We start from the raw sequence: 72,089 nt of genomic DNA, 5'->3' as shown, positions 1-72,089 counted from the left end.
GAATCAATCAGTCTGGGATGAGGGCAAGACATTGTTGTGGAGGAAGAAAATTTCCTTTACCCTTCTAGGTTCTTCTGGCTGGTCTGACTTAAATTGGCATGAGACAAATTAACAGGAGAAAATCAAACAAAATTTAATAACATGTATATGTGGGAGAGACCCAGGAAAACTGAGTAACTTGCCAAAATGGCTGAAATCCTCAACCTCAAATAGTATCTTTAGCTAAAGACAAAAGAGGATGTTGGGGCTAGTGGTGTGGTCCTTCAGTGGGGAGGACGGCAATTCACATGGAGCTGGAAAACCAAATGTTTGGTAAACAAATGTTTGCTGGGCCCTGCAGAGACAGTGGGGCACACAGAGGAATTTTAACAAACGGACCTTGCTAGGTTCCTCCTGTCTACACACCTGGTTCATACCTTAGTTATCTATGGTGATGGCTCCCTTCTTTTAAGTGGTTAAGAAGAAGGCCAAAGGTTCTTTCTGAGTCTTTTGGGCCTTAAAAATAATCAGCCTAAATTGATTTTTATGCCAACGAGACATATTTGGGGATGGCAAATTTTGTTCCCCTACATTATCAAAAAGAGCAACAACAGTAAAGCCACTTGAACATTTTCTTTATTTTTTATTATGGAAAATGTAAAACAAAAGTAGAAAAAAGAGTAGAGTGAGCCCACCTGTATCCATCAGATAGCTTCAGCAGCTACCAACACATGGACCATCTTATTTCATCCATATACCCTACTATTCCCCACCTCATCCCCAGTCCCAATTTATATGAAGTAAATTTCAGACATCATAATATATGTATTCTGGTATGTATTGTAAAAAGAAAAAAAAACTCTTTAAAAAAATGAATCACACCAGCAATAACATAATGACAAATTATTATCAAATATTAAATAATATCAAATATCCAATCAGTGTCCCAGTGTCCCAAGTTTTCTTTTTCTTCTTCTTTTTTTTTTTCTTTTTAACATTTTGTTTGTTAGAATAAAGATCTAAGTAAGACTGAATAAGGATCCAAGATATTTTTTTTGGTTGCTATATCCCCTAAGTCTTACTTAATCTCTAGGTTTCTCCTCCATCTGAACAGCCCCAGCAGGCACTTGGTCTATTTTGCTATTGTTTTCCCTGGGCAGTGATGAGTGTCCAGCTTATAATTAGGTGTTTAATAAATATTTGCTAATTTAATGAAAACATAAGTGGGAATTCATCCACACTATATAATATTTTTTAAGTAATATAATATAAGTAAGGGTTAAAAAAACTTTTTTGATATTGAATACTGCTCTTATGTTAAGTGAAGCATGCAGAACATCAAACTGTATAAACCCAATATTCTTTTTTTTATTTTCAGTATTTCTGTATCCTGGGGAAGAGGGTTAAGTTTGCTTTTTAAAGATCAGTCTTAAAATTAAAGCCTGCAAAGATGGGAGAAGTTTATGTGGAGTATTGCTTTAAGATTAATGAGACTGAGTCTCAGGTCTCTTTCCTTTTCTTTCCTTCCTACAGTAGGCTGATCACCTTTCTGCGGTTGTGGCAAAAGTCTCTATGAGCCACTGAAAACCTGTTACACTGTCAACATACTGTGGGATAAAATTATTGGTAGGATGACCATATAAGTTATTATCCATAATGGGCCATTTTGGAGAATGAAAGGGGCACTCTTAAAAAAATTGCTCTAGAACCACAAACAAAAACTGGGATTGTCTCAGGGAGAACTAGCATACCCATAAGAAGTACCTTGCCCCTACTTGTTTCTAATAAACAAACAAACAAACGAAAATTATGGCTATGGGATATTTGGATTTGGGGGACTTAAATCATCTTGCTGGAGAGTTTTAAAAAAAAAATCCCACACAGTGAGTGGTATCTAGAATATATTCTATTTCATTTGGAGTTTTACCCATAATGCTGAACAATTGAAAGGGAAGGATTATGAATATTAAATGGGTCTAATTTCTAGAACAGAGCAGGCTGCCGTTAAATTGTCCATTTGATTTTTGAGCCTGGGAATCACGTTCATGTTGCGTTCATTACAGGTAAGATGTAAGAGCAGGTGTTTAACATTAGCAGAATGACTAGCAACTACTTTAGTTCCTTTTCTACCACCCTGTCTGGGTATAATAATGCATCATAATTTAAACAAAAATATATCTCATTAACTAGAAACTCACTTCATAGCAAAGCTTTCTACATCCTTGTGGGTCATTAAAATGAGATTTTGAAGCTTTCTTTTTTTAAAATTTATTTTATTTATTTATTTATTTATGTTTTTGGCTGCATTGGGTATTTGTTGCTGAGAGTGGGCTTTCTCTAGTTGCGGCGAGTGGGGGCTACTCTTTGTTGCAGTGCTCAGGCTTCTCATTGTGGTGGTTTCTCTTGTTGTGTAGCACAGGCTCTAGGTGCATGGGCTTCATTAGTTGCAGCACTCAGGCTCAGTAGTTGTGGTGCACAGGCTTAGTTGCTCCACGGCATGTGGGATCTCCCCAGACTAGGGCTCGAACCCATGTCCCTGCATTGGCATGTGAACTCTTAATGACTGCACCACCAGGGAAGCCCCTTGAAGCTTTCTTTCACTTAAACATTGGGAACCCTCAAAAGAGGGTCCTCAAAAGAGCTGATCTGGCCTCAAAAATGGCCAGGTGAGCTCTTTGTGCACTCACGTAAGGCTGTATTCACTTCATCTAGAGTCGCTTCTTTAGCACTGGGGATGCCAAGCTGTTCAGTGCTGTAACTTTTTGGATGCTGGGAAAGCTAGAGGGAAAACCCCAATTAGGGGTTAACAATTGCTGATCAATCACTGCTCTGAGTATCTGAAATGCCTGTATTCAAGGAGTGAATGCAGTTACACTGTCTTCTCTAATCCTCATTTGGTTGACAACATCATTGCTATTAATAATTGGAACTGAAAGAAGAAGTTGAATGAAGTCTCACTTGATTAAAACTATACATTAAAAACCTAGGGTTGATAATGCTTATTGCTATGCATTCATTAGTTCAACAATTATTTACTGAGCTCTTTTATATGTCAGGCACTGTTCTAAATTCTGTGTGTACAGAGATAAACAACACAAAACCACTGTTTTCATGGAATTTTCATCCTGGTGGGATGAGGGACACAAATAATAAACAATACATAGATATCAATTATAATGTCAAGTAGTGCTAATTGCAGTGAAAGAAAAAATGAGATAACGGGCTTGGAAAGGGACTCAGAGAGAAGGGATATTATTTTACATAATGTGGTCAATGGAGGCCTTTCTGAGGAGGTGACATTTAAGTAGAGCAATGGTGGATATAAGGAGAAAGTCAATGTATCTGGGCAGGATAAAAACACCTGGCAGTAAAAAACTGACTCAGTGGCTGGTAACTCTGGAGTTCAGGTTTCTTAGAACTGAGAGTAAGGTCATAAGCAGAAGATCCATATTTTCTTTTCAGATCCTCTTCTTGGTCCTCTGATTCTTGAAGCAAGGTAACAACTTCTAGGACCTCAGTTCTTTTATCCATAAATGGACTGGTTGGACATCATCAGTGTTGCCCAAACTCTCAGGATACCGTTGAATTCAACATCACCCTTCTCCCCCCACCCTCTTCCCAGTCAACATATTTGAATAACTGTTTAAATAATATACATTTATCTTTAAATAGCTCATTTTTTATCTAAACAGATGTATTTTTAAAGGTTTTGGCACCCAATTCCAGTGGAGGGTGGAATTTCCCCACGAACAAGCAATCACTGGACACAAACTGGATATCCTACAAGTCAATTCAATTTTGAAACTATTCTGGAGATGGTGTTGTTACCGAACCACAGGTTGAAGGCTCAGGCCTACAAGACTATTGCCCCTCACCCTGACCTATTTCAGATGCCAATCACAAGTTCAAATTGTCACCTGTGCTTCTCACTGATTGGCTATAAATTGGTGGTTCCAACAACCCCTTCCTTGGGTTTGATTAATTTGCTAGAGCAGCTCAGGGAACTCAGAGAAACATTTTACTTACTAGGTAACTGCTTAATTATAAAAGGTTATAACTCAGGAACAACCATATGGAAGAGGTGCATAGGGCAAGGTAAGGGGAAGGGGCATGGAGCTTCTAAGCTCTCCAGGTACACCACTCTCCCCTAATCTAACATATTCACTGACCTGGAAGCTCTCAGAACCCTCTGCTTTTGGGTTTATGGGAGACTTCATTACATAGGTATGGTTGACTAAATCATTGGCAATTAAATCATTGGTGGTTAGATTCAAACTCCAGCCTCTCTCCCCTCCCTGGATGGTCAGCAACCAGCCCCCATATCCTTAGGTGTTTTCAAAAGGTCACCAATTAACATAACAAAAGATACCTCTATCTCTCTACTTAGGGAATTCTTTTTTTTTTTTTTTTTAAATACATCCTTATTGGAGTATAATTGCTTCACAATGCTGTTTTAGTTTCTGTTGTACAACAAAGTGACTCATCCATATGCATACATATGTCCCCATATCCCCTCCCTCTTGAGCCTCCCTCCCACTCTCCCTATCCCACCCCTCTATGTCGTCTCAAAACACAGTGCTGATCTCCCAGTGCTATATGCAGCTGCTTCCCACTAGCTATCTATTTTACATTCGGTAGTGTATATATGTCAATGCTACTCTCACTTGGCCCCAGCTTCCCCCTCCCCACCCCGTGTCCTCAAGTCCATTCTCTATCTCTACGTCTGTATTGCTGCCCTGCCACTAGGTTCATCAGTAGCATTTTTTTTTAGATTCCATATATATATATGGAATATATATATTATATTAGCATGTGTTAGCATGCAGTATTTGTTTTTCTCTTTCTGACTTACTTCACTCTGTATGATAGACTCTAAGATCATCCACCTCACTACAGAGCTCTGTGCCAGAAATGGGAGGGAGACCAAATATATATTTTTTATTATAAATCACAATGTCACAATTTTAAAAGAAAACATTGTATTATTGCTATGAGTGGAAAACTCTCCATGGTATGGAAGGTAACTGCACAAATATATACATGGAAAGAAAACCATGTTATTAAATTCTATCTTGACATTTGCCACTGAGGACTTTAGGCTTGAAGCTTTATCTCCTTTTCTAAAATGGAATTTGCAGTGGTTAGACATGCAGCCCTATACTAGGCCTTATCCCATCAGAAGAAGCAATGTAAGTTTTACCAACACCCCTAAAGGGCCAACAATTGTTTATTGAACATCTACAGTACAGCAGGCTCTGGTCTAGGATTGGAGATACATGGAGAAAAATATGAAGTCTTTGTTTCCCAACAGGCTTACAGTCTAGACAGTAAATAGATTTACTGAAAATAAAGCAATGAAAAGAGAAAAAAAATTAAAAAGTAATACATGTATTCTTGTTAAAGAAAAAATTATTCATGATATCTCTTAAAGACTGTAAGGCACACTTTCTTCAAGTTGGACTACTATGTGAGGTCTTGTAGTAGGGGAGAGAGATCAAACTCAGTTCCAGTAGGACAAGTGGAGATGTGTATCCAAGGAGCAGGTCAGTGGATAGAACATTACTAAGAGGAAACCTCAAAGGTAAGGGGGATTCTTGGTAGACCAACCCAACAGAATTCTTGCTGAGGACAGGCCATGGTGATTAAGACATGGAGGGTGGAGAATTTTCCCTCAGGAGATTTAGCAAGATTCTTACTCAAACTGGATTCTACAAAGACAAAGAAGGCCAAGTTTGGGCCTAATCCAGCAGCTGGGTCAGAGGAGCCTGATTAAAGTTCAGTAAAAGGAGAGAGTCTTTGTCATTCTGCAAAGAATGACAGAAGGGCAATAGGAAATAGGTGATAGGCAATAGGGAATAGAAGGAAACATTAGATTGGGTGGTTTGGGAAAGGACCAGCTAAGGAGGAAGTGGATTCCAATCAGAGGGAGAATTGTGTGTATATTATCACTTTAGTAATATAAAAGAGGACACTATTCTCTCTTTAGTATTGTTAATGCCATGTAAACCTTTTCTTCCAACCACCAGAGATGCAGAAATGCACCTTCCAAACTTGGAAAACAATGGACTAGAAGGATCAAGGTTCCTCATAGCCTAGACCTAAAAATCACTATAGTGGACCCTCCACATAGGTGGGTTCTGTGTCCACAGATTCAACCAAACACGGATGGGAAAAATTTTTTTGTTAATTCCAGAAAGCTCCAAAAAGTAAAAGTTGAATTTGCTGCAGGCCAGCAACTATTTACATAACATTTACATTGCATTTACAGCTATTTACATAACATTGACATTGTATTGGGTATTATAAATAATCAGGAGATGATTTTTTTTTCGAATTTTATTTTATTTTTTTATACAGCACATTCTTATTAGTCATCAATTTTACACACACTAGTGTATACATGTCAATCCCAATCGCCCAGTTCATCACACCACCACCACCACCCCCATTGCTTTCCCCACTTGGTGTCCATACATTTGTTCTCTACATCTGTGTCTCAAATTCTGCCCTGCAAACTGGTTCACCTGTACCATTTTTCTAGGTTAAACATATATGCATTAATATATGATATTTGTTTTTCTCTTTCTGACTTATTTCACTCTGCATGAGTCTCTAGATCCATCCACGTCTCTACAAATGACGCAATTTCGTTCCTTTTTATGGCTGAGTAATATTCCATTGTATATATGTACCACTTTATCCATTCGTCTGACGTTGGGCATTTAGGTTGCTTCCATGACCTGGCTATTGTAAATAGTGCTGCAATGAACACTGGGGTGCATGTGTCTTTTTGAATTATTTTTTTGTCAGGGTATATGCCCACTAGTGGGATTCTGGAACATATGGTAATTCTATTTTTAGTTTTTTAAGGAACCTCCATACTGTTCTCCATAGTGGCTGTATCAATTTACATTCCCACCAGCAGTGCGAGAGGGTTTGCTTTTCTCCACACCCTCTCCATCATTTGTTGTTTGTAGATTTTCTGATGATGCCCATTCTTACTGGTGTGATGTGATACCTCATTGTAGTTTTGATTTGCATTTCTCTAGTAATTAGTGATGTTGAGCAGCTTTCCATGTGCTTCTTGACCATCTGTATGTCTTCTTTGGAGAAGTGTCTATCTAGGGCTTCTGCCCATTTTTGGATTGGGTTGTTTCTTTTTTTAATATTGAGCTACATGAACTGTTTACATATTTTGGAGATTAATCCTTTATCTGTTGATTCATTTGCAAATATTTTCTCCCATACTGAGGGTTCTCTTTACGTCTTGTTTATGGTTTCCTTTGCTGTGCAAAAGCTTTGAAGTTTCATTAGTTCACATTTGTTTATTTTTCTTTTTATTTCCATTACTCTAGGAGGTGGATCACAAAAGATCTTGCTGTGATTTATGTCAAAGAGTGTTCTTCCTTTGTTTTCCTCTAAGAGTTTTATAGTGTCCAGTCTTACATTTATGTCTCTAAACCATTTTGAGTTTATTTTTGTGTTTGGTGTTAGGGAGTGTTCTAATTTCATTCTTTTACATGTAGCTGTCCAGTTGTACCAGCACCACTTATTGAAGAGACTGTCTTTTCTCCATTGTATATTCTTGCCTCCTTCGTCATACCTTATGTAGACGATAGGTGCGTGGGTTTATCTCTGGGCTTTCTATCTTGTTCCATTGATCTATATTTCTGTTTCTGTGCCAGTACCATATTGTCTTGATTACTGTAGCTTTGTAGTATAGTCTGAAGTCAGGGAGTCTGATTCCTCCAGTTCCACTTTTTTGGCTATTCGGGGTCTTTTGTGTCTCCATACAAATTTTAAGATTTTTTCTTCTAGTTCTGTAAAAAATGCCTTTGGTAATTTCATAGGTATTGCATTGAATCTGTAGATAGCTTTGGGTAGTATAGTCATTTTCACAATATTGATTCTTCCAATCCAAGAACATGGTATATCTCTCCATCTGCTGGTATTATCTTTAATTTCTTTCATCAGTGTCTTATAGTTTTCTGCATACAGGTGTTTGGGCTCCCTAGGTAGGTGTATTCCTAGGTATTTTATTCTTTTTGTTGCAATGATAAATGGGAGTGTTTCCTTAATTTCTCTTTCAGATTTTTCATCATTAGTATATAGGAATACAAGGGATTTCCGTGCATTAATTTTGTATCCTGCAACTTTACCAAATTCATTGATTAGCTCTAGTAGTTATCTGGTGGCATCTTTAGGATTCTCTATGTGTAGTATCATGTCATCTGCAAACAGTGACAGTTTTACTTCTTCTTTTCCAATTTGTATTCCTTTTATTTCTTTTACCTCTCTGATTGCCATGGCTAGGACTTCCAAAATTATGTTGAATAACAGTGGTGAGAGTGGACATCCTTGTCTTGTTCCTGATCTTAGAGGAAATGCTTTCAGTTTGTCACCATTGAGAATGATGTTTGCTGTGGGTTTGTCATATATGGCCTTTATTATGTTGAGGTAGGTTCCCTCTATGCCCACTGTCTGGAGAGTTTTTATCATAAGTGGGTGTTGAATTTGTCAGAAGCTTTTTCTACATCTATTGAGATGATCATATGAGTTTTCTTCTTCAATTTGTTAATATGGTATATCACATTGATTAATTTGTGTAAATTGAAGAATCCTTGAATCCCTGGGATAAATCCCACTTGATCATGGTGTATGATCCATTTAATGTGTTTTTGCATTCTGTTTGCTAGTATTTTGTTGAGAATTTCTGTATCTATATTTATCAGTGATATTGGTCTGTAATTTTCTTTTTTTGTAGTATCTTTGTCTGGTTTTGGTATGAGGGTCATGGTGGCCTCATAGAATGAGTTTGTGAGTGTTCCTTCCTCTGCAATTTTTTGGAACAGTCTGAGAAGGATGGGTGTTAACCCTTCTCTAAATGTTTGATAGAATTTACCTGTGAAACCATCTGGTCCTGGACTTTTGTTTGTTGGAAGATTTTTAATCACAGTTTCAATTTCATTACATGTGATTGGTCTGTTCATATTTTCTATTTCTTCCTGGTTCAGTCTTAGAAAGTTATACGTTTCTAAGAATTTGTCCATTTCTTCCAGGTTGTACATTTTACTGGCATAGAGTTGCTTGTAGTAGTATCTTAGGATGCTTTGTATTTCTGCGGTGTCTGTTGTAACTTCTTTTTTGTTTCTAATTTTATTGATTTGAGTCCTCTCCCTCTTCTTCTTGATGAGACTGTAAAGCTTTATCAATTTTGTTTATCTTCTCAAAGAACCAGCTTTTAGTTTTATCGATCTTTGCTATTTTTTTCTTTGTTTCTGTTTCATTTATTTCTGCTCTGATCTTTATGATTTCTTTCCTTACGCTAACTTTGGGTTTTGTTGGTTCTCCTTTATCTAGTTCCTTTAGGTGTAAGGTTAGATTGTTTATTTGAGATGTTTGTTGTTTCTTGAGTTAGGCTTGTATAGCTATAAACTTCCCTCTTGGAACTGCTTTTGCTGCATCCCATAGGTTTTGGATTGTCATGTTTTCATTTTCATTTGTCTCTAGGTATTTTTTGATTTCCTCTTTGATTTCTTCAGTGATCTCTTTGTTATTTAGTAACATATTGTTTAGCCTCCATGTGTTTGTGTTTTTTATGTTTTTTCCCTGTAATTGATTTCTAATATCATAGCATTGTGGTCAGAAAAGATGCTAGATATGATTTCAGTTTTCTTAAATTTACTGAGGCTTGGTTTGTGACCTAAAATGTGATCTATCCTGGAGCTTGTTCTGTGTGCAGTTGAGACGAAAGTGTAATCTGCTGTTTTTGGATGGAGTGTCCTATAAATATCAGTTAAATCTATCTGGTCTATTCCGTCATTTAAAGCTTGTGTTTCCTTATTAGTTTTCTGTCTGGATGATCTGTCCATTGGTGTAAGTGAGGTGTTAAAGTCCCCCACTATTATTGTGTTACTGTTGAGTTTCCCTTTTATAGCCGTTAGCAGTTGCCTTATGTATTGAGGTGCTCCTATGTTGGGTGTATATATATTTATAATTGTTATATCTTCTTCTTGGATGGATCCCTTGATCATTATGTAGTGTCCTTCCTGGTCTCTTGTAACATTCTTTATTTTAAAGTCTATTTTATCTGATATGAGTATTGCTACTCCAGCTTTCTTTTGATTTCCATTTGCATGGAATATCTTTTTCCATCCCCTCACTTTCAGTCTGTATTGTCCCTAGGTCTGAACTGGGTCTCTTGTAGCAGCATATATATAGGTCTTGTTTTTGTATCCATTCAGCAAGCCTGTGTCTTTTGGCTGGAGCATTTAATCCATTTACGTTTAAGGTAATTATTGATATGTATGTTCCTATGACCATTTTCTTAATTGTTTTGGGTTTGTTTTTGTAGGTCCTTTTCTTCTTTTGTGTTTCCCACTTAGGGGAGTTCCTTTAGCATTTGTTGTAGAGATGGTTTGGTGGTGCTGAATTCTCTTAGCTTTTGCTTGTCTGTAAAACTTTTGATTTCTCCATGGAATCTGAATGAGATCCTTGCCAGGTAGAATAATCATCTTGGTTGTAGTTTCTTCTCTTTCATCACTTTAAGTATATCATGCCACTCCCTTCTGGCTTGTAGGGTTTCTGCTGAGAAATCAGCTGTTAACCTTATGGAGTTCCCTTTTATGTTATTTGTTGGTTTTCCCTTGCTGCTTTCAATAATTTTTCTTTGTCTTTAATTTTTGCCAATTTGATTACTATGTGTCTCAGCATATTTCTCCTTGTGTTTATCCTGCCTGGGACTTGCTGCAGTTCCTGTACTTGGGTGGCTATTTCCTTCCCCATGTTAGGGATGTTTTCTACCAGAATTTCTTCAAATATTTTCTCAGGTCCTTTCTCTCTCTCTTCTACTTCTGGGACCACTATAATGCGAATGTTGTTACATTTAATGTTGTCCCAGAGGTCTCGTAAGCTGTCTTCATTTCTTTTCATTCTTTTTTCTTTATTCTGTTCTGTGGCAGTGAATTCCACCATTCTGTCTTCCAGGTCACTTATCCGTTCTTTTGCCTCAGTTATTGTGCTATTGATTCCTTCTCGTGTAGTTTTCATTTCAGTTATTGTATTGTTCATCACTGTTTGTTTGTTCTTCTAGGTCTTTCTTAAACATTTCTTGCTTCTTCTCGATCTTTGCCTCCATTCTTTTTCTGAGGTCCTGGATCATCTTCACTATCAGTATTCTTATTTCTTTTTCTGGAAGGTTGCCTATCTCCACTTCATTTAGTTGTTTTTCTGGGGTTTTATCTTATTCCTTCATCTGGTACATAGCCCTCTGCCTTTTCATCTTGTCTATCTTTCTGTGAATGTGGTTTTATGTTTCAGAGGCTGCAGGATTGTAGTTTTTCTTGCTTCTGCTGTCTGCCCTCTGGTGGATGAGGCTGTCTAAGAGACTTGTGAAAGTTTCCTGATAGGAGGGACTGGTGGTGGGTAGAGCTGGGTGTTGCTCTGCTGGGCAGAGCTCAATAAAACTTCAATCCACTTCTCTTCTGATGTGTGGGGGGGGGGCTGGGTCCCTCCCTGTTGCTTGTTTGGTCTGAGGCAATGCAACACTGGAGCATACCCAGCTCTTTGATGGGGCTAATGGCAGACTCTGGGAGGACTCATGCCAAAGAGTACTTCCCAGAACTTCTGCTGCCAGTGTCCTTGTCCTCACGGTGAGCCACAGCCACCCCCAGCCTCTGCAGGAGACCGTCCAACACTAGCAGGTAGGTCTGGTTCAGTCTCCCCTGGGGTCACTGCTCCTTCCCCTGGGTCCTGATGCACACACTACTATGTGTATGCCCTCCAAGAGTGGATTCTCTGTTTCCCAAGTCCTGTCAAAGTCCTGCAGTCAAATCCCGCTAGCCTTCAAAGTCTGATTCTCTCGGAATTCCTCCTCCCGTTGCCGGACCCCCAGGTTGGGAAGCCTGACGTGGGGCACAGAACCTTCACTCCAGTGGGTGGACCTCTGTGGTATAAGTGTTCTCCAGTTTGTGAGTCACCCACCTTGCAGTTACTGGATTTGATTTTACTGTGATTGCGCCCCTCCTACCATCTCATTATGGCTTCTCCTTTGTCTTTGGATGTGGGGTATCTTTTCTGGTGAGTTCCAGTGTCTTCCTGTCGATGATTGTTCAGCAGTTAGTTGTGATTCTGGTGTTCTCGCAAGAGGGACTGAGAGCACGTTCTTCTAATCCACCATCTTGAACCAATCCCCCAGGAGATGATTTAAAGTAGACAGGAGGTTGTGCTTACATTATAAGCAAATGCTATGCCATTTTATATAAGGGACTTGAGTACCTGCAGCAAAGTTGAGAGGCATCTGGGAGAACCCCTGGGGCCACAGTCCTTACATGGCAAAATGCAATAGCCATGTCTTCGAAGCAGTTTAAAGCCTGCCCTGAGGCTATTGGATCAAAGTCCTCAAAAGAGAAGCCCAGGGCTTCCCTGGTGGTGCAGTGGTTGAGAGTCCGCCTGCCGATGCAGGGAACACGGGTTCGGGCCCCGGTCCGGGAAGATCCCACATGCCGCGGAGTGGCTGAACCTGCACGTCCGGAGCCTGTGCTCCACAACGGGAGAGGCCACAACAGTGGCCTGCGTACCGCAAAAAAAAAAAAAAAAAGAGAAGCCCAATCTCCCTTGTCTTCACTTTTGGATCTGAAGTTATCTCTTGCAGATGCTAGAAATATCTGGTTTATGGTAGGAAACAGCCCAAATAACAGCAAAAACAACAATAAAATCATTCATTTGTGCTGCAATTATACATTTAATTATTTTCCTATTCTAGGTCCATCTTTCCTAGAGTTCTTGGAGGAATGCCAGACAGAGATTATATATCTCCACTGTATAAAGTCAATGAGACCCACAGACATTAAGTGGACTTTCCAGGGCTAGCAAGTCACATAGATTATCAGATGGCACTTCACTGATCTGCTCAGTGCATCCAGGCCCAATTTGATCTGATTGTGTGTTGGGTGAATATCCAGTCATGACAAATCTAAATCCAAAGCATTATAATGGTACTATCAAAACATGGGGGCGGGAAGTGAGGGAAGATACCCAGAGGAATTCTCACATATACATTTCCAGTAGTTTTAAAATGCTATAATACCTAGACCATAAAATGAAGAATTTATTTTCCTTTATCCATTCATCCCTATATTTCTGCCCCAAATATTTACTCAGCACCTATTCTGTGCTACTAATCCAAACAGAAAGAAAGAAAAGGTGGGTGCCTCACTGATCTAGTTTGCTAGGTCACCATCATCAAACTGACCACCTCTTTACTGATTTATAAGAGAAAGTAATTTGAAAATTATGTTTCCAAGCACTACTATTTCATTCACATCCCAGTTAGTGTTTGGAAAAAAAAGAAGAAAAAAATTACTGTAGCATAAAATAATTTCCAATTTCCTGAGTGCTAAATGAAGTAAAAATTGTGGTTAAATTAAACTCATCAGGATGGTTATTTTAAAAAAACGTATGCTAATGAAATTATATGTCTTCAAATCTAAATATTTTCAGAGTTATGTCTATTAAAAAGGAGTTCCATTTTTTGAACAAATGAGCAAAAATATATCAAATATGAAATTCCCCGTATTAAGTGTCAGTTTGTGCAGTTCTTGACCAGCTCATCCAAATTCCATGTATCACTTGATACAGTTTCTACTCAATTAAATATAATTCATAATCATGTGAATTTATTTATTGTCTTCTAATGGAACATTTAAAACCTATTTTACCTGGATCTTTGCCAATATCATTGCTATCCATTGTAGTCAAACAGGCGAATTTGTTCATCAGGTAATTAGCCTTATTTAAAAAAAATTTTTTTTTTTGCTGGTAGGAAACTTAATCAATTCTCTGCCTGTCCTAAACTATGGTGTGCCAAGCTATGTTCTATTGTTGGCTCAGGACAGAGAGATGAGAGAGTGAATTTATTTTGAAGAGGAAAAGGTAGGCATAAGGAAATGAAATTCTTCCCTTACATTGCTCTGCAACCTGGGATTGGGAAAAGGATATTGACACTAACAGTATAATTATTACCTTATTTTAAGGGTTTGCCCTGTTCTAGGAACTGTTAGTGGCTCTAGAAACATGAGCTCATTTATTCTTTACCACCACTGGCCATGTTATTTGCATTGCATGTTTGTGGAAAATGAAGTTCAGAGAGGTCAAGGTACCTGGCCAAAGTCACACAGCTAGTAAGTGTTGGAGCCAGGCTTTACACACAGTGATGCAATGAATGCCACACCCAACAAGGGGTAGTATATTGCTTTTACTCTTGAGCTGAAGATTTGAGGTTCATGAGGTTTGAGCCTTAGACTAGTGTCGCCTCTGTGAGCCTGTGACAGATGACCATGTGCCGGCAATCAGCTGATTAAAGTGGCAAGAGCTATAAAATCACATGTAAAAATGTATTAAAACACCTTGAATGAAGAAGGCCCTTTTATGAAGACAGTAGCCTCTGATCATAAAAATCATTAGCTGAGTTAGACAGCAAGATGAAAATTCAGTTCTTACTCCCAGTCTACTGGGGCCTGACAAAGGCTCCAGATTGGCATTTTTCCCCCCACACAATTTTAGTGCAGTGAAGAGGATGGAATATCAAACTTCTCTGTGAAACATATTATAAAGAGCTATGACATGCCTAGTCAGTTTCTTTTATATTTGATTTGCAACATACTATAAAAAGACTGCAAACCCCAGCAAAAAGAATTCACAGTCCTGCCTCAGGTATCACGTTGGACTTGGAAGGCAGGCTAGGCATTCAGAGGTGTGACTAGATCCTGTTGTCCAGCTCTGTGGTGAATGGCAGCTTGAAGGAGCGTCCATCCCAAGTTCTACTGCCAAGCTTGAGCTAAGTCACTGATTATGAGGAATAGTCATCACTGTTAGCTCTTCAAGTTTAAAGGATAAAACCCTTGACCAAGGTGGGAGAAATGAGATCTATTCCCATCCAGCTTTGACAATCACCTCCTGTGTATGTGTTGGAGAGACACTTAACCTCTCTGGTCTAGTAAGGTGGGGATTGTAGCACATACTTTGTCTTCTCATAGGAATGAGATCAGTGTCGTATCTAGTACACGTTCTCCCACACAGTACAGGCTCAAAAAAAGCCTCATTAATTGAAGAAAAGAATTAGTGCATTAATTAATACTCCCTTCTTATTTTTCAAAGCATTTGACATACAAGGATAAGGTTTATGCTTACTAATTATCCTTATTAATAAAACTAAAGTCAGCATTACTCTTCAACACCAGAGGGGCTTACTTTACCATCAAAATACTCCTTTAAAGTTGGGAGAGAGCAGTGAAACCCAGTTAGAAATACAGTCACTCCTGAGACTTCACCACCTGATGACACTTACTCCACATGCCCGGCCCAACTTCTGTAGTGAGCTAAGTGGCAAATCCATGTTTCTGATCACCTAGTTCCACCTAGCTGCTGCCACACAAGCATCTCTAATTTACAACTCCAACCCAAACTTAATTCAACTTCTTTCCCCCTAAACCACTTTTCCTTTTGGATTTACAATCCCAGATACCAAGAGCACAATCCACTCAATTTCTCAAGTAAGGAAGCTTAGTATCTCACTGGCATTCTCTAATCAGTCATCAAATCTTGACCAGTCTGCCTTATCAGTGTACCATCATTCATTCAAGTATTTTTTTAAAATATTTACTTATTTTCCTTATTTATTTTGGCTGCATCGGGTCTTAGTTGCAGCATGGGGTATCTTCACTGAGGCAAGCAGGATCTTTTGTTGTGGCATGTGGGCTTCTCTCCAGTTGTAGCATGCAGCTTTTCTTTCTCTAGTTGTGGCACGCAGGCTCCACAGCTTGTGGGCTCAGTAGTTTGCGACATGCAGGCTCTCTCGTTGAGGCGCATGAGCTCAGTAGTTGTGGCGTGTGGGCTTAGTTGCCCTGTGGCGTGTGGGATCTTAGTTCCCCGACCAGGGATCGAACCCGCGTCCCCTGCATTGGAAGGCAGATTCTTTACCACTGGACCACCAGGGAAGCCCCTTATTCAAGTACTGACTGATATGTTTCAGACAAAATGCAAAGAACTGGGAATACAAGAAGACAAGATCCCTGCCCTCTTGGGGCTTGCATTCCGGTGGGGTGGTCAGACTCACAGATACAGGAAAAGCCAATAAGCAAAATAAGTTTACAGATTTGTAACTGATACAAAGGAAACCAACAGAGAGTGAGCTACTTTAGATGGAAAAGGGGGCATATTTTGTCTGTATGAGGAACTAAAAGGTGGCCAAGGTGGTTGGATCACAGTGCACGGATAGGAGAATGGAGTAAGATGAAGTTGGAGAGATTTTCAGGGCACTGATCATGTAAAACAATAAAGTAAGGGAATTGATATATGTTTAAGACTTTGGGAAACCAGTGAAGAGTTTTAAGTTATGGAGTCATGTGGTCTGAGGTGGGAGTTCATATCCCTCTGGCTTCTTTGTGAAGAAGTTGGGAGCAGGAGATCAGCTAAGAGGCTGTGTTCATCCTTCAGGTCAGAGATGATGATGGGTTAGACCAGGCTGGTGGCAGTGCAGAAACAGCAAAGCCTTGCCTCTTTTCCATCACCAATTTACTGAATTATTTTAGGATACTTCTATCACATGTTGACATTCATAATAACCCTCCTGACATGCCTCTAGGTTTATATGCTCCTAATCTGTCCTCCACACTGCCTGGCAGCTAGATTTGGCCACTCTTCTGCTCAGAGATGCCAACTCGCCCCCCATTGTCCTACAGAGGCTCTCAAAAAGAGGTGAAGGCTATTGCATAATTACCCAGGACCAATTTCAAATACTATTGACCAGGTGTCACCCTATACACAGGGTTATACTCTCTGGGCAACTTGAATGTGTATTTTTTAATGAGTTCTCCAAGTGATATAGATAATCTGCTCTCTTATTTTCTCCATCATGCCAGGAACAGTGGCGTATAAAATGCAACTTAGCTAAACACAAGATCTGTCCAGAAAGGCCATGATTGGCGTACCTTCCATTCACAGTTAACATCTCACCATATCCTGTTATGTCTTTTGTTTATTTTCTTCCCTCAACTCTGAAGGAGAGGAAATAACCTGATGCATTGTCTGGGTAAGTGGGTGGGCATAGAGGTAAATAGCTGATTACAAGGCAAAAGGATAGATACTTTGGAAAGGGTTGGAAAGCCTGAAACACATCAGGAAGCAAGATTCATTCTGCAAGCTTGAGAAACTAGCACAGGGTCTACAAAATAAGATTTTGATGAGTGAATGAAAGAGTGAATGAATGATGATTGAAACAATACCTACTACTGAAGGACAAGAATAACAAAGCAGAGTCCTTTCTTTAGCTGAATCCCTGTCATAAAGCAGTGATTACTTTATACTGAAATAAGGAAGGACCACTTAAACTAAGATTGCTTTTAAGGTAATATGTTCCAAATGAAAAAAGGACTCCACTAGTCGGGAAAGACATTTTATTCCCAAGCTTCTAAGAGGGTTCTACAAACAATAGAGGCTTAAAGTAAAAAAGAGAAGATAAAAAGAAAAACAAGTATTTTTAACTATTGAAAAGTAGACAACCTTTTAAAAAAAATTAAACATAAAAAATGTGAAACTGTAGTTGTCAAATCTAATCCAAATACATTCCTAGGAAAAAGGATCATCCATGGTGACAGGCTTACTTACAGCTGTATACTTGTTTACGTGCTATTCATTTTCTTTTTTTTTTAAATTAATTTATTTTTGGCTGCGTTGGGTCTTCGTTGCTGCATGTGGGCTTTCTCTAGTTGCGGCGAGCAGGGGCTACTCTTACTTGCGGTGTGCGGGCTTCTCATTGTGGTGGCTTCTCTTGTTGCGGAGCACGGGCTGTAGGCGCGCAGGCTTCAGTAATTGTGGCTCACGGGTTTAGTTGCTCCGCAGCATGTGGGATCTTCCCGGACCAGGGCTTGAACCTGTGTCCCCTGCATTGGCAGGCAGATTCTTAGTCACTGCGCCACCAGAGAAGCCCCAGTGCCATTCATTTTCCTTTTGAGTTATTTCTTCACTTCAAATTCAACTGGAGATCTGTGCAAATCTAGCAAAATATTCTTTGGATTACAAAAAACATATAAAAAATGAACAAAACCTGCAATTATGGAAGTCTTGAGAGTGTGCAATCCTTCACTGAAATGAAAGATTCCAAAGTGACATTGTCCACAGAATTTATTCCGTTGCAGTGTTCAGACAATTTGATTTAAATGCAAAGGAATATGGAAGTGAGCACTTCATCAAAACATTTCTCTTTGTATGCATTTTGACTGAGTCATAAAAATAGTATATAGCAGGATATCAATAAATTGCTTGAAACAAACTCCCACAATAAAGTTAAAAAAAAAGAAGGTAATCTAAAAATTATCTGCAATCCAAGAGAAAGCGTGTGCCCTCTGTCTAGGGGAAAGAGGAAAAGCATTTACAGCATAGCATAACCTGTGTGTTCTTTCCCCGAGTATTGCTATGTTTTGACCTTTGGCCCTACAGAGCAGGTGAAGTGTCCTTCACAGGAGTCCCAACCCCCAGGCAGCAAGATGGGACTGCAGGAGACTGCAGGCGTACTCACAGATCAAATGGCATTGACCCTCAGAAGCCACCATGGTGCCTGTCCTCATTCTGAGCTTATGGCCCAAAGCATATTTTAAAACAAGGTTTGGAAATGAATTGCTCTTTCTTTGATCAAACTTTAGAATGCCACATTGTTTTAAGAGGAGTTAAAATTATAAAAGGAAAAATAAGCAGTTTCAACTGGCAGAGTCATTATGATAGCCTGGCAAGATCAAAGTAAGGAAAAATAGAATAACATTGGAGGTCTGATCTGATAACTACACGTGGCAAATGTATATTTTTGACTGTTCACCCTGCCAACCGTCAAATGCTCGGTATGGGGCATAAAATCTACATCTTGAACTTCAGAGTTCTGATAGTTTCATTCCCTCATGGACTCGTTTCTCATAACCATCAAATTACTGATACACAAGATAAACGCATATTATATAACAAGTATTGCAAAATCATAGACTGACCTAGATCTTTAGCATCCTTCTTTTATAGAAGATGCGTGTGAAGAGAAGTCAGGAAGCTAACATCGAGAATGTACAAAAAAGCTTTACACAATGCTACAGAATCTTGTCTGAAAAAACATTTGTAAAACATATTTGATTTTAAATAAACAATAAAAGCAGCAGACTACAACAGATCATAAATAGAGTTATTAAAAGATCACAAATATCTTAAATTAGAATTATAAATGGGTCATTAGAAATAATTTTTTTCAATGTTAAGAATCAAACCCAGAATTAAAAAAGAATCTTTTTTTATTTCAAAGGTTGCTTCTTATATTGAAGCTCATATTAAAGCAACAGTACAATGTTCATAAAATATAAGTGTGATGCCGTAACATTTCTTACATGTCAGAATACTGATATTTGTATGTATACTAAAATAAGAACTTTAAAATTGTACAAATAGATACATTAAAAATGACATAGAAATAGGGCGCCTCTCACTGAAACAAGACAGTTATATCTGGCACGTATTAGTTTAAGATGAAAGTAGAAGCAAAAAGATTTACAAGAATCAGCAGTAACAAGATTGATACTCAAGAGACATAATTGTACATTGTATTGTACATACATTGTATGGGTTTAAGCTGGCTGAATATTATATATTTCAAGTTTAAAAATGCACTACATATAGAGTGTCCATAGTTTAAGGCGAAATTACAGCTCAGAACTGTTGTCCTTTCTAATTTTGTGGAAGCTTCTTTGACAAATTTAAAAAAAAAAAGAAGAAGAAAAAAAGACTTAGATGTTCATAACACATAAACAATTTCCCTTCATTGTGAGTTCACCATTAGACTTCCCCTTCTCTTAAATATTTTGTATGCCAAGTGGTTTTCCTCTAGCCAAGTTGATAAACTTCAATATTTGCCTTTTTGTGAGAAAAGGTACTTCACAGTATTTACCACTTTGATGTCCTTGCAGTTTTATTAAATGTATCCTCTCTGTAAAACTTTGCTTGTTTTAAATGAGCCTTTCCTTGTTTTAAAAAAATACCTGTTTACATATCTTCTAGATTCTTCAGAACACCAGACACAGTTCTTAAGGCCAAATTTGTATCGTTTTTGTTAAGAGTCGTCATCAAAAGTGTCTTTGGAACCGTACAAGTCCGCTAGTTTCTTAAATCGAGGTCCCCAGTTCTGTAGGTAGTCATAGTCCAAGTCTGAATCTGTAGTGGCCGACTCTAAGGAACTCAGGGACCCGGCCACAGAGCCCCTTCCTTCGTAACCATAGATTTGGATGGAGTCATAAGGAGGGGCGGTTGGGTCATTATCCGCCTCCTGTATTCTCGTGTTGATGAAGTCATCCACATCCACACTGTTGGGTGCTGGCCGGAGCCCAGGTCTAGGCATGTACTGATATTCAGGTTTTATGTCTTTGCGAGGGATAAATCCATTGATACCGTCAGGGTTCTGGAGGGTGGCGATATCAAAGGCTTCTGTGTCTTCTTCCCCACCCCCCTCATCATCATAGGTAATGATGTTCTCACGGACATCTTCTTCCTCGAAGACAATGAGTGGTTCTTTCTTTTGCCTTCTCAGTGTCACAAACAACACTACGATGACTACAGGGAAAAAAAAAAAAAAAAAAAGAAAGGAAGCATAGGTTAAGCCCAGTCTTCTGGGTTCTTTTCCCAGGGAAACTCTGCTTACCTTAAAGCATGGTGTACACATGCTTCAGAACTGGGACCAGTCTATGAAATGAGAGCTTTACCTGGAATCCCCAAAGATGTGCAAAGTTGCCCTCCACCTGGCTCTTCATCTGCAAAATGCTTCCAGGAAAATATTATATCCAAACAAACTGGCAAGTTGGAACTATTTTGAGTTTTTACAAATGAATCTGACACTATTTAGAAGTCATCTTCAGAAGAATTAGGAAGATTCTAAATATGTCCGTCTGCAGGCTCTTAAAAGTGGGTTATGCCTGTTTCTTTTTGCAAAGGAAGACAGCTGCCTCTCCAAAGTTTACAAATGAGGACATCCAGAGACTTGAGGTCCTAACTTTCTACAGGAGGTGCTGAGCCCCTGCCCAGAGTTCTGAGCTGGGGTCAGCATTGACCTTACTCTACCTTTATAAGAAATCTTATCATAAGCATGGCTAGACTCTCTTCAGACCACTGTATAGAAGAGGGGTAGCTTATAAAGACCCCCAAGAGACAAATGACAAATTTTCTCTATTTATCTGAACACAGGGAAACAGCGTCAGCTGAAACTCCAGATGAAACCACTGTAACTGTCTCTTCCCTGGGAGAGGGGATTCCACTAGACTCAGGGCATCTAGGATGAATAAGCAGAGTTGCTATAAGGAAAGCTCTGACACTGTTTCATTCTCTGTCAGCCCCCCCACCTCCCCACAATGTTCCATTGGAACACTCGCCCGCACACTCAGCAAGATTGAAGAAAATGTTTGTGGCTGAATTTGGTAAGTGACTTGAGAGCCCCTCTGGGTCCACCATCACTCTGAGATGCAGGGATGAGGGTCTGCACTTGACCAGACTGTGAACGGCTTCCAGTGCTCACCAGGCAGTGTCTTTGCCCTGTGCCTTCTTTAACAGCACCTTCACCAGGACCATTCTTTTTCACTTTCTTTGCTTGGCTGACTATCTTTCATCGCAGAAATCCTTCCTGATATCCCATTCTGATACCAGACAGGGCTATTGGTATCGACTCTATGTACCCACCTGGCCATCACCGTGACACGTGTCACACTGTTCACACATCTGCCTCCACCACTAGATTATGAACTTCTCAGAGCTTTTCTGTTTTCTGCTCCCTCTGCTTGGACTATCCATCCATCCCAGCCCCTTTCCCCAGCTGGAAAGCTCTTTCAGCATCTGATAAGTACGTTACATCCTCCAGGAAGTTGTCTCTGACCTTCCCAGTCAATGTCAGGTATCTACTCTTGTGCCCCCACTGCCTTAGGTTCGTGTGTCTATCATGGTGCTCACCATGTGCCTCTGCAATTTATCTGCTCATGCCTATTTTCCTCAATAGACTATGAACTTTTTGATCACTGAGATCTTGTATGATTCTTCTCTTTATCCCCCAGGGCTGAACACAGGGCCTGGTACCCAGAAAATACTCATTAACTATTGGTTGAACTAAACTTGCTGGCTCTTCCCTATGTATCAGGGACACATTAATTCATTCAGTGAAGAACTAACCATCATGGAACAAGTATAAATTTGATGTCAGACATACTTAGATTTGAACCCTGATTTTTTTGTCATACACGAGTTCAGAGACTTTGGGACAACTGATCAAATCTTCCTGAGGCCCGGCACTGGTAGATGTTACCTGCATCAGCACATTCTTGCTATTACAGAGTAAACCACAGATGGGACCATGTGCAGAAGAGGGGCACCTAACTCAGCAGGCAAGTGCAGGAAAAGCTGCTCTGGGGTCCCCATGAGCTGATGCATGCACCCAGATATTACATATGACATCTAGAGGCGGAGCCCAGATCCAGCTTCAGCCAGGCCAGTCTTCATCCAGTTCCTTGAGTCCTTCATAGACCGTCTTTGACATCACGATTATTCTTTCTACCTCTAACTCTTCTCATTCCTCTTGTAAGGCACACCATTGTTCATATACTAGGTCTCTGCCTAAATTCCTCTCTTGCAAAATCTCTGATGTTCAACCCCGTCCCCTGCTGATGCCCCCAGATGTCTTCTGTTACACAGTCCTGTGATACCCGGCATTTGCTCATCACAACCATCCCCCAACTCAGCTCTAATGCTTGTTAAGTTGCCTCTTCCCCCACCATACCCTAAAATACATGAGCAGGCAGGCATCACCTCTTTTTTTGTCTCACATTGCCTCCACGGTATATAGCACGATTCCCGGTAACTTGAGAAATATATGTGTTTCAAGGATGGGCATCTGGTTGAAAGGCCCTTCCTACAGGTAGCCTGGGAGGTCCCTTACCCAGGAGAATGACGATGCAGGCAAGGATGGCGATCAGCGCCCCAGTGCTCAGGCCGGCGTTCAGGATGTAGGCCTCTGCGTTGCAGGACAGCAGTGCCCCGTTCACATCACACCCACAGACCTTGATGGTGAGGGTGTTGGTGCTACTCATGGGAGGGATTCCACCATCACTGATCACAATGGGCAGGAGGTACAAATCCTGCTTCTGCCGACTGAACCCTCCGCGCCGGGCATACACCCCTGCGGTGTTATCTGTTGGAAGAGGGGAGACAAGGCGTACTCGCAGAGCAAGACCCGAGCAAGAATCACAGACTTCACATTTTTGCATTCAGCTTGGCTGATCTGAATGTGCTCTTCTCACCACCAAGGCTACAACCAGAATCCTCCCCGCTTTTTTTTTTTTTTTTTTGCTGTACGCGGGCCTCTCACTGTTGTGGCCTCTCCCGTTGTGGAGCACAGGCTCCGGACGTGCAGCCTCAGCGGCCATGGCTCATGGGCCCAGCCGCTCCGCGGCATGTGGGATCTTCCTGGACCGGGGCACGAACCCGTGTCCCCTGCATCAGCAGGTGGACTCCCAACCGCTGCACCACCAGGGAAGCCCCCCACTTGTTCTTTTTTTTTTTTTTTTTTTTTTTTTTTTTTTGCGGTACGCGGGCCTCTCACTGTTGTGGCCTCTCCCGTTGCGGAGCACAGGCTCCGGATGCGCAGGCCCAGCGGCCATGGCTCACGGGCCCAGCCGCTCCGCGGCATATGGGATCCTCCCAGACCGGGGCACGAACCCATATCCCCTGCATCGGCAGGCGGACTCTCAACCACTGCGCCACCAGGGAGGCCCCCCACTTGTTCTTTAATCTAGACATCTATAGAAGCCACAGTCGTTTGGCATGACAAGGATCCCTGAGTTTTGGCCCCATCTCGAAACAGAACGCAGAAATCAGCTCTTTTTTATTTCGTCGATATGAATGCCTTCAGTGGCCGGGTAACCACACCATTTTCTGTTTGGGTGTTGTCCCCTTCCTCAAATACAAGAAAGTATGGGCTTCAATCCCACACTCTATGTTAATATATGATAAAATTAAATATATAGGCGAGTGTGAGAAAAAACACACAAAACCCTTCTTTTTCATGTTTGTACTTTCCCTACTTCATGACAAGCCTTTGGCCGGTTTTTGTTAGTTTTCTGAGAGATTTCTAATCCACCCTCAAATCTTGCCCAAACTATGAACCCACTTATAAGTCCTAAAGGAAAATATTATCTTTAAAGTGGAAATATTTTATAAACCCAGCAGCAGGTTTACAGTTTCTCTGAAATTCAGCCACCCAGTTAAACATGTCACTCCTGCTTAAAAAGATGACATTTTCTCTGCTGCTCACACAGCACAGCCCACATCTACACGGTGGATCACCAGATAGTTCCCTGATCTAGATTTTACCTTGCCTTCTAGGCTCATGCCCGCCCCTTCCCACACGCCCCAGTTCAGCCTGCTGTGCAGAACTCATGTCTGTTCCCCAGAACACTACACTCTTTGTACGCCTTGGCTTTGACCCTTTGCTTTAATGCCCCCAAAAGCTGTTCCTTTGATCATGACAAGTCAGCTTCTCAAGCCTCAAAACTGAATCCAAAAGTCACTTTCTAGGAGCCGTTTCTAGTTCTCTCCCCTCTTCTCCTTTGTGACCCATCCCACTCTACGTTCCTACAGAAATCAGCCTCCCACTCTTCTGTCATTATTTGGTGGCATAACTACAGTCTCCTAGACTGTGAACGTCTAGACAATAGGGGCTTTTATCTGATTCATCTCAGTCTCTCTAGTGCTGGACACACAGCAGACATTCAATAAATATTTGTTGAACAAATGTCATAACCTTGTTCTGGGAAAAGTTTCACCCAAGTTCCAGATGTTGGTTTTCATGTATTTCCCAATCGTTTGTAACCTGTTCCCCCAAATGCTTCCTCATCGTGTTTTCTGCATTATCTCTACCAGCCAAAAAGAATTTTTCCAGGCCATATGCTCTGCGTTTGGAAAACATCGCTATTATAAAACTGTGGAAGTTTTGAATATACTCCATCAAATTATCAAATTACACACACACACACACACACACACACACACATCCTCAATGTGGCACACATTTTTTTGTGTGAGTTAGGAATCAGTAATTTATAGCAATAAGAATATATGACCAACATGATGGCCCAATAGCCAGCATGCTTTGAATGGATTGACAGGACCATGAATTAGCTCTTGTGGTAGGAAAAATTATCTTAGAATCTAAAAATTGAATTCATATATTTTAGGTTAAAGGAAATGTAATATATTCTGTGTGAGATAAAAAATATATACAAATGGCAGATTCAGTCTCATTTAGGACTGAGCAGATATTCTGAGTATTGCAGAAGGTAAGGTGTGTGTACCTGCTGGCTTTTGGCAAGACTTATTAATGACGGATCCTCTGCCCTTAGCTGCCAATCTCTCAATAAAAACAGGGCAGAACAGCTAGCCCTCATTTCTGTATTTTTGGAAGTTTGTGTGATTGGTATATATTGCTTTTACCACTGGAGGAAAATTATATGTACTATGAAAAATCATGAAAAAATAAAAATAAGCTGGACAAATAGAATGTTAACATTCAGTTTCCTGACTGTTCTTTCCTATTCTAGGCTATAACATTGTTGTATGCTTAACAAATACAAAAAAATTACATATCTACATAATTAATTCAAATGTTATTTTTTCCATCTCATAAATTTCTTTTGAATTCAAGTAACACTTTCACAAATGAAATGTTAAAATATCGGGGCTTCCCTGGTGGCGCAGTGGTTGAGAGTCCGCCTGCCAATGCAGGGGACATGGGTTTGTGCCCCGGTCCGGGAAGATCCCACATGCAGTGGAGCGGCTGGGCCCATGAGCCATGGCCGCTGAGCCTGCGCGGCCGGAGCCTGTGCTCCGCAACAGGAGAGGCCACGACAGTGAGAGGCCCGCGTACCGCAAAAAAAAAAAAAAAAAAAAAAGTTAAAGTATCTACCACATTTTAATGATCTGAAATGTCACAAATGCCATCGTAAATAAAAATGAATATGAAAAATTTACAAAGAAAAGCAAATTAATTACTCGGTCAAATACACCTCTCTGATACAAATGACATCCTCACTTAGTTTGTCTATTGGGTCCCACCCTATTACCCATGGTGTAGTTAGGAGGGAATGTGACCTGAGTGTTTTTATTTTTTTAAACCTGTGGAAGCCATAATTTAAAATCTATTTTTCAATGTGCCATCCATGCAAGACTGTACCTCCGGATCATAGCAGGCTGGCTTACACATGAAGGTAATTGAAAATCAAACACTAATGGAAAACATGTTTCTGAGCAGGACACCAGCCTGCGAATTCAAGATGTTTCACATTCTGAACAGCTGAGTCCTCTCAGACACACTGTAACTACGAAATGAAAGCTCATCAAAGTACCCTGCTGACTGAACCATTTACTGTCTCTGAGTGAATCATCAGTAGAATCTTGAGAACTTTAAAAAAATGTCTTCTAGTCAAACATGTTTCACATATGGATTTTAAGATTAGTTTGAGAGGTGGAAAATAAATGGAGTAAAGGTCTCTTCCTGGGCATATTCTAAATCCATGCTTTAGAATGAGTCACTTGTCCTGTCAGAGCCTCACTTATTCATCGTTTTTTTGTTTTGTTTTTTTGTTTTTTGCGGTACACGGGCCTCTCACTGTTGTGGCCTCTCCCGTTGCGGAGCACAGGCTCCGGACGTGCAGGCTCAGCAGCCATGGCTCACAGGCCCAGCCGCTCCGTGGCATGTGGGATCTTCCCAGACCAGGGCACGAACCCGTGTCCCCTGCATCGGCAAGCGGACTCTCAACCACTGCGCCACCATGGAAGCCCTCACTTATTCATCTTTAAAATGAGGACACTGTTGTTATTAAGCATGCCTCACAGGGTTGCTATTGGAACCAAATAATACAATAAAAGCCCATGGTTGTCCTCTGGGCTGTGCTTCCAGAGGGCTCAGGAATCATTCTATCAGAAAACCTAGCACCAGTATTGAGATCCTCCAGGGATGGTGAACTGGTGAAGGGTAGATATGGTTAGACAAGAAGCATGTCTAACCAGACTAGTTTGGCACTTAGGTGGTTACTGTGGTACTTAAGTGGTTGCTGTGGCATGAATGCATAAAATATCCCCCCTCTAGATCTAAGTGGCCCCAGTACCAATGGGGGGATGAGCTTTTCTGCGTTTGAATCTCAGCTCTTCTACGTATCAATTGCCTGACTTTTATTTAGACATGTTAGGTAAAAGTCTTGATTTACTATATTCTCATCCAGAAAACTAATAATTTTTAGGGTTAAATTTGACTCCATTCATAAAGGTACTTAGCATAGTGCCAGGCTGTTGGAGATGCTCAGTAAGTATTAATTCTTTTCTGGAAGCTCTCCTCTTGGTGCAGTAGACTAATGAGGAAGAGAAACATATTGACAAAGAGAGGCAAGTGAATTCTTGGAAATGTCATCGCAGTTTTGAATGCAGTTGCCTACATAGAAGGGCTCATCCTCCAGAGGTAGGAAGATAGTTCATGCTCTTCAATCCTGGGTGATATATTTCCCATGGTAAGAAAATGTTTTTCAAGCACCTCGGTGTTTCATCTTGACACTCAGTGTTCTCCTCCCTGGCCACAAAGTTGGAAACAGTTAGCAGTTCCTTTTTCTTACCCCTACTTAGGCAAAAACTTGTAAATGAGGCTATAAATTACTAGTATATGTGGTGTACAAATTGTAGTATTTCTATTAACGGAAAATAAATTCAGGTTTCAAATTTTTATGGCTACAACCTGGACTCCTAATCATATGCTGTTTTTATCTGCACACTTTTTCATTACACTAACAAAATGTAAAAGTTCCTGATAGTGATGTCTCCATGGTACCAGTTTAGAGATGCAAATGTATGGGCTATGATGATGATGTCACCCAAGGGAGGAATATATACAACTGATATTAAAAGGGAAAATTATGATAGGGGAGCAGCCTTTGATACATAGACTGCACAGAGTGCCAACCTTGTATTAGGTAAAAAAAATAATGGGAACAGGGCAAAATGGGCAGTATATGGGCATAGCCCTTGCGTATTAACAACTTGAAAAGAGGAATCACTGAAGCAAAGGATTAGTACTTTCTGCTCTCACCATGATGTCAGGAGAGAGGCTTGGCCTAAGGTGAGAGAATATTGCCCCAGTAGCTTTCCTAAAGAGCATCTTAAGATGCTCTTCTTACCACTTGTTTTCCTCTGTCCCTCTCTGTTCCAAAGCTAAAAATTCCCCCACTGATCAACTTGATCAGAGATACTTTAGCCTGTGAAGATAGGTGCTGTCTGCATCAGACTGGAGCCCATCTCTTGAGACTGTTAAAGAAAAAAAGAAGAAAAGATATGGAGAATCTAGGCCAAGCCTTAAGCCTTGCTCTTATTTAATTCACTTCTGACCTAAATCTACCCACTCTACCCTTTCTGCTCAAACCTCAGAGACAAAGTAGATCTATCTACCACATTAAAAGCTTCCACACACTTGAAGACAGTTATGCAGTCACTAGTAGAATAATCATTATTTGATTACTTTCGTCTGGGTCCTCTCTACTTTCCTTAGAAATGTAGCAATAGCTGTATAAGAATAATGAAAAAATATATATATATACATATTTTATATATATATATATATATAGTGTGTCCCAAAAGTCTCAGTGGAGTTTCAAGTTTAATCATTTCAGAAGTACACATGCTATACAATTACAAAAGACATCATTGAAAAGTCTAATTATTTAGGTTTTTTAATACTCATTTAGAGATGTGATTTTTGAAGAATTAATTTCAATTTTTGAAGCCAGTATTCAAGCCACCTTGAATCTGAGGGAGGGACTGAAATAATAGAAATTTCAAATAACATTTTTAAAGTTTGTAGCATTAATTTTCTGATATGAGTAATGCTTAAAGGTGAACTTAACAGCTTGCGTATATATCTTTTTTTGTCTGTCTGAACACTGTATGAGCCGTCTATCTACCTGCAGTCACTGCTCATATTTCATATTTCACAGTCTATAGTAACTGTTTGAACGTCTGTCCTCTCCATCAGACAGTAACCTCCCTGAAGGCAAGAACCTTGCTCACTCATCATTGTTCGGTTAGCAGTATTTTGTGTGTTAGAGGAATAAACAGTTGAAGGATGTTTCTTTCACTATATCTCAGCATCCATCTGGCTTTCCCACACAGTCAGATTTTACTGATTAGCTTGCCATCAATTTCCAAACTCCATCTTCTCCCACTTTGTACGTTTGAACCCAACTCGATCAGCGCTGCCTCTATCAATATTATGGATCTTGTTCCCGGTAAATATCTTCATCTCTTTGTCTCATTATTCTTTTCTCATTATTTAGGGTGAGTCAGATCCAACTAAGTAACATTTATTGAGCTGCTAATATGTGCAAACCTTATTCCTTGTTACTTCCACCTACCTTATCCCAAAGAATTTTTAAATTATATGCAGAAAGTATAATTACCTTTATTTTATATGAAAAGAAATGGAGAAACAAAGAGGGAAGCAATTGATCACAATAACATGGAAAATACAAACAAAACTAGGAATCAAACTCCTCTAGGTTTCACTATATTTTTCCCAGTGCACAGCAGACCCTAGAATCCTGATATTATTGCATGCCAATTACATTGGTTCTTTTTTTTTTTAACCAAATTTCCCCAACATGGTTAGTTAATTAGATGGACCCCATCACAGCCTATAGCTAAATCCAGATAGACTCAGGTCCCAGATAAAAGAGCTGCTCTTAGAAACCTAAGACGTTTATGTCAGAGACACCTACAAAGAATTAAGGGCACTCATTCAACACCTCTCTTCCCATAGCACTTCCAGAAACACACACACACCTTCAGAAACAAACCAACATGCAAGGGGCAAAAAGAAATCTATTATTTTCTCAATATTTTGGAATAAAGGAAATGCTACAATGAGGTAAATTCTATGAGGCTAGCCTTAAAATATTAATGCAAAAAATTGTTTGATCCAAGATTCTGATGGCTGTAATGTTTCCCCTCTAAATCAAGGAGCTACATACTACAGGGGAAGGGGGAGGATCATGATCTTTTACTTAACACCTTTGATACTGAGGGATCGGCAAAATACAAAATGCAACAAATAACACTGTGGAATAATTGCCTATGTGCATGTGTGTATGAGGCATCTAAGTGTGCCCTGTTTGTGGTATCAATAGACTTTTCATTGTTATAAATTATCACATCCCTTAGAATCAACTCTCCTTCCACTTTTGTTAGAGGACAATTTTCTCCTTGGTGATAGGGAGGGAGAAAGGAATATATTTCTTGGTTTAAGACAAGGAAAACTACCAAGGAATTCAGCGGGATATAAACATTTAGGGTCTTTTAGTGAGTTGAGAAATACCAAGAGTAGTTAAGTCAGTGACCAGAGGGAACCTTGAAAGAATAATCTGTCTGATCCACCAAGAAGACCTATTTCTCTTTCTCTTGAGTTGAGGAGGGGGTGGATTTCCAGATAAATTGTATTCTGTGTTGGACAAACTGAAGCAATGAATTTCAGGCAGAAAAGAGAACATAATTATTTATACAGTGAAAATGGCAGGGCATTAAAAGCCATCTGCCATTTTGATCTGCCAACAGAGCATCTTCCATATTGAAGCAATTAAGGGGGGGAAAGTTCCACAGAAATCTGTTTGGATATCTTTGAATTATAAAAGTGAAAAACCAGAAGCATATTTAGATGATTTTTGGTGCTGCTCATCAAAAAAAGAACTGTCCTTAGTTTAGACCAAAAAGCGGGGGTGGGGTAGGGGAAAGAGGAAAGAAAGAAAGATGTTTGTCAATTGGTCTAATCAGGGTCAATCTGGCTTGGCTATCTTTCCTTATCCAGCCCCAAGCCTGCTTTCCATACAAACTCTTTTTTTTTTTTTTTTTTTTTTTTTTTTTTTTTAGCAGTTCAAACTTAACTCTGAATGTATCAGGTATCAGAGCTCATTTGATCTATAACTTGGCCCATATTAGATAATACACTTGCAAAATAAATACATTTGAAAGTCACCTCTTCCTGGATCCAAACCTTAGATGTCCAATATAACTTTGTGGAATAATAAATAATGAAAGGATGGATGCATGTATGATGTGGTATTGGCTCCTACAGAACATTCCAACACCAAAAGATGGGTTGTCTTTTTCAGCCTGAAGCTTATCTCATAACATAATCATTTTTCCACAGTAATAACTAATCCCTGAAATGTCTGAAGCACATTACATGTCTTTCCATCTACTCTTTCACTTTAATTCATGCATTCAGTTAACCCACTTTTCTTAAGTTTTGGGGTACTGCCCCCACAGAGCTCATATTCTAATGGGAGACAGACAGGGAAATGTATGCTTAGAATGCAGAGTGATAAGAAAACTACTAGAGGCTAGTGCAGTGTTCCTGGCGCACAGAGGACGTAGCATCCAAATGGGCTGGGGATGTCCAGCGAAGCTTCCCCTAAGAGACTTCATTTATGGTGAGACTTGAAAGAGGTGGTATAGTAGGCAGTGGGGGTACATTATCCACAGAACAAAAGCATGGACATGTGAGAGCATGGCATATTTGGGAAACTAAAGGTGGCGTGAAGTTTCTGGAGCCTACGTTTTAAGGTAGCAAGAGAAAGGAGATAATAGATGCAACGTTTATGGGAGGTATATCATATCATTTCTTGCTCACTAGGCTATAAAGTTTCAGTTAAATCCACTAGAAATGGAGACCCATAGAAGAATTTTAAGAAGAAAGACATTATCACTAAGGGCTGAGTTAACGGGGGGCAAGACTAGAGTCAGACAGCCTGTTTGGAGGCCATCATGATAGCTACAGCTCCTCTGCAGGTAGGTCATGAAATAGTCACTATCAAAATTAGCTGTGCTGGGCTTCCCTGGTGGCGCAGTGGTTGAGAGTCCGCCTGCTGATGCAGGGGACACGCGTTCGTGCCCCGGTCCGGGAAGATCCCACGTGCTGCGGAGCGGCTGGGCCCGTGAGCCATGGCCGCTGAGCCTGCGCGTCCGGAGCCTGTGCTCCGCAACGGGAGAGGCCACAGCAGTGAGAGGCCCGCGTACCGCAGGAAAAAAAAAAAAAAAAAAAAAAAAAAAAAAATTAGCTGTGCTTTCACAATATAACTAACTTTGCTGCATGTGCTTTTGGGAATTTGCTGACATCTGGGACTATCTGCTAAAGCCAATATTTAATCTTTAACTCTTGCTCTTTTCTCTATATTTTATCATTGTTTAGAATAAGAGGTTTGGAACTTTAAAATATGAGGTTCAGTATCAGGATATGTCAATTTAATTTATCAAGTCATTAGGTCAAGGGTCAAAATCATACTATCTCTTTGTTAGAATCCAAAACTTGTGATTAAAAATTGAACATCCATTTTTAAAAAATGGAAAGGAAACTTCCTAAAATACACACACACACCATAACACAAATCTTAATTTTAATCTTCTTAATTTTAACCTAACAACCAATATTATGCTTAATGATGAAACTCTAGAAGTAATATCCCCATTAAAGTAACAAGTAAAGCCATTATTATTGCTATTATTTAACATATAAAATGCAAATCTGTGCAATTTGTAAAAGAAACCCAAATATTAAAAAAGAATGAAGCAAATTATTATTTAATTTTTATGTAGCTGTCTCCCTAGAAAACCTAAGAAAATAAGCTTAGAAGTTATATCACTTTAGAACAATGTCCAATAATAAATGAACTAACTAAAAGAGCTATAGTTTATACTAAAAATTGTCACTTAGAAAATATACATAATTTAAAAATCTACCTCATAATAGTATCTAAAATATAAAGTAGCTAGCCATAAACTTAGTAAGAAATGCATAGAACAAAAATGAAGAAAACTATAAAACATTCCTGATGGTAATAAAAAGAGAACTGAATCAGTGGAAAGTCAGATCATGCTTCTTGATAGGAAGAATATTTTTAAATTCTTAGTTGTTAAATTAATCCATAAATTTAAGGTAAACTCAATAAAATTCGTGAAGATACTTATCAGGCACCTGAAAAATAATTCTAAATTATACCTGGAGGAACAAAGAAACCAAAAGCTAAGAAAGAGTAATAAAACGAAAATAATGTAGACAAAACCCTTGTCAGATTTTAACACACATATTATACGTGTGCAACCGTTAAAGAAAAATATGATACTATCATGAGAATAAATAGAATAGGGAGAGTTGATAGTCCAAAAAAAAAATCTAATAGTATGTAATGTGGGTGAAAATAAGGATGGCGTTGCAAAGCAATTGGAAATGCCCATTTCTTAAATGATATTTAGGAAATGGCCAACAAAGGGAGCCTGTGTATTTATTTCACATTGGATAAATGATTGAAATGGGAAACATGATATATAAGAAAGAAGATAAGCTAGGTGAATATTGATATCACTTTTCCATGAGGAAAGTCTTGCTAAGAATAATTTTAAGCAGAAAAACTGATACAAAAAGCACAACGTCTATATTTTAGAACATAGCATAATCAGGATTGAAAGGACATTGAAACATTGGAGAAATCTATGCAATAGGTATGATGTCACAAGTTAACAGCATTAAAATATGAAGAGACTTTATAAATCAATTGCAAATTGATGAATATACAATTCAAAAACTGGGTAAAGGACACGAGTAGCTGATTTATAAAGCAAAAAAAAGAATCAGGGAATTCCCTGGTGGTCCAGTGGTTAGGGCTCCGGGCTTTGACTGCAAAGGGCATGGGTTCGATCCCTGGTCAGGGAACTAAAATCCCACATGCCACATGGCTGAAAAAAAGAAAAAAAAAAAAGAATTTTGGACTTCCCTGATGGCGCAGTGGTTAAGAATCCGCCTGCGAATGTGGGGGACATGGGTTCAATCCTTGGTCCCGGAAGGTCCCACATGCCACGGAGCAACTAAGCCCATGTGCCACAGCTCCTGAGCCTGTGCTCCAGAGCCCTCAAGCCACAACTACTGAGCCCGTGTGCTTCAACTACTGAAGCCCATGGCCTAGAGCCCATGTTCTGCAACAAGAGAGGCCACTGCAATGAGAAGCCCACGTGCTCCAATGAAGAGTAGCCCCTGCTCGCTGCAACTAGAGAAAGCTCATGCACAGTAACGAAGACCCAACACAGCCAAAAATAATAAAAATAAATAAATAAATAAATAGAAGCAAAAAATAAAAAGAGCTTCAATTAAAAAAAAGAATCGATACTTATTTAAAAAATTCTAACTTTACTAGTAATGAAAGGAATTGAAAATTTTAAATGTGATATGTGATTATAATTCACTTATCATTTTGTGAATCATTTAAAAAGAATAATAGTATCTAGAGTTGGCTTGAATGTGAGGAAATGGGAGCTTACCTATTTTACTGATGCTATTATAAATTGGTATAATATTTCTGATAGGCAATTTGTCAATTAAGTATTAAAAGCTTCTGATACAGTAATTCCACTCTAGGAATCTATCCTAAAAGAATAATTAGGTATTTGGCAAAGGTGTGTGAAAACAATGTACTTACACAACAATAGTCAACTGATATCATATACCCTTGTAATGAAGTTAGGAGGATATTTAGGGGAAAAAAATGTTGAATAAGTATACTGATGCTGAAAAATGCATATCATGTATTATTATGTAGGGAAAAAAGCAGACATTATTTTATGGTTGCCTTTTTTTTTGCAGTACGCGGGCCTCTCACTGTTGTGGCCTCTCCCGTTGCGGAGCACAGGCTCCAGACGCGCAGGCTCAGAGGCCGTGGCTCACGGGCCCAGCCGCTCCGCGGCACGTGGGATCTTCCCGGACCGGGGCACGAACCCGTGTCCCCTGCATTGGCAGGCGGACTCTCAACCACTGTGCCACCAGGGAAGCCCTATGATTGCCTTTTTTAAAGATCAAAATATATGCCAAGAAAAAGTCTGGAAGGCTATAAAAACTAGCAGTGATTATTTCTGGATAGTATATTATCAAGTTATTTTATTATTTCTAATTTTAGTTCTGCTTGTTTGTATTTTATAATTTTCCTACAAGGGATATGTATTAATTATGCAGTAGAATAAACTTATAAAATTCTTTGCAAATATATTTTACAACAATTACTAGGGCTGTGATTAAAATTAAACTTGAAGTACAGTTTGTCCTTTTCTATTCACACTTCCCCTGGAATACTAGATTGATGAATTTCTTTTAGATTTTTTCTCTTCTGAAGATTGTTGTTATTTCATTATGGGGTAAACAAAGATTTTTAAAGAAAATAATTAATTAGAAAAGACACAAGCTCTATATTCATAATATATAAAGTGTTACTATATGAGACAGAACCCTTTAAACACTCAGACATTTTAGTTCAATTCACTTATTGCTAGAGTGACCTTGGGCAAGTCTCTGAATCTTCTGATGTTTCATATTCTTTCCTCATCTATGAAATGGGGATAAAAAGATCCAACATGCCTACCCCCTAGGGCTGTTTAGGAACTAAGTGGAACAATGGCCATTAGCAGGTTCTATAATCCAATGAAGAACTACATAAATGAGATGGGCTATTCTGAGTATTTTTTTCTTTGCACTTTTCTTATTCATTACATGTTTCTTGTGTTTTTTAAAGATGCCATAAGTCTAATATTTGCAAAGTAAATGCGTCTCAAAGCCTGGGTGGATCAGCTCTTCATTTCCCCAAACAGCACCACTCTTGATATTATTAGCCCCAGATGGACTCAAATGTTGAAGAGTTATCCAGTGTTCTACTTTCCTGCTGCCTGCTGAGTTGTCTTTGAAGCTTGGACTGTAGAATGGAGTAAGATAAAAATGAAATAAAAGGCTTGTGTATATTAAGATGGCTTCCCCTCTTATATTTTTAAAGAGGCCGAACGCTTATGCTGAGTTTAGGCAAACACAATCCTGATTATTTACGTGGCATAATGGAAGTAAGCACTCAAGGAGAGAGAAATCTGATGCTTTCACTCAGCATGCTGTAAACCATTATCTCATGTTTTCTATGGAAAACAGTCTCAGCTGGGAAATTTGGTAACTCAGTAGGCTATTAATAGGTTGTGGAATGTGATTACTCTTTTTGGATCACTTCAATATGTAATTACTTTTAGGATCTGGTAGAAAGAAACTCTATTAAATGATGATTATAGGACTGTATTTGCTTTAAAGTTCTGTAATAGCTCTAAACATGGGAGTTTTCATTAACTGTTTGCCATAGTTAATAAAGTCATTTTTCTTAAAAAGTAGCAATTCCCTGCAAAAGTGGTAGCTCCACAAAAGATTAGTTTCTTATAGGAAAGGGCAGGGGAAACAAATTGTGCAGTAGGTTGGCTTCTCCATGGTAATATAATCTCCTTGAAAATATAGATGGTGTTCCCGAAGTACTGTGACAAAGTGAAATATTTATAAGTCCCTAGAGAACAATAGGTCTTAGTATAATGTTTTCAGAGGGTAAACAGCAACTAAATATTATTGCACACATAAAAAGAAGACAAGGTAGGTGATGGAGGCAAAGTTGGCAAAGAAAAGCCTAGAAACACCAGCTGTTTCAGGAGGTGTCCAGCGATAAACAGGGATATTGCCAGGAATACATCCAGCAATTAGACCTCAAATGTAAATTGGGGATTATATGAACACACAGATATAAGGATCATAATGAAAAGCTCAAATCAGTCCAAGAAATAATAATAAAGTATGCCAGGTCATATCCCCCCAAATCCAAGGAGCATGGGGCACAGTGGTTTAGGATGCAACCTCTAGCCTCTGAATGTCCAGGTTTAAAATCTAGGTCTCACTCCCACATGGCTGATTTACTTAATGGCCTGTCCCTCATTTTCCTCATCTTCAAAATGGGAATGATAATAATAATCCTTACCTGTGATGCTGTTGAGAAAATTAAATAAAGTATGGGAAGGATCTTGGCATGGTGTTTAGAACATAGTTACTGGTATGTGTAACATAGATAACACTGATAATGGTGATGGTTAAAGTAACATTACTTATTAGATTAATTTAAGATCCTATAAACCCGATCTCAGTCATCAGGAAAGCAATATATCTATAATCTCGTACATAGCTAGCATGTGTCTAATGAAAACATGTGTTCAGAAGGACCACATTTTATTCCTATGTCAAACCATGGCATTTGTCTTCCTGTTTTTACAGACCTGCATTGTCACAGGCTTATAGGAACAGGTGTAGGCCAAAATAGTCTTGCCAGGAGTCAAGAAATTTATATTTTGATCTTGGCTCTGCTATACACTTTGTCAAGGGACTGCATCAGTTTGGGCCTATACTACAACAACAACAAAAAACAACTACTTCGAATAATTCCAAGTCTAGAACCTCCTTGACTAATGAAATGAGAAATAGAAATCGCATCAAATTTTGCATGTTTACAGTGGAGAAACAATGCTTTATTCATGCGTTTCAGGCAGTAATTCCATAACTACCTTTAGGTATCAAGCCCTATACCCAACCACATTGCATTAAAACTATGCTGGAAAGGGAAGGACAGCTGAAAGATTACATTACTTTACAAGGTTGAACTAATCTCTTTTAATGCTTTACTTAATATCAATATTCATAAAGCCATGCTTCCCCCTAAGGATGTATCAACCTCTTAAAAAAAAGATAAATGAAGTTGTTTGCGTATTGACCCTGTAAGCCTCCCCACTTGGTTTTCACACTGCTTCGTGAATATCAAAGCCAACAACAACAAAAAATGTAAAATAAAATTAGATTCACTTATTCCTATGCACCAAGAGAGCCCATATCTCAAAATAAAGGTGGCATTATTATTTTTTGTTTGTTCTTCAACAGAAAGGCATTATTAAGATTAGGGGAAATACTTGTGCTCTGCAATATAAAAGACATTTATTTTCCATTTCTACTTCTCTGAATGCACAGGAACCTTGGTACGAACCTCTGTTGTCTCTGACTGTGAAATTTGGATTGTGAATGATTTCAGGGGGTAGACTGAAGATAAATCTTGGTCCATTGGCTGTGTCATCCTTGTCATCTGCACTAATTGTAACAATTGGCTGAAAGAGAAAGGTGGCCCATAAATAAATCATGCTGACATTGGCACATCATTCATTCAAAAATTCCTGGCTGGCTGAGAAGCCTGATTTTAATTAGAGAACATAGCTCCAGAGCTAAACCAGGGCTCTGAAGCCTTCTTGGGCAGTGGGAAGTATCTCCAGTTGATGCTCTCAAAACCAAACTCTGTTTCTAAATGCTTATTCATAGCCAAGGCAGAGCAGCGTTACCTGGTTAGAAAGTGGCTTGGTCTGGTCACTCTCACAGATGAAGCCTTCATAAGGGGCAGCAAACTTGGGAGCATTGTCGTTGACGTCAAGGACCCTAATGGCCACAGGGACTTTGGCTTCCTGATGCCGGTTGTCTGAAAGGAGAGAATTGAGACAGTAAACATGTGCAAGGGAGGAATCCATGTTGGTCCAAGGTTACTCTTGGGAAAAAGTGAGCTCCAGCCACTCATTCAGGCCCTGCAGGGAAAGGCACTGTTGGCACAAAAATCACCTAAAATCCGAAGTATGCCGAATCCAATGTGAGGGGGATGTCCTAGAATAAAGGTCAACATTAGACAAGTAAGAAATAAACCACTTTTCCCTTTCTGTTGAGGTTTAATTCTAAATGCTTATAATGGAGACTGGCCCCCTCAGAGTGTAGTCCACAACAGCAGTTCTCAAAGTGGGATCCCCAGAGGAGCATCAAATAATTTGGGAATTCGTTGGAAGTGAAAATTCTCAAACCCAACCCAAGACCTGAGTTAGAGGCTCTGAGGGCGGGATCCGGAAATCTTTGTTACAACAAGCCTTTCATGATAATCCATTGCATGATCAAGTTTGCAAACCACCGGTCTACAGGTAAAAAAGAACCCACAATCTTGGCTCTAAGGATTCTGCTGCTCTGGGTTTAAACAAAACTGAGGATAAAGTGGGGAATCTTCCAGCCGTGGTTAAGAGTTTCAAGCTGCTACAGGCTATCAGCTCATGTGCCAAGTCTGTACCCAGTTCTGCCAAAGAAAATGAAAACATCTCTATTTGCTTATATGTCTCCCGAGATAGACGACCAAAAATAAATTTTAAAGATTGAAAAATATGTTTAAGACTAAAAAAAAAATTTGTTCTATCTCAGCTGTCTGTTATTTTCCAGAATATATAGAAAGTCTCAGGAATAATATTTGGTAAAGTAGAATCAAAACCCTTAGTATAATACTTACGGATTTCTGCTGCAAAAACTGATATGTTGAGCCAGGCAGTTTCTTCTCTATCCAAAGGTTTTGTAGTTTTAATAAAACCATCCTCTGGATTAATAGTGAAAAACCTGTCCAGGTCAGTGTGACGATCGATTGAATACCTAAGCAGAATGCAAATGAGGCAATTAGACCAAGACATTCCAAGCAGCTTAATATTTGAATATTTTCTCCATGCTATATTTAAAGCAACTTTTTCAATGAATTGCTTGAGCTAGGTTTTCTTTTTAATCAAATTTACTTTTCAAACTTCATACATGAATCTTTTATAGAAATCATTTTGCCACATTGGAATTCTTTATTCAGGACAATGAATGAAAGAGCTGTTTAGCATATTTGATTGAGAAATGGAATAATATGTTGCATATCTGATTGAGAAATGGAATAACATGCTGCATATTTCTTCATATTTACTACAATCACCCACTATCTGAATATTTATGAACCTGCATTTGGGAAGTGGGTTTGCCTTGCTTCCAAACTACTCAGAAAGTCACAAGTGTATGGAACATTTGCCAGATTTTTGCATATGAAATATTAAATAGTCTTAAGTTATCATCAAAGATCATTTACGGTACTAAAAAATCAGTTTTCTCCTTAAAGGAAAATGCTAGATATATTTTGAGTAAATTTATTCAATTTATTTGGTTTTAGGGGTTCTCAGGTAGCTTGGTTCTGAATTCCATTGTGAAATATGCAAAGAGGGCTTGGCCATTCATTTGTAGAGCATTCTCCCCACACTTTAATGACCCCAGGCTGAGCCTAACAGCATAGTTGGAAGGTTTCAGCTACTCCTGTCCACTAGAAAATTTGCTTTCTTCTAACAAAAGACAAAATAATTTCCAGAATATTATGGGGCAAGGTGAAGTAGAAGATGGGTCAAGAGGAGTGGTGTAGTAAGGTAAAATAACTTGCCCAGGATAAAGTTCTGGAGACCTGGCTTTAATAAGTGTTGACAGTTGTCCCATGGCATCCATGGGGGATTGGATCCAAGCCACCTGAGGATACCAAAACCCATGGATACTCAAGTCTCACATAAAATGGCATAATATTTGCATATAACTACACATATCCTCCTGTACACTTTATTTTTTTTATTACTATTATTTTTTTGTGGTACGTGGGCCTCTCACTGTTGTGGCCTCTCCCTTTGCGGAGCACAGGCTCCAGACGCGCAGGCTCAGCGGCCATGGCTCACGGGCCTAGCCGCTCCGTGGCATGTGGGATCCTCCCGGACCGGGGCACGAACCCGTGTCCCGTGCATCGGCAGGCGGACTCTCCACCACTGCGCCACCAGGGAAGCCCCCTCCTGTACACTTTAAATCATCTATGGATTACTAAAATACTTAATGCAATGTAAATGCCATGTAAATAGTTGCTGGTGTGCCACAAATTGAAGTTTTGCTTTTTGGAACTTTCTGGACTTTTTTTCCCCCAATATTTTGGACCTGTGGTTGGTTGAATCCATCGACATGGAACCCATCAATGCAGAATGCATGGATACAGAAGGCCAACTGTACATGTGTCTGAAGGCATTCACTGAGGGCCATAAAACCAAAGAATATTAGAGAATATTAGCAAAGACCATGGATGTCACAGAGTTTAATCTCTTCAATTTACAAATGGTGGGATTTGCAAATGGTCTATTATCTCGCTTCTGGGGGAGCCAATATTAGAACCTGGATCTTCCAGTTCTAGATCATGTTCTTTCCAAGGGAGAGGAATTTAGTGCAGAGGAGCACTTTGCAATATAGAAAACATGAGCTCATCCATGATATCGTTGACTTCACAGCTCCCTATGAGAATGGAATGATGAGTCCCCTTCCCCAGTGAGGAAAGAAGATCAACTATCCCACACCTCATAAATGTCAGTAGAGGCTCGGTGACTAAACCCTCAGCAGAGCTCTATGTGAAAATAAAGAGAAAATAATAGAATATTTTTTCCCTGCCTCTAGGGAGTTTACTATCTAGTTGACATGACCAGACAGGCTCACAGGAAGATAGATAATTAACAAGTATTATTCTATAGAAGTGAAGCGCATGGATTTTGGTTTTTAAAGCCCTAGGTACAAGTTCATGCTTGGCTACATATACTCTGAGTGATACTGGAAAAGCCACTTAAGTTCTTTGAATTTCAGCTTACTTATCACTTAAACTAGAATATTAATAGTAACCTAACTTTTAGGTTATCTGTGAGAATTACATAAAATGATAGATGTTGAAGATGCATAACCTAGTGCCTCACACATAGTAAACAGAACAACAAATACAGCTGCTCTGATTTTTGTGGTTCTCGCTGCTGTGGATAGATCAGATGTCAGTCTACAGAGTATGACTTTCATACTATAGCCAGTGAAAAATCATGAAAGGCTTTTGATCAGAGGAACAAATAAATGAATTCAGACTATCAGGGTGATGAATAAGATAGGGTGGGCAAGGTGGTCTGAGCTAGTGAGAGTGGAGGAAGGAACAGAGGAAACTTAAGGGGGTGATGTACGGATAGTTTTTAAGGAGTGAGGTGATAAGAGAGTAAGGTATAGAAGCGACAGAGGGAATGGAAGACTATGTGATAAAGACAGAACCAGTAGGACTCAGTTGATATTTGGAGATCTGTGGGAAGCTGGGAGAGTCCTTGAGAGTTTCTAGCCTGAGTGTCACAGAGAGGGAGACATTGGGAAATACAAAGTCAACTTACCAGGAAGGAGAGGTTGAATTTCCACTAGGGCTATGTTGCCACACCAGGAGAGCAAGATTCAACTTTATCAGAGGTTTCACAGAATCAGGGGTAGAGTCGGTCTTTTTTTTTTTTTAAGTATGTCACAAGAAGTATAGGCTCAAAAATATGTTTTTAATGAATGAGCCAGTGAAGGAAAAAGGAAGTGGGTAAAAATGCAGAGCAGACAGCAGAACAAGTACAGAATTAGAATCAGGGAGAAAGATCAACCTAGAGGCAGAAAATTTAGAGCATTAACTCAATTCAATTAGTAGCATGGATGGAAACTCTATAGATAAGTGGACACAGAGAGAGAGAAAGTCTGAAGTGAAAGGCTGAGTGTCAGGGAGCCCCCAGTGCCTGGACTGGGATCTCAGACTAGTGAAGACACCAGGTATGTCTGAGGCATGAAGAGGTTACTGCCAATGAAGCTAAAAGGAAAGAATATTTCAGGAAGGCAGTGGTAAACGAAAAGGTCTCTAATGCTAGAGTCTGAGAAGAAAGCTGCAAACATTTCAAAGCAGCTAAGAGTTTGGCTGACACTATAAGGCCCTCCTACCCATATGTTTAAGGACACAAATGTCCTTCAAGGTGAAGATAAGCACTCAGGAAAGTAGGTAGTCTGGCTAGGAGACCCACTGAATAAAAACCTTTAAATGTTATTCTATGAATTGTTTGGCACTTCTAAGAATGAGGACCTGAGTGGGTGAGGGGAGTTGGTTCAAGGGCCATAGTGAGCATCTCTGGATAATTATAGACATGAAAAGTGGCTCCATGCACAGAACAGCTTCCACTGAAAATATGACCCAAATAACCAATCACAGATGTGGATCCTTGGAGATAATGAGGTGCCAAGGTAATGAGCAGCTGTTCCATGTGTTTTTACATCATCACTCTTCTAAAAAGCTGCTAATGCACCTTGATATTCTAGGCTAAATTCACACCATGAACATTTTTGAGTAGTTTAAAGGTGTTACCAAGCTCCTCAGCCGTTACCTGATGTATCTTCTTGCACAGAGAGCACAGTACTCAAACCTTCCTGGGAAATCTTTCCATCAGTGGCTGCCCAGCGAGAGTAAACTGCTCATAGTGGACTCAAGGCAGCTCTTGACTAAAATCCAGTCTCCAATACTGACTGGTCATGTGACTTTGGGTAATTCACATCATCTCTTTGAGCCTCAGTATTTCCATCTATTGGACCCTAAAGTGATCACAGCCTCAAGGGTGTCTGAGGATTAACTTAAATAACTTAGTGCAGGGTTTTCTGGGGCCAAGAAGATGCTCAAAAAAGAGTAATTTCCTTCCTTTCTCCCCAAAGGGGCAATGTTCATAGACTTAAAGGCAACTGAACAGCATTTACATTTGGGACTTCCTTCTGCTCTGTCAGCATTTTCTTTGGTATAAATAGAAAAACTCCATTGTCCGTGGCAATTATTTTTCATACTCGGATCTATTTACTTTTCTTCCCAGCTTTATTGAAATATGATTGACAATAAAAAAGTCTGTATTTAATGTGAACAATGTGATGTTTTACTATATGTATACTTTGTGTAATGATTACCGCAATCAAGCTAATTAACATAGCCACTGCCTCACACAGCAAACCATTTCCTGTATGTGTGTGTGTGTGTGTGTGTGTGTGGTGAGAACACTTAAGATCTACTCTCTTTGCACATTTCAAGTCTACAATACATTATTATTAACTATAGTTACCATGCTGACCAACATCTCCTCCTTTTCCCCACTCCCTAGCCCCTGGCAACCAGTGTTCTACTCTCTGTTTCTATAAGTCAGACTTTTTTAGATTCCACATATGAGTGATATGCTATAGTTGTCTTTCTGAGTCTGACTTATTTCATTTAGCACAGTATCCTCCAAATTCACATATGTTATCACTAATGGCAGGATTTTCTTTTTTCAGGCTAAATAATAGTCTGATATATATATATAATATACACATATATATATGTGTCTATATATATATATATATATATATATATATATATATATATATCTCACTATTTCTTAATCCATTCATCTGTTGACGAACATTTAGATTGTTTCCATATCTTGGCTATTGTGAATAATGCTGCATTGAACATGAGAATGCAGATACCTGTTCAGGATGCAGCCATTATGGAAAGCAGTATAGAGATTCCTTAAAATGTAGATGGAGGCTGGATTTGTTCTGTGGGCTGTAGCTTATTAATCCCTGACCTAGACAGACACATCCCTGGCCCTCTTTGACTGTACCAGGGACAACACAGTGTAAGCTGTCATTGTGATGTATGGTGAGAGCTGTGAGGTGGAAGCTGCATTTGATCCATCTTAGGGTGCCCTGGAAGAACTCCTAGAGGAAGTGACACCTAAGTGGAGGTGGGAAAAATGAGTACCATGTAGCAAGTTGGAAAGGATGAGAGTGAGATCTCCAACCAGAAGGAAGAACACACGAAGGTCAGGAATTAGAAGAGGACAGGAAGTAGCCCAGTCTAGCTGCAACTGAGAGTCTGATGAAAAGGGAGAGTAAGACAGAAAGCAGGAGAGACCAGCAGGACACAGCAGGAATTGCGGGGGAGGGGCTCGAAGAAGAGCCTTAAGCCAAGTAAGAGAATTGAGACTATTTTGGAGTAGGGGACAATGGGAAACAATTTGATCAATGATTTTTTTTTGTCGTTGTTGCTGTTTAACTGAAGTATGATGTGATGTTTGGATGTGCATTTTAAAACAATCAGTCTGGCTACAGGATGATGGAAAGGTAGGTGGGAGATCGGGGGCAGGGGGACCATGAGGAGGCAGAGGAAGGAATCTAGGCAAGAAGGGAATTAGGGGAGTGGCCATGGAAAAATAAACACCTGCTAGAATCCAGGATAGGGCAGGTTTCAGCCAACTTTACATTTCTGGCCTATATGGACATGCCTTGAATCTGTGACTCAAGCCTCCTTCTCAGCCTCTTTCTCATCACCCTCTCATCTTCGTCATCAATCTCATTGGTCATTAGCTCAGGTTGGGGAGCGGGAGAGGCAGGGTTCTGAATAGCTTTTCTAGCTTTCTTGTCTAAGTCACAAAAGTATATTTGTGATAATAAAAGCATCCTAAATTTGAGGGGCACTTTGTTATCTCTTCAAAGTGCTCAGCAGTTAGATAGATAGACAGAGCTTGCCTTCTGAGCCTCATGTTCACTGTCTGTGTCTCTTTGGTTAAGTCACTTTGCCCTGCAGAGCCCCAATTTCCTCCTAATTTAAGAGATAATAATTCCTAGAAAATAAGGTTGAGGGGATAAATTGGATTATATATCCGACACCCCTAGTACAGTAACTGGAGCATAGGAAGGTGTTCAATAAATTAGAATTACTGTTATTATTTCACAATCGTTATTTATACTTCACCACAGTTCTCTGAGATAGGCAAAGCTTAGGGTTACATCACCTAGTATACATTGGGAAATCTGCTCCAGAAATTCTGGAGCTTGAACAAGTCTATCCAAAGAGTTGGTGCAGAGGTGGAGTAGAACTCATGTCTTCTAAGTCTTCATCTTGTTTACATTGAATGATATCTTGGACCCTTTTTGAGACTGAAGGACCTGGTTCCTATAGGGATTTCCTAAAACCTCTTGCCTCTGGAATTCCCCATCCAGGCTTTAAAAATAAATTTCTCTGTACCTTATCGGGCTATTGGCAGCATCAGGGTCTTTGGCATGTACTCTCCCCACCACAGTGCCAGCAGCTGCATTTTCTTGGACTTCATGGATATAACTCGGGGCCAAGAACATGGGGGGCTCATCAGCATCTTCCACTGCAATCTTGACTGTCACGGTGTCTTTGAAAGGCCCGTTGCTGATGAACTTTGGGTCAATGTGCACGTTGGCTGCCTCTACCTTCAAGCTGTATGCTCTTTTGGTTTCAAAATCTACAGGCTGGCAAGAAAGAAGAGAAGATTGACAACCAATTCCTTGAAAGAACAATGGAAAAGAAAAACCTGATTGTTTTATAGGGCACCATGAATAGTTGTTCAAAGAGAGAAGAAAATCAGTGTTTATTCAATATCCAATTACCTGAGCCATTTGGTTAGAAAATCAGACAAATCAATTGCTGAAACTTGGAATGTGCTTAATGGGTAATTCTAGGAGCATGACAGACACAGAAGGACCACATCATTGAAAGTGAACCACATTCCATGAACACACTAAGGCTGCCCAATTCAGTCACTAAAATCATTTAAGGAAAGGAATTAAGACATTACAAAAATAAATGTTATAGCCCATTCTGAAAAGTACTAAGAATCTTGGTAATAAAAATAGTCAATGAATTTCAGGCAAAGAAAAAAGCAATGTCTTGTTAGATGACTGCTCCCCTCCACACATACACACTTCTGGCTTAAACATATTGATAGTCTCATTTTTAAAGTTTCTGACCATGTAACATTTCTCAAAGTCTGGGACCCTTACCAGCAGTGGCGCATACACTGACTTAAGGTGGTTTATGGGTAATTTTGCGTGGGTGGGTTTTTTGAATGACATTATCCTAATTACTGATCCTATTATTCCTTTTCCAATTCTTCCATTCCCAAACACATCAAGGACATCTCGGTATACTGCTAACTTTTAACATTCCTGTTATGCTTCCTGATCTCCCTTTCAAGAGACTATGATATAACTCTCTAGCTAGGATGTAATGATATCGTTTTGTTTTGCCTGCATTCATTTTTAGGTTACCTCCTACTTATGGCAAGTGATATAGTACAGTGTGAATACTTCCCTGTTAAAAGAATACATATATGTAAAAAAAGTCCATTCAAAGAAAAACAATTATAAACAATATAGATTTTACACAGACGTGAAAAAATATTAAGAAGCAGCATTTGAATGGCTGTCATTATTAAGAAATTGATGGTAAGCACTCCCTAAATCTGAAGGAGACAAGGTTCTGTGAATCAATCAGTAAAGGGTGAAAAGTAAAATTATAGAAGAGAAACAAGCCTTCCTGCCTAGGAAACAGAACTTTCTAATTAGCACTCTGGATGATACTGAACTCCCAAATGTTTGGAAAGAGTTGGGTCTTTTAAGGCTAGCATCTGCCTACCATGTTGTCATCATCCGCCTGGTATTATTTTGAATGGGCATATAATCATAGGGCTTAGTCCTAACCTAATTCTCCAGCACTCTAAACTGAGAATGATTCCAGTTTCAGGAAGGTTAAACGCATTCAACACCCTTGACACTTTTTCCATCATTTTTCCACCCCCATCTCCCCAGAGTCAGAGAACACTCCCTTTTCCTGAAGCAAAATCTGTCACCAGCTGCTCCGTCATTCCGGACTCAGCAGCATCTTTGTCCTTCACTGGGTTACTGAGCAGCAGAAAAAAATGATATTTAGAGGCTGAAGGTATGAGACTGCTGCAATTCCTCAAAAATCTCTGTGATTATTAGACAAAATTAAAACGTGAATATGATATTCTGAGACCAGGTAATAAGAAATTTCCTGATCTCAGGTAGCCTGTTGATTCTCCTAGGACAGAAAGTTTTGAACTTGGTTTAGACATATACCTAAGGACCCAGAGCATTGTTTCCACTGGAAAACCTTGTTGTTGTTGAAGCCAGTATAGTCATGCTGCAGTTTGACTGATACTTTTTGAATCTCAAGTGAAGCTCCCCAGATCTTTGCAGGTGTTTGTCTGGGATGCCCTTTCCTAGTTTGGTGAGATTTTACTGTCTTCTGGTGCTCATCCCAGGCTTGTGAAGTCCTCCCCATCTCCCCCAGACAGATATGTGTGGCCCCTTAGTTGCCCATCTGCAGTCCCACATCCCCCACCCCAGCTAGGTGAGGAGCATCCCAAAGGACTCTACTGAGTCTTATTGATCTTTGCTGATCTTTGCCTCCCCAATGCCCAGTAATGACCATGCCAAGTGATCACGTGTACCAATCATTGCGACTGAATGGGAAACAGAGTTGATGGATGGACAACATTTAAGCATTTGCCTACAGTTTATTCCCTGCCTCCTTCCAAAAGGGATTTAAGGTAGTTTCCCATGTGAACCTTTTTTTTTTTTTTTTTTTTTTTTTTGCGGTACGCGGGCCTCTCACTGTTGTGGCCTCTCCCGTTGCGGAGCACAGGCTCTGGACGCTCAGGCTCAGTGGCCATGGCTCACGGGCCCAGCCGCTCCGCGGCATGTGGATCCTCCTAGACAGGGGCACGAACCCGCATCCCCTGCATCGGCAGGCGGACTCTCAACCACTGTGCCACCAGGAAGGCCCCCATGTGAACCTTTATATCCATGTTATGAGTAGTTGAAATAAAGCTAAATGAGGCAACATACTACATAAGCCATAAAAATCTCAATACCCCTGAGTTTACTAATCCCACCTCTAAAAATTCTCCCTGGGGGATTAATTCAACAGAAAACCCAAACAAACAATATTCAAAAATGCATGATGGAGCTTCCCTGGTGGCGCAGTGGTTGAGAGTCCGCCTGCCTATGCAGGGGACACGGGTTCGTGCCCCGGTCCGGGAAGATCCCACATGCCGCGGAGCGGCTAGGCCTGTGAGCCATGGCCTCTGAGCCTGCGCGTCCGGAGCCCGTGCCCCGCAACGGGAGAGGCCACAACAGTGAGAGGCCTGCATACCGCAAAAAAAAAAAAAAAAGCATGATGTTTAGATATCATAGAGGGGTTATATTTAATCATAGGAAACATACACACAAAACACCAAATCCAACTGTGAGATTTTATTAAGGAAATAATGGTCCATCAATAGGATGGGATGTTATGTAGTCATTAAAAATAATTATGTATATTATATAACAGCATGTAAAATGTTTATGATGTGCCATTAAGTTAACAAATCAGATCACCCTATGACTGCAACTGTTTTAAATGTTACGTATCCACATCTATATACATGTGGACAGAGAATATAAAGAAATAATCAGGCATAAAAGTGGCTTTATTAAAATTATTATTTAAAAAATATTTTAAATGCCTTCTAATGCTGCTCTCACACTGCTTTACAGGCAGTTTATTTGTTTGAAAGTAAATACCTCAGAAACTGTGCCGGGATCTCTCAGTGATAAATTGGAGTCCCACTCAGTCAAAGGTGCTGCACGATTGGATTTTCCTCCCCAAGTCTACCAAGCCACCTACAAGTCTCATCTTTATTTTGCTAACCACACAGAGATTGTCTCAGTATCCTGAAGGCAGTTTCTCTCTCTCATGCACCATTATAATCCTGACACCTACTGTGTCTGACACTGAGTACTCAAGAAATATTTATTGCTTTCTAAGCTATTCAATAAATGAATGACTCTAGCTCCTAAATAACTCTTGAATTCTTCACCTTTACCTCTTCTGCCTTCTTCAGGTCTTTGTAATTCCTCCCTTGAATTCCAACAAGATTTCTTCAACTGGTCCCACTGTATCCATCTCAGGACCCTCAAGACTCAACTTATTCAAGTTTCTTAACTGTGTCCTATTTCCCTCAACACCAGTCCTTCATGAGCCTATTTTCTCTGACCTTCCTCTCCTTATCTGTCTGGTAATTTCCTATTCACCTATGAAGGCTCAGCTCTAGAACTGCCCCCTGTAAGCAGTCATTCATGACCCATAGTCACAGATCTTATCATACTTTATCACAGTTGCTTCTCAGCTGGGGAGTGATTTTGCTGTACCTCACCCCAGGTATGTTATGCAATGTCTAGAGCTATTTTTAGTATCACAACTGGTGGGGCTGGATGTGTGCTTACTGACATCTAGTGAGGAGAGGCCAGGAATGTTGCTAATCACCATACAATGCACAGCCCTGCCCCTACAGCAAAGAATTCTCTGTCCTGAAATGTTAATAGTGTCAAGGCTGGGAAAACCCCCTCTATGTTAATTGTCTCTTCGCTTTTAACTGTCCTGTTAAATTGTGATCTTCTTGTGATGAGGACTCTGTTTCTTCAGTTTTAGATGTCCAGCCTCTCACAAAGGGTGTGCCTGACAAATAATAATAACTCAATAACTCTTGGTAGAAAAAGGTTGAATGAATTAAGGAATAAGTGAAAAAACTATATTAAAAATATTTTTTAAAGACAAAAATATTTTCACGGATCTCTCTATATCTTTTTATATTATTAAATCATATATATAATGATTTCTATAAGGATCCATCATTTTACTCTATTAAATTCACCTCAATATTTTTTTCCTGCTGGACAATTGGAACTTTGTATTATAAGCTTAAGCAAACGTTCTTTTACAAATTAAAGAACATCTTACTCTGTTTTAAACTTAAACGTCAGTGCTTTATAGAAGATTATTCCTTTGCCCGAAAGAAACACATTGAATTGGGGGAAAATGTGCAAATTAATCATATGCAGAGAGCTCACGTGCGATGTGTTAGTTCCATGGGGTGATTTACATGTTTCAGATTTTAGAGACACAGTGTGTGTTTATACCCTGAATACATTGAAAACAGGTGACAAGCTAAGCATAACCAACTACCCAATTACTTGAACAGCAAAGGATGGGAGGCAGGAATCGCTGATGTCACTGCTCGTATGTCAGTGGCAAGCAGGAGGGATAGAAATGTTAACTAACAAAGCCAGTTGACAGCTCTATGCTACACATAGTCACACAGCTACTTTTCCAGAGGAGAAACCAGAAGTGATTACCCCAGCCCCTTGGGGCTGGTGATTAGGCTTCTGTGGCTACACCATTCATCATCACTAATGTTGACTTTTCCAAGTATCCAGAGTTCACCCCGACTTCCATATTCTTTTATGACAGAGTCACTTCTACTTTCTCTTTGTTTGGGTCCCCTCATATTTCCCCCAAACCTTACAATGCTTCCTTATGTTGTAAAAAGTCGGCTTCCTAGAACACCTCTCTCCCTGCTCTCCTTACTGAAAGATTCCTCCCAGGCATCTCCCTCTACCCCACCCTTGCCTCCTCTCCAGCTACTGGCCTCTTTATTGATTCTTCAAATTAATTTTTTTATTAGTGTTCCAGGCCAACCTTTTCCATCACACCAAGGAGCTTAATATTCATGTTACAAAACCAAGTTGAAAATGAATACTTGATTAAAACCAAGGTAATCCCATCATCCAATTCAGATTTAATACTCCATATACTTTGATGATGGAGAAGTATTGATTTCTCAAGTGGTAAATCAGGGGTAAAACCGTTTTAGAATACACTGTAACTGTTTCTTTACCTGAAAGTGAATCAAATCTGGCTCTCTTCTATAACCCTTTTCTGGTCCGTCTATTTGCAAAACGTCTTGAGTGGGAAGATGTTCTAGAATACACTAAGTTTGAATTCCATGTCTTTAAATTGCTAGCTGTGTGATTACAACAGGGTCAAATCATTTAATCTGTCTGAGCCCCAATCTCCTCACAATTAAACTGAGGTATCATTGCTGCCTGGGATAATAACATCTACTTTATATGATTTTTATCATGTAAAATAAATGAATGCTTATAAGAGGCTCAGGCTTTGGCCAATATTTAGAATTGAGTAAATGTTAGATTTTTTTAAAACAAAACAAGAACAAGCAATAATCTCATTTTTGTAGTGAATTAATCTCAGGGACACATTTTTAGCAACAATTTAGCTGACTATGAGGGAAGGCACATTATTATTGCTTCTCAGGTTCAATTTTGAGGGAAAATCAAGCAGAGATTTGGTTTAAGTTTCATAGAAGGCCCAGCAATGTAATGGACCTTGGATGTTTGAGATAAGAAAAGTTCCAAAGAGCCTATATTAACAGACTCAGCTTGGCAGAGCTAAAGAGGGAACTTCATGTATGCTCAGGGCTGTCTCTCCAAAATCTAGATTTATCTAGCTATCTTTCTTTCCATGGGGAAACTGTGCCAAGTCATATAAGAACTAACCAGCAATCTCAGGGCAGGTATTATCACTCCCCCTTTTTTCCCCAGTTTTATTGAGATATAATTTACATACAGTACTATCTAAGGTGTATAGCATAACAGTTTGACTTTCATACATCAGGAAATTATTACCACAATAAGTTTAGTGAACATTCATCATCTCATATAGATACAAAAGAAAAAGAAAAAGCATTTCCTTTTGATGAGCTCTCTAAGGATTCACTCTCTGAACAACTTTCATATATAACATACAGCAGTGTTAATTATATTAATCACAGTGTACATTGCATCCCTAGGACTTATTTATCTTATAACTGGAAGTCTGAGCCTTTTGACCCCCTTCGTCCAACTTCCCCTCCCCCCACCCCCCACTTCTGGCAACCACATATCTGATCTCTTTTTCCATGAGTCTATTTTTTTCTTGTTTTTGAAGTATAATTGACCTACAATACCATCTTAGTTCCTGGTGCACAACATAGTGATTTGATATTTCTATATATTTCAAAATGGTAAGTCTAGTTGTGATCTGTCACCATACCAAGATATTACATTACTATTGACTATACTCCCCAAATCATACAAAAACTAACCATCAAACTCAGGCAAGCATCATCGGCCCCTTCTGCCAGCTTCCTCTGGAATACAGTTCTGTTATCTCCCCAAAGCTCAGAGCTCAACTGCTAAGTCAGGTCCGGCCCTCAGTTGTCCATATTCTCCTTTCTTTAGTCTTCAACTCCCTGTTTCCAGCAGCGGTGCCTCAGCAAGGCAGGCCACAGCACTGCCACATCTGATTCCTCACCCTAACTCACCTTTTTCAGTTTCACCACGCCCTCCTGTGTTTCATAGTCCGTTGTGATTTCAAACAATTCCATCCCATCTCCATCAACAATATTGTATGTGACTAAGCCATTTTCTCCAATGTCTGGGTCTTTAGCCTTCACTCTTCCCACTTCCTCCCCGGGGACAGCTGCTTCTGACACAGACATCTGGTATACGCCTAGAAGAAGAAGACATCTATTTTTATTTTCCCTTTTATTTGGCAGCTGTAAGACTTTAGATTTCATTGAATCTCAATAAATTTCTCAAAGGGTTTGACATTGAACTTTCTATTGACTGAAAACATGAAAGAAGTGAATGGATGGGAGGAAGATCCCACATGGCTTGCTTGTCAAAGAAATGGTTTCTGCAAAGGATGATGAAACAATATCAGGGTCCAGGGTGGTAGGGTGGGGTCACCCATCACATGTGAGAAAGGAAAACAATGCCCAGTTACATTTCCCATCAGGAACTGATGGAGGGCCATGTATATCTTCACACATTCAAAAAAATCAAAACTTCTTTTTATGTCTTTGGAATAGTCTGTAAGTTAATTCTAAGCCTCATATGGCACTGCCAGGTGCCCAGAAAAACAACACCCTTCCCTGTTTATAAGCCTTCCATAGCTCCATATTTATTTTAAAATCAAATGCAAGTTGTATCCTTCATGGTCATGATCCTTCCAGCTGTATATCTGACTTTCTTCTTACTTTACCTCCTTCACCATTTGATTAACTGATACCTTATATGGAAAAGCTTCTCACAGTGTGACATTTCCATTTGGATTTGTTTAATATGTATCAGGAACCTAATACATGCTAGGCACTGTCCTAGCCTTTGGTGACTCAGTAGTAAATGAAAGAGTCAAGATTCTTTCCTCATTCTAAAGAGAAAAAACCCCAAAGGTATACATACACTGATATCATTGCTAAGAAGGAGAAAAATAAAGTGCAGTGAGGGACAGAGGATAATGAAAGAGTGTAAGTGTGACTGTGTATAAATGTATGTTGTGAGTGTGTTTGTTCATGTGAGTGTGTGTGAATGTCCCCTGAAAGGACTGGGCCAGACAAATCATGTGAATACCTGGGGATAAAAATTATAAACAAAGCAAACAGCAAACTGCAAAAACCCTGATGTGGGAACACAGTGAATACATACAGAACAGCAAGACCACAAGTGTGACTGCAGCCTTCTGGTAGGAGGTAAGGGTATATAGGGAGGCTGGGGCCCAACTGTGCACAAAGGGCATTGCAGGAGATGGAAAAGACTTCAGGTTTTCTTTAAACTTGGTGGGAAGGTTTTCAGTAGATGAGATTTGAGATAATCTTATTTGCATTATCACAATTCAAAAATATTCTCTGCAAAACAACGTAGAGAAGCAAGGGTTGGAAACCTGGCCTCTACCACTTTCAAGCCAAATGGTCTTGGGCAAGTTACTTAAGCTCTTTAAGCTTTCGTTTCCCCTTATGTGGATTTTATCAGTTCTAATACTCTGTCTACATTTATCTGTTGGGTTGGCCAGAAAGTTTGTTTGGGTTTTTCCATAACATCTTTTAGAAAAACCTGAATGAACTTTTTGGCCAGCCCAATATATTGTTTGGCTGTGAATACTTTCAGTTCAGACCCATATTTAACTTAAACACACCATGCCCTCCATGATAAAGGACAAGTAGGAGGTGGGAGTCTCTGCAGATAATTACCAATTTACATGAAGGTTTAGAAAAACCTACTCCCCAGTTGATTTTCTCTAAGTCTTCGTCAAGTTCATAGCTGTAAAACTGGTATCTTCACAGTAGTGATGTAACTTTACTCTATGACTGTATGTGAACAAGGGCGTTAATCACTACCTGCTAATAGTCCTGCATGGCCTTTTCCATCCAGCATACCTGCCAGTTTTAGAGTGGATAATGGAGCATGCAGTTTCTTAGAGTGCTCTATGAGGCTTAAGCTTATTGGGGATGCTGAAACTTGTGGCTGACCAGGCAAGGCAGTCTTCATCTCTTTGGTGACTTTATGAGAACTGGCTGTTGCCTTGTAATCCTCTATCTCAATGTCTCCCTTGCACAGATTGTTGTCTTTGGATTCCTTTGAGTGACCATGCATGGTGCCTTCCTGGGGCCATACTTGGTGGCCTTCCCGGGGCCATACTTGGTGGCCTTCCCTGTTCTCTCATTTATAAAAAGTGCCATCTCTCTGGCAATAAACTCACCGTCTCTACCAGCTACTCTCCTCATTAATGAAGAAGACACTTTCATGGTGAACTCCCCGTGAACTAGCAGCGGCACATCACTACGATCACACTGTACTTATAATGTATACATAACCAGATTTGTGTACAAAATCTGGCTTTGCCATATCCTTCAGGCAAGTTACTGCACCCTTCATGGAACTCAGTTTTATCTGTAAAATGGAGGCTCTCGTAGAGATCTGTAATAGTAGTAACTATTCATTAAAGGATGGTAGTTGTTGTAATTATGATTATTAATAATGACCTTTCAAATCATTTTTTCTTTTATTTCCTGCTGCAAGCCTATCAATTTTGTAGAAGGACCATAATCTCCTAGATAATATTGATAATAATGGCTAACATTTGTTGACAACTTATGCCAGATAACATTGTAAGATTTTACACTAGCTCATTTAGTTCTAACAACATCCTATTAATTGAGCCCTGTGGAAGATTGTATTTTGCAAAAATAGTCCAAACAGTATCTCCAAGCCCACATGCTTTTCTTTCAACGCGACTTTAACAGTCCTTCCCTTGAAAGGTAGGGTCTACAAGAACTCCACTTACATTTGGGCACTCTTATGACTACAGTAGAAATGATGCTATGTGATTTCTGAAGCTAGGTCACAATAGGCAATACAGTTTCTGCTTGGTGTCCCTGGGGCTCTCCTCACTTTTAGAACCTATCCAAGCCACTCCTGTGAGGCTGATATGAAGGGGAACCAACAGCCAACATTAACTTGCCAGCCATGTGACTGAGCCATCTTGGAAGTAGATCTTCCAGCCCCAGACTGTGCCAGTTGATGCTATGGAAACAGAAACAAGCTGCCTCCTTCAGGTTTTGCCCAAATTGCAAACTCATGACAAAAATAAACGATTATAATTGTTTTAAGCCACAAGATTTGGGGCAGTTTGTTAGGTAGCAATAGATAACTGATCCAGGTACTATTACATATCCAGGTTAGAAATGAGAACACTGAGACAAAGAAAGGTTAATTAATTACTACATCACATCATGAGCACCTAGCAAAATTGATTTTCTGTTCCCAGGGTTGTAGAACATTTTATGTCTCCACTTTCTCCCACTATCTCTCCTCCACTTAAGTTTTTTGTTGTCATTGCTCCACTTAAGTTCTTTGTTGTCCTCCACTTAAGTTTTTTGTTGTCTTGTTTTTTGCAAGAATGATATAAAGAGCCTCCATTTTTCTAGATTTCTTCTGGAAAGTTGAGTACAGCAGGAATGGGTCAGAGAAGAGTTGGCTGTGGCACCATTGGAAAGTGAAAGCCAAGCCCACCTACTTACTCTGTGGAAACTTTGGTGGGTTGTCATTGACATCAGTCAGTGTGATCGTCACTTTGGTTGTCCCTGAGAGTCCACCCATGTGTCCACCCATGTCCTTGGCCTGGATCACCACGTGGTACTCCTCCTTAGCTTCCCTGTCCATGTTGGGAAGGGCTGTTCTGATGATACCTGGACAGGTGAGCAGGGAACATCACAGATATTCATTGATAACATTATAACAAAAAAGATCTAGGCACAGGGGAAGCAAAGATGAATAGAACAGCACCTTCCCCCACAGAAGAGTCACTCCAACATGTCAATTATCATCAAAAGTAGCCATACCTGGAGCATCATATAGATATATTTTCTAGCAAATTGTCATAATTATTAATATAACATTAAAAGTGTATGTTTTATATGTTGTACTGTAAATGCAAGTAATAACCTCATCCTTCTCAGGTGTGACACTTAAAGATCCTAAAGACTGATATATTTGAGGACGCACTGCATGAACATCAGTAACATAAACCCATGCTTTTGGACTGCCAGCAGAATCTTTTGACTATCTATGCCTGCATGCAATTCTTAGAAACATTTCTATGGTCCATATTAAGTTAAAAGTAGAAGGTGATATATTAAAATGTTAAAATTAATTTCTTTAAGTGTATACCAAATGGGTTAAAAATATATACAATGCTTATACAAACACTTACTGTCTACTATCTGCTATCAGTGGAAACAATGATATGTTAATAATTGGATTCTACATCATCTCTGGATATTAGCACATTATTGGTGTGGAAACCATGCTCACTTAAATCTTTTGGGAACATAGTCAAGCTTTTCCTGTCTGTAGATACGGTAACATTTATACTGGAAATACAAGAGAGTGCTGTGGAAGCTTTAAGCCCTTATCCTTTTCTGACCCGGACGTTTGTATGTTTCTCAGCAACATCCTTGAACTCACTGAGCCCTGTTTTTCTTGTCTGTTAAATAATTTGGTAGGTTCAAATTGGTGGTTCTTAACTATGAGTCCCTGAGACACGAAAGTTACAACTGGAGTCCTTCCAGCGATTTTAACATCTCAAAAATCCATATGAAGTCCCACATTTATCCTTGGTTAATCTGAAAATTAATTGGCAAAATTAATTGGTAAATGCCTTTGATGAAATCATAGCAAGTAGCCCCATAAATTGTGATCTGAAGCAAAGAGGCTACAAATAAATGACTACATAGGTACGTGGAAATTATATTCAATAAGTGGGCAAAGTATCTGATTGGCAGGCTATGTACGTACATATAAACATATATATTTGATAAATTTTAACTATAATAGTAAAAGCGGATTGTTTGTAAACATCTTTCAAACACATGGGGGTATATTGTGGAAAAAAGAAATGAGTTTGGGGTATAATATTGTGGACTAGCAGTTTCACAGGACTTTAGTGTTTATTCTTTTTTTTTCTTTTGCGGTACGCGGGCCTCTCACTGTTGTGGCCTCTCCGGTTGCGGAGCACAGGCTCTGGACGCGCAGGCTCAGCGGCCATGGCTCACAGGCCTAGCCGCTCTGCGGCATGTGGGATCTTCCCAAACCGGGGCACGAACCCGTGACCCCTGCATCGGCAGGCGGACTCTCAACCACTGCGCCACCACAGAAGCCCAGTGTTATTCTAATAAAAGGATCCTAGAATCAAATTTGGTACAAATGGAGTGAAACATTTTGGCGTGGGTTTTGGTTGTTTGTATTTGTTCACTCTTTCCGTTTGCTATTTGTTTCCTGTACGGAATTTGCAGAGCCTCCTTCTTGGATGCTAACGCCCGCTGGGAATCTAAGCACAGTGGAGGAGGTTGGGGATATGCCTCCTCCCAGACACATGTTAGCATCAGTTCCCACCCCCACCATCCCCAGCCCTGGCTTTGAGAGCTGCCAGTTTTCATACCAGTCTTCAAGTCCTGTGGTCTCTTAATTTGGATCCACAGTTGAATTTATGATAAAACATATTTTAGGATAAATTCTTAAGTTTAAGTTGAATTTTAAGATATGATTTTAAGAGAAAAGTTGCATCTAAGATTATATTTATTACTGTGACATGGTGCAATACAGGCAGTATCTAATCCTCACAATAGTCTTGTTAGGTGGCCCTTTGTATATTTTAGAAACCTAAGACTCAAATAGGTTTTAGTGAGCAGGCCTGGACTCCTTATTCACAATGTGTCACAAATCACAACTCCATTCCACGGTACCTGTCTGTGCTTCTACTGAAAAGTAGGGTTGTCCTTCCAGGATACTGTACACTAACTTGGCACTGTTTCCATAGGTGGGGTCATCTGCGTCTGAAGCTGTCACCTGGATTACTGACGTTCCTTAAAAGTGAAATACAGTCATTAGCAACAGTCCCTCAGCTTTTCAAATTATATTCTAGTTTGCAAAGTTTCATCTTAAGATTAAAAAGTGAGGAGAGCCCCAAAATTATTCAACATGCTTTCATTTTCCGGGGTTGAGATGCAAAAATAACCTCCTTCCCTCCCTCTCTCCCTTCCTTTCTGTTTAATTCCCATAGCTTAAAAATGAACCTTCTATATTCACAGTGCATCCTGCTATACTTAGTAGTTAAAATAATAATATGAACATTATTGCAAAAACATTCTAAGACCCATGCAACTGGAATGTTCAGTATATCAAATAATTAAATAAAAATCTTCCCAAATAGTATAATAAAGGATAATTAATGATGAATTGCTTTTCATGAAAGGACAGAGTGCAGTCCTCCATCTGTAGCAGAGCAATAAATACATCATTTTATTGTTGCTTTGCATGTAATAAAATGGCTGCTAATACTACATTTTAATTAATTGATGGCTATAAATATTGTACAGAATGTTGTTCCCTACTGGCATGAAAATTGCATCTTCCCATCTCTAACAGGTCTGGTAGTCATATAATAGAAACCAGTAGACATCTGGTGAGATCTAAGGCAAGCATTTATGGGTCACAATGGAAGGAAACCAGAGAATTGAAGGAAGATGGGATTCTGTTTTTCCTAGAAAAAAACCTCTGTTCCCTAATGGTCACAAGTATCTGAGGGCATGAAATGCTGGGCTTCAGAATGGGGCAGGGGAGATGCTCAAGGGAGAGAGCTGGTTATTATAGAATTCCTCTGTGCCAGGCATTGTTTGGGGCATGTTCCATGTATTCTGCCCCTCTGCTGGGTGTTTTTACATTCACTGTGCTTGTGAGGTACTTAGTATGACAGGTAGGAAGTTTTGCAACCTATTTTTCAGAGTGGGTTATTGCCAGAGTCAGGAGTCTAACCTCTACCCAGCAAACAACCAAACACAAGTTCTTTCTGAGACAGTTTCAGCAGAGGGGCCAGGTTCTATGTGAAAGGCAAGGGAGTCCATTTACATAGCCTCTGATGACCCTTTAATTTACAAGGCTGTCAGTGATTTTCACGTGGCATAAAAATAAATCTCACTTTTTTTTTCTGTAATTCATTATTTCGTACAAATAACTTTTTTCTGAGCTATTCCGACATAACTAGGCACTATTCTAAGTAGTGGAGATTTATAAGGGAGTTAATAAGCTCTATTCTCTACCTTCATGGTAGAGCTAGGGAAAGTATTATTTTTTATGCTTAATTTGCTTCGAGGAATCCACTAAGTTCATTACAACTCTTTGTATTTTACATCTATGTTGTTTAACTCTCATTAGAGTTTACATTATCCTCATTGTATAGATGACAAAACAAAAACTGAGAAAGATGTAAGATGTTGTCTGGGTTGACCTGGCTGGTCAGAGGCACAGCCATGATTCCAACCCAGTACTGTCTGGCAGCAGACTCTACTCTCATAGGCCACGATGCAAAGTCTGATGTTACTCCTTAAGCACCAAGCTGCCCCAAGAGGTGGGATCAATGAAAATTCCCCTAGAGCATCATGTTTGATGGCTGGCCTTTGTCCCCTGGCTCAGCTGCTGACACTGCTGTCCTCTATTTACTGATTTATTTGATGTCTGCTATTTCTCATTAAAGTCCCCAAGTGAATACTGAGAAACTAAAGAATTGGGCAGGGCAAAGGGAAGAGAAGAAGGCAGAAAAGGCTCAGCTGGGTTTTCGTAAAGTAGGAGAAGGGTTTGACTTTAGCTGGAGGAGAAGGGGACATTTTTTTTTAGCATCAAAAGTTCTATATGCAGAATGGAAGGAGCTTAGAGTTGTAGAGTTACTTCTGTATCTAACACTCTTGAGCAAACTGATTCCCAATCTTGATGCTTAGTTTTCTCATCTGTAAAATGACCCTGATGATCCTTACGTTCATGGGAACTTTATTATTTTTTTAATTAATTAATTTATTTTTGGTTGCATTGGGTCTTCGTTGCTGCGCGCGGGCTTTCTCTAGTTGCGGCGAGTGGGGACTACTCTTCATTGTGGTGTGCAGGCTTCTCATTGCGGTGGCTTCTCTTGTTGTGGAGCACGGGCTTTAGGCACACGGGCTTCAGTAGCTGTGGCACATGAGCTCAGTAGTTGTGGCTCACGGGCTCTAGAGCACAGGCTCAGTAGTTGTGGTGCACGGGCTTAGTTGCTCCGCAGTATGTGGGATCTTCCCTGACCAGGGCTCAAACCTGTGTCCCCTGCATGGGCAGGCAGATTCTCAACCACTGAGCCACCAGGGAAGTCCTCATGGGAACTTTAAATCTCTGATTCGCATAAGCATACTCACTCCCTGATTAATACAGCTCTGATCACTGTCTGAAAAACAAATCCTTCTTAAATATGAGGCATGCTTCTCAAAAGACCACAACTGCATGCATTCTATAAAGCCAAACAAAGGTTATTGCCAGGAGAAGGTAGCTAGTTGAATAAATCTTTCACAGAATTGTCCTCTAACAATGTGATGTGTCTTTATGCAAGATAAAAGACATAGCTGCTTCTGAATTATTCTAACAGATGATGACATAGTGTCATGGTTAGATATATATTCTGGATTGACTTAATAGCTCAGATGACCTTGAATAAATTCATTAACCTGTTTCTAGCTTGGGTTTCCCATCTGCAAAATATGTCAAATAGGACCTACCTCATTGCAAAGATGAGTCACTGCAAAGATTAAATGCAATACTGCATGTAAATCATTAATTAGCATGGTGCCTACATGGTACAAATACTGCTATTACTTATTGAACACCAGCATGCACTAGTGACCAGATGTATATTATTTCTAATCCTGCATGACTAGTAACTTTTATCCCCATTTTACAGAGGAGAAACTCAGGCTAAGAGAACAGATGCAACTGATTCCCAGTCACAAGGTTAATAAGCACCAGGGCCAGGATGACATGGATTTGATTACATTTTTCCTACTCTTCCACACCTCCTCATATTTTGTAAGCTTAGAGTTTAAAACCTCAGGGCAATTAAAATATTTGAAACTTCAGCTACATATATGAAATTTTTTTGTTTGTTATTCTGCCATAGAAGATACAGCATAAATTCTACTTCCTGATTTGGGAGAATAGGCACCAGCCTGCCCACCCACAGAGACACCAGGCCTGCAGGTGGAGTGGGTCTGCCCTCCCCTGCCCTTACGTACCCACATTGGACCTCTCGGGCACATTGGCATGATAGGTCTCGTGTAAGAACTCGGGAGGGTTGTCATTAATGTCCTGGACCTTGACGATGAATTCTGATGGCGGTTCCAGGGGCCGGTTGGTGTCCCTGTCCACCGCCTGAGCCATCAGCGTGTACTGGGCTCTCTCCTCTCGGTCCAATGTCTTGGTAGCATGAATGTTCCCTGATTTGTCATCAATCACAAAAATGGTTCCGGCTCCTTCACCTGAGAGAATGTATTTAATGTTCCCATCACCAGAGTCAATATCGGAATGAAGCTAGGAAAAGAGAAATCGAGATTTGTAATTCCATGACGGATGCACTGGGGAGGTAGAGACACACTTACATGCTGTTGAGACAATACACTGTTTACACACACACACACACACACACACACTGAGAGGGAGATGTTCTCACCCCATTTTACAAATGAAGAAATGTAATCTTAGAGAAGATAATTGTCTTGGCCAAGGTCACACAGCTGGGGAGCAGTGAAGCCAGGATCCAAACATGTTTAGATTTTAAAATTCATGTTCTCCCTCCCCCTCTCCCATTACATATGCACATATACAAAATATATATAATATACATTAGTTCAGTTATTTTGAAAGAAATATGCACATACTATAGAAAATAAAAAAACACACATGTGTGCAATAAGTAAATCTTATAAGTTCTGATTCCCATTCCTTCTTTTTCCCTGCTCCGAGACAGCTCTTATGACCAGTTTCTTGTGAATCCTCTAAGACATATTCTATGCATATGCAAGAATATCTATACAGATACACATGCTTTGGTTTATTTTTACACAATAAAGTGCATAGTGCACATACCACTCTTCACCTCTGCTTTCCTACCACAATAAATTCAGAGGACCCTTCCACACTGGTTCATATAAATTGAGCTCATCAATTGTATGGATGTTATTATAATTTCAGTCCTCTTCCAAAGGACACTAAGATTCCAAAGGACACCAGGCTTTTGTTACCTCAAACAAGCCATTGGTCAGACTTTCTGAAAGACCTGCTGTGTGGCACGGGACGTATGAGGAGCTGAGGATGGAACCTGCCTGAACAAGCCCCCATTCCCATCGTAAGCGTGGGGTGAGTGGGGTGGGTTGATATATATGCAGCTCTTACGACTATAGAAAGACTATATATCCTTGGGATTTTCCCCCTCTGTTGACAAAGCCCAGAGAAATGATGGAACTTGCCTAAATCCACAGTTGGCAGGGCCAGAAAGTCATCCAGGTCTCCTAACTACCCACCTGTGCCTTCTGCCTTGACTCTGCTCTGTGTGTTGTAACATGGAACTCCCCCACAAAGACCATGTCCAATTTTCCTGTAGCAATAAACTCTTCATTGTACCTTGTTACCCAACCTCAATTTCTGCAGCTATCATCTTGATGAGTTCCTCTGCCCTCATTTTACCCTTTGTGGGAAAAGATAAGTATTACTTTCACCATTCTCATAGGCTTCAAGAGTAACCAAGTGGATAAAAAGCCCTTGGTTCTACCTACTACGTAAGAAAATCTAGTATAAACTAAAAAGCTTTATTCAAATGACATTGAAATATAATAATGCTTACTACTTGTAATTATTATCTTATTATTTATTATCATTCCATTTTAATATTATTAATGTGATTTTAATTATTATTATTATGAAACCAAGACTTAGAAAGCTTGTCCAGAATCACAAGGCAGGATTGAACACATTGCTTTAAAAATTTTTTTGTATTGTTTCAGTTTCCCCCAAAATATCTAACTGATTTACAGTGCCTCAGTGAAACACCAAATATTTCAGCTCAGGGGGATACCTGTAGGTACAAATTACGTGTTGACTTTAGTCTCTAGTGCTTCTCAGGAAAAGAAAAAGAGCATACTTTCCTTCAGAACTTGTTATTCATAACAAGCTATGTGCTGTCATGAAATTATGACTACACAATTCTTATGAATAAGGCAGTTTGCGAGTAATATACAAAGCTATTTGAATATATGAAGCTACAGAGGATGACCCAAATTGCCCCAGTCTTCATACAAGTTTCCACAGTGAGGGCAGGATGCCTGCCCCCATTCCTCTGGCTCCCCACCTAACACCCAATAATAGTTTATGTTCATTTGTTTTTCCTGCCTCAGACCTGGCAAAAGTCAGGGGCTCAGCCATCTGAATGTGCAACAAGGAAATCAATGCAACACTTACTTTAATGGGAGTATTTAGACAAGGAATGTTTCTAGGGACCCTCATATATTACATATTAATTCGGCAAGACTCTTGGGAATTAAACGAATTTCATGATCAACCAAATAACTGAAAAACATTTAAATATACTGCTCATTATTTTTATCTTGTTTTCAGAGGTCAAAGTTGGATATAAATTCCTTTTTTCCCCTCTCCAACAAAGATGATCCATACAACCAACAATGATATTTATTAGTTTCCACACAAAAAGCAGTTTGGCAAACCATTCAGTGCTATCAAGGGATCAGTTGCTGAGGTGGACACAGCCAATTCCTAACTCCCAAGACTGATGGCATCCCCTCTGCAGAGCACAGCCTGATGCAGACTGTGCTTCCTGCAGGAAATCTAAAAGTCCATGGTTTGCCAAATTCCACTTTTTGAGAGCATCTTGTATCACTCAACCTTGAATGTCATCAAATCAAAGGTTTTTAGGGAACAAGTCATCTAGTCTAATCGTCCTATTCATGGGGGAACTACAGATCAGCATTGTCTCAAAAGGAAGTTCCATAGGATCCAACCACTTTATTTCTTTTTACCCCCATCCAATCCGACATCAGGCTCATTTTCGTGTGTCTAGATTTTCCATCCTCTTCCATCTGCTGCCTTTTAGGAGGCATGACATCTGCTTGCTCCACAGAGATGCTGAAATGGCCCTCTAGGTCCTGTCTCTTCTGCACTCCCCACCCTAATACACACCCTGCTCCCCACTGAGAAAGTCCCTGTGGCAGATGTTCTATTTTCTCAGAAAAGTTCATGCACAGCTCTCCACGTTGTTCCAGCCACACAGCTCCTGCTGTGGCTCAAGTCTCTTCTTCCTCTCTGGGCATACAGCCCATCTCCTTGATGGAGGGAATTCTATGTGCCAATTATTTCCCTGTGCTCCATTTCTCAAGGATACTTCTACTTTGGGTGTAATCTTTCCATTTGGGATATAAATGATGAAATTGCTCGAGTACATCTCTTCAAAAAGGCACTTTTCCAACCCTTAACAATATTATTGAGATGCTAATATGAACGTCCTCCAAAGATGCCAATTCCATAAACATGGAATGCTATTCTCAAGTTAAGCAGCAACTAAGATAACTTCATTGGAATCTATGAGGCTCAGAAATGAGCACCCCACAAATCTCCTCTTGTCCCTTTCCCCCTTGGCAGGATAACTTTTACTCATCCTTCAGGTCACAAGTTATTACCACTGTCTCCATGAAACTTCCCTTCATCCCTCCCAAACTTTACCATGTAAATTGAGTTGCTAGTGAATTTCTTCATTATTCTACTCCTTGTTTTAGTTTTTTAATTGCTTAGGTAAGTGTCTCTTTTCCACTAGTCCCTGAACTCTTGGAGACCAAGGACTATTTTACCCTAGTTTACCATTTGCCTCGCTCTGTACCTTCCCATAGCAGGCTTTATGTTCTTATGTGTGTCAACACCTATCTCCTCGCAGTTAAGGTCACTGTTCTCTAAAAGATGGCCGTATGTTTTACCATAATTGATATAGCAGACAGTCAGTTTTTCAAACATATTTTGTTTGTTTGTTTTTGTTTTTTAATTTTGGCTGTGCTGTGCGGCTTGCAGGATCTCAGTTCCCCGACCAGGGATTGAACCCGGGCCTCCTCAGTGCAAGTGCCAAATCCTAACCACTAGACCACCAGGGAACTCCCTCAAACATATTTTGAACTCTCTACCCTTGCACTTTTTGGAGGGGGTACACAGAGAATGCAGGATTTCTCAGTAGTACTAAGACTCTCAAGCTTTCTGAAATGGGTTTTGCCATCCCTAAGCCAAAGTGGATAAAATTCCACCCATTCTTATGACACATCCATTCATCTTGTCAAATATTCACAGAGGCATCCCCAAAGCTGGACTTTGGTACAGGACCTGGGGATACAAAAATGATGCTGTTCCGGATGGAAAGTAGCTTAGGGTCCAGTGAGGGAGATAGATGAATACGTAGACATGTGTACTACAGAAAGGAAAGCTATGATGAAAGGAGTCCAGAGCATCATAAGAACACAAACAATGCCATCCACGTTTGGGTTTGGATGTGGTAGGGGAAATGCCCCCAGTTGGAGAATGGTTAAATACATAATCATCATTTCTATTCAGTAGACTACTGTGTAACCATTAAAAAACAGAGTTTTGAGGGCATAACATCAAGTGGAAAACTGAAGTGTTCTTAACATGGATAAGTCTATGAACTAAAAAAAAAAAATGGCTAGAAGGATGTATGAACAATGATTTTGCGGTTTTTACTGATGGCCAGACCATTATTATTTTCCCTCCTATATTTTTGTTTTGACCATACCCTAGTACAGTGATGGTGGAGAGTGAGACATAAATGTGGAGTGACAGCAGCCTTACCCTGCCCACGAGCACGGGGTCAGGCCCGGTGTACTCCTCTATCACGAAGAACTGGTTCCAGACCCAGCCTCTCTTGGAGCGCTGCAGCACCTGGCCCTCCTTGCCCTTCTCGTGGTGCCCGTGGAATGAGGGTCGCAGGTGGCTCCTACGCTCCGTGGCGAAGGCCTGGCTATGGCACAGCATGCCCAGGCACACCAGGGCGGCTTGTAAACAGTAGTTCTCCTTCATTTTTGGTTACGTGGTAGGCACAGGAGAATGCGGCTGTCACCCCTTCCAGCGACTGTGCTGCGGCCTGGCCACTGGTGGCCTCCCACGCGTCACGCCGAGCTCTCTCGGACTGGAATGTTTCTCCTCGCTGAGCACATCACGTCAGGGCTGCCCACTTCCCCGGTCGGCCTCTGCAGGCAGAAAGAGAGGTCAGACTCGTCGCAGGCTCCATCCCCACTTCATTTCAATTCCATTCTGTAAACACTGACCCACTTTGGACCCTGTTAGGGCTTTGCTCTGGATACTGAGGATGCAGAAGCCAGTGAGAAATCGTCCCTGCTCTCTGGCTGTTTACCACGCGGTGCGTAAGATAAACACATACACGAAGAAACCCCTCAGGGTCTATATGAGGATAAAACGTGTGCGCTGTGGAATCCAGCTGCCCAGGTCTGAGTGTCACTTTTACCATTTACTAGCTCTGGGTCTGGGGTAAGCCGACACTGAGCTCAGCTTGCTCATTTATGAAATGGGCTTGCGAATCGAACTCACTGCAAGATCTACACAGGGATACATGAGTAATACCCCTAAATCTCTTAGCACAAGGCCTGCTATACAGTAAATGCTTCATATTTATCTGTTATTATTATGATCATAACTGCTTGGGTATGTTTTTGTAATAGGGAAACTTAGGGCATTATGGGCAGCCAGGGGAGGAACACATAATTGATGGGGGTTGAGGATGGAGATGGCAGAGAGTGGGGACTGTTAAGGAGGACTTCCTGGAGGATGGGACGGATGGGCACAGCCATCAGACGAGTTACCGTGATAAGAAGGGAATGGATGGGACGTGCAGGTAGAAGGAACAGCGTGCCCCAAAGCCCAGAGCTGGTCACAAGCACAGCACATCCCAAGACTGTTCGGCTTACTGGATGGTATAAGAAAGGAGGAAGCCAGCAACGAATCCTTCTAGATGTGGGAGGTCGGGGCAGACCCTAAGATGGTCACTGATGGCCACTAAAACATTTGTCAGTGAAATAATGGGTCAAATTCTCATTGTTGGATCAATATAGTGTCAATTCAGTAAGCAAGATTTGCTCTTGTCCGGTCCAGTGTCCACCCAAGAACCTGAAGATCCTACCTTAACCTGACAGTCTTTCCAAGGATACTTTATAAGCTCTCTCCAACAAGGAAAAGCAAAATAAAACAGCATCCCCACCAGCTGGTCCAAAGGTCTTGTTCCTGGCACCAAGCCATGACTCAGCTACTCATCGATAGTAAAGATGAACTGCTAATGCCTTTCCATGCCTCTTGTGGTTTCTCACCTACAGTCACTCCAATCTTCTCTCTAGCACTCTGGTTCATATATATATATATATATATATATATATATATATATATATATATCTCACATCTTCTTTATTTATTCCTCTGTTGATGGACATTTAGGTTGCTTCCATGTATTGGCTGTTGTAAATAGTGCTGCAGTGAACATTGGGGTGCGTGTATCTTTTCGAATTATGGTTTTCTCGGGATATATGCCCAGTAGTGGGATTGTAGGATCATATGGTAACTCTATTTTTAGTTTTTTAAGGAATTTCCATACTGTTCTCCATAGTGGCTGTACCAGTGAAATTGGTGAGATTCTTGAGTGTTGTAGGAATAAAAACCATCACCTAATTCTTTGCTATATGATTTGGATGAAGTGGTTAGATGGGAGAGGGGGAATAGGAAAGAGAGAGAATGCATCTTGGCAGAGTGGAATGTACCTAGATTTGGAGGTCAGGTAAACGTGAATTGGAACACCACTTCTGTATATTTCAATCAGGGTGGCCTTCGACATGTCAGTCAGGCACTCTTAGCCCCCTCAGTCTCATCTGAACAATAGGGATGACAAGAATTGGTACACACATGCAGGGCTGAAGACAGAGAGGGAACTGGGCACACACTGGATCTCTTCCTCTCTTTCTAGAGCACCACAGTCCAAGCATGCAGCCCTCACTCAGCAGAAGGAAGCACTCTTGCCTTGCAGGTGGAGATGCCCAGAAGACAGGGGTGAGGTGCTTTCTCTAAGAGAGGAATTGAGGAATAAGAGTTACATGGAGGTACCACAGCCATCTGGCCTTAGAGGTCTCAAAAATAAGGGAACTGGTGGCATTCTAATTTGCTGGTGCAGAACCCCTTTTCTTCTGAGGCTCTTTGATTTCATCAACCCAAGCCTTTCTGCTCCTTTGTAATATGGCAAAATGTTATCTGGGGAGGCCACAGATGTGCATTCATTTTAGGTGTCCATCACGGTCCTCAAGACCATTTTATGATGTGTTATGCAAGTCTCTTTTCAGGGAATAGGGAGTTTAGTGTTTGTTGTAGACAGACTCTGGGATATGTAAAAGGCTGTGTGCAAGAGAGAGAAAGATTCAAAAGGCAGTGTCATCACTTAACAGCTTCACCCTGAGACTCAGGCATATCAATACTACATCAAATGCTGTTTCTTACAAGGCAAACTGACTGCATGGAGAGAGCACAGGGAGGGACCAGAAGGAGTTTGATCCTACAATGAGGCAATGTGAAGCCATAGGAAGATACCTGCATTTAAGTCAAAAAGCCAAAGATATGATTAAAAATCTGCCACTTAGCTGGTACTGGGACCTCCCTCAGCTCCAAGAGTGGTGGCTCTGCCTCATTCCCTGTGAAGTGAAGCCATTGGGTGACATTTTCTACAAGTGGTTTCCAGGTTCATGTTCTTGTTTGGAGTTGGGGTGAGATATCTTGGGGGCACTTCTGATTCATACACCATCTCCTTACTATACTGGTTTCCTCTTAATGGTTGGGATGATATCTTATTCACAATTAGATGGCCAATGCCTGAGCTCAAAGCAGGACACCAATTAAAGCTGAATGTATGATTTGAACCCCATACTTCAAGTTCAAACTTGATATTGCCACCATAGAATCTCAAGAAGAAGAAATAGAAAAGAAAAAGCATATGGTGCAACAAGACCTCTGCCCATTTTATACCATGCCAATTAGTAAGTGTTCATTCACACGGTGATAAATTATTCTTGCATATAAACTGTGAAGTGTGTTTGAAAGAAAGGGTTAATTAAAGTTGATATTTCTGGGGCTTCCCTGGTGGCGCAGTGGTTGAGAGTCCGCCTGCCGACGCAGGGGACATGGGTTCATGCCCCGGTCCAGGAGGATCCCACATGCCGTGGAGCGGCTAGGCCCGTGAGCCATGGCCGCTGAGCCTGCATGTCCGGAGCCTGTGCTCTGCAACAGGAGAGGCCACAGCAGTGAGAGGCCCGCGAACCGCAAAAAAAAAAAAAAAAAAAAAAAAAAAAAGTTGATATTTCTGCACCTCTTTCTTCTGGCTGCCATTTTGCTGTAAAGCACAATTATTTCTGACACTAAACGTGTTGAAACTAGATGACAACTTTCTTTTTCCTTTACAGAAGAAAAATTCTAGCCTAATACTAATGAATTTAAGAGTTTCTACATGACCAATAAACAATAAATTTCACTCTTTGTTAAAAAGGTGAAATTATCTATTTTCTTCTGTTGGAGAGAATAGCAAAATCAACTTGCTTTTAAAAGTAATTCCTTGAAACCATTATTTATAAGTGCTTATATGGCTGTATGTACTATATAAAGTTATTTTAATGGCTAATCTCAGGTATGTTAAGACGAATTTTAAGACATTATTTTTTAATTCAATTTCAGAATGAAAATTTACTTAGCAAAAGCTTTTTCTAGCTATTGCTCTAAAAACTTTACAAATAGTAACTCATCCATTAATTTCTATAACAAACTTATGAATAGGCACTGTGAATATTCTTATTTTAAAGGATGGAAACTGAGGCCCGGATAGATTAAGCAACTAGTGCAAAGTTATGCTTCAGATAAATCGTAGGGCTGAATCTGAGCCCATGACGTTTGGCTCTAGAGTCTGTGTCCTTAACCAGTGAGCAATACCAGCTATCACCACTTGTTGGTTTCTGAGATTCATAAGGAGACGATATGGACACTGTGATAAAAACAGTAACCTAGATGCCACGTGCAGTAAACCAGTATGAGAACCTAGTATATACTCATAATATGACTATGATGAAAATATCAGTAACAGTAAACATTTGTCCAGTGTTCTTGTCCGCCTAACATTCTTCTAAGTGCTTTCAATGAGTTGAGTCATAAATTTTCACAATAACTCTGTACAATGGTATTACTGTTATCCCCATTTTACAGATAAGTAGTCTGAGGCATAGCAAGATTAAGTAACTTGCTCATAGTTACAGAGCCAGCAAGTGGAGGAGCTGAGATATAAACACTGGATGCTTGGTTCCAAGACCTGCATTGTTATCCCCTATAATCCCATGTGATATTGCCTCTCTAAGAGAAGGCTGAAGATCAAATATGGACACATATCATAAGACATAGCATAATAGTCTAATGATGAAAATAATTTAAGTTTTGGTGGCACTCTGGTGGGGGGTAATACTGTAACTAAAATATTAAACCAAACTAGAAAGAGGAAGATAAAGCATTTTATAGCAATGATCAAAGTGAAGAGGAACAGGAAGTGATTATATCAGTTCATCAACAACACAGTACAACCAGGTCCTTGAACAGCACTAGTACACAAAAATAAGCCTTTGCTTTTTATTTTTAAACACCCTGTTTCAGAATTTCTATATGTATAGGTTAAAAAAGATGTGTTCAGAAAGATTATTATTATTATTATTTGGAAATGCTTCTAGAATCTAGAGATCTGGTTGATGTATGCAGTGGTACAGAGTCTGCAGGAATCACTCATGAAAATGAACAGGAGACCGCCCTCCTAAGAAGACCTTCACGTTGTTAACAACTAAGGAAATATATCAGTGTTCTAACTGGTTTTAATGAAGACCCCCAAGGCAGTTCTTGAACAATCCTTCCATTTAAGCACTTTCTAGCAGTATGCCAGAATGTCTAAGCATTGAGGTTCCACTAAAACATACAGGAGGACTTTATTTTATGATGGGAGCATATTGCTTGCAAGGAAATATAAATGTTGTTGAAAGTCACAGGAGTAATAACATGACAGGAAAATGGATTTGCAAAACCACCAGCTCTAAGTGGAAGGCTCGCCCCTCTATCTTGAGAGCAGATAGCCCATCATAAGCTACTGCGCCTTGAGCATAAAACTCACTGTGCTTGCTTTTGTCTCCGTTAAAGAAAATGACATACGGATGTTTAAGTATATTTGGACTCGTGCTGGAAATTGTTATTGGGTAGAGAAAAAAAGACGAAAACGCTTGGCAAAAATCAAGCGGCTTTGTTTTTTTAGCTTTCTCCTCCCCCACAGAGCTGGAAGGATCAGACAGGCTGACCTGTTCTTTTCATTTCCAGGGAGTTAATTTACAGTTAAAGACAGGTTATCATTACATTAAGAATATTACCGAGCCCA

General features: G+C 40.0%; 1 protein-coding gene across 1 annotated transcript; it reads right to left on the bottom strand.

Annotated features, from left to right (window-relative positions):
* Nucleotides 1-20,116: 20,116 nt before the first annotated feature.
* CDH11 (cadherin 11) lies at nt 20,117-66,670 on the bottom strand (the record flags this gene model as incomplete). The annotated part of the gene is made up of 11 exons (XM_079724397.1): nt 20,117-20,613; nt 22,976-23,227; nt 37,986-38,103; nt 38,332-38,465; nt 39,306-39,442; nt 45,711-45,964; nt 52,723-52,910; nt 56,260-56,427; nt 58,483-58,602; nt 61,825-62,119; nt 66,443-66,670. 11 exons carry the CDS (start codon nt 66,668-66,670, stop codon nt 20,117-20,119), a joined length of 2,391 nt encoding a protein of 796 aa, XP_079580523.1.
* Nucleotides 66,671-72,089: the final 5,419 nt, after the last annotated feature.

Source organism: Hyperoodon ampullatus (assembly GCF_949752795.1).
Source record: "Hyperoodon ampullatus genome assembly, chromosome: 18".
Classification (NCBI taxonomy): Eukaryota; Metazoa; Chordata; class Mammalia; order Artiodactyla; family Ziphiidae; genus Hyperoodon; species Hyperoodon ampullatus.
Note: the sequence above shows the minus strand (reverse complement) of the source record. Positions and strands in the feature narration are given on the sequence as shown.